This window comes from Scyliorhinus torazame, chromosome 10 (assembly GCF_047496885.1).
Source record: "Scyliorhinus torazame isolate Kashiwa2021f chromosome 10, sScyTor2.1, whole genome shotgun sequence".
Classification (NCBI taxonomy): Eukaryota; Metazoa; Chordata; class Chondrichthyes; order Carcharhiniformes; family Scyliorhinidae; genus Scyliorhinus; species Scyliorhinus torazame.
This window is the reverse complement of record NC_092716.1, coordinates 172,559,107-172,631,195: the sequence shown is the minus strand read 5'-3', so window position 1 is coordinate 172,631,195 and position 72,089 is coordinate 172,559,107. Positions and strand designations below refer to the sequence as shown.

General features: G+C 48.0%; 1 long non-coding RNA gene across 1 annotated transcript; it reads left to right on the top strand.

Annotated features, from left to right (window-relative positions):
- Nucleotides 1–23,769: 23,769 nt before the first annotated feature.
- Nucleotides 23,770–69,993, top strand: LOC140431040 (uncharacterized). Its single transcript, XR_011949593.1, has 6 exons — nucleotides 23,770–23,854; nucleotides 24,091–24,168; nucleotides 46,664–46,844; nucleotides 62,915–63,107; nucleotides 63,539–63,624; nucleotides 68,498–69,993. It is a non-coding gene; the product is annotated as an uncharacterized lncRNA (long non-coding RNA).
- The last annotated feature ends 2,096 nt before the right edge of the window (nucleotides 69,994–72,089 follow it).

Here is a 72,089-nt window from a genome sequence, read left to right as displayed (position 1 = left end):
TTATAAATGGGTGTATACATAAGTATCTGGAGTGAGAGTACCTTTAAGAAATGGGTATTTATTACTGCAGTGATGTCAGAGAGTGGTGGAGCTGGGATGTCTGTCGGCTTTTTACTTTCGTTTTAGGCTGTTTGCTGAGGTATTAGTCCCTCTCTGTAATCTAAAAACTGTAAATCGATCTTGGTGATTTAAAACTAATAACAGTAGTGACTTTAACCTGATGTGCTTCTGGTAAAAGGTGTTTTAAGTCTTCTGGATGTTAAAAGGGAAGCTTAAAGGTTTACTTAGTGTTGTATTATTTGGGGGTTGTATTTGAATTAATGGTTGCTAAGATGTTCACGATATGTTTTTAAAAAGGTTAACTTGAGTTCATAGAATAAACATTGTTTTGCTTAAAAAAATACTTTTCCATTTCTGCTCTACCACACCTGTAGAGTGGGCCGTGTGCTCCCCATACCACAATCTATTAAAAGTTGTGGGTCAGGTGAACTCCATGATACATTTTGGGGTTCTCTAAACCCTGGCCCATAACAAATTGGGGGCTCATCCGGGATAAAGGTCTATCTATTGGATTGGCTTTGTGGACTTAAAGACAGTGAGGTGTGAGCATATTGTAGTTGCTTTTCAGGTGTGGTATTTCAGTTAAGTAGGGAGTGTGTTGTGGACAATGGCTCTTCCAGAGGCTCTGAAGTTTTTGGGGGTGGAGACGGTCACATGCAGTACCTTATGGTCAGAGACTAAAAGCAGACTGTTAGATTTGACAAAAACATTGCAGTTAACATTACCTGACAAAATGCAAAAAGATGAGGTAATTATGGCAGTGGCTAAGCATTTAAAGTTGCCTGAGATACAATTTGACTCATTGGAAATGGCAAAAATTCAGTTACAAATTAAACAAATGGAACATGAGAAAGAATTAAAGCAGCTTGAATACGAGAAAAAGGAAAAAGAAAGAGTGAGAGAGAGATGGAGAGGAAAAAGAAAGAGAGAGAGAAGAAAAAGAAAGAGAGAGAAAGGAAAAAGAAAAGGAGAGAGAATAAAGGAGAAGAAAGAAAGAATAGCCCGAGCAGAACAAAAGGAAAGAGAAAGGGAGATACAGATCAGGGAAAAAGATAAAGAGAGAGAGTTGAACTTCAGAAAATGGCCATGAAACATGACAGTCAGTTAAAATTGGCAGACGTAAAGGGAAACGTACAATTGGATGATAGTGATGAGGATAGTGCGAAAGAGCATCAAAGGTGAAGGCTTGGTGGGAATCTATTTAAATACGTCCAAGCATTGCCAAGGTTTGACGAGAAGGACGTAGAAGCCTTTTTCATTTCATTTGAGAAGGTGGCTAAACAAATGAAATGGCCACAGGACATGTGGGTATTACTGATTCAAACAAAGCTGGTAGGTAGAGCGAATGAAGTGTTTGCATCACTATCGGAGGAGGTATCTGGGACGTATGAGGAGGTGGAAAAATCCATCTTCGGTGCATATGAAGCCTACAGACAAAGGTTTAGAGATTTAAGGAAAACATTTGGTCAAACATACATGGAGTTTGAAAGGCTCAAACAGAGTAATTTTGATAGGTGGATTAGGGCTTTGAAAATAGACCAAACCTATGAAGCTTTCAGAGAAGTTATACTTTTGGAGGAGTTTAAAAATTCAATTCCTGATGTAGTGATGTAGTGAGAACACATGTGGAAGAACAGAGAGTTAAAACTGCGAGATTAGCAGCAGAAATGGCAGATGATTATGAATTAGTTCATAAATCAAAGCTTGGTTTCCGACAACAGCTTCAGCCTGTGAGGGACAGAAACTGGGGATATGAGAAATACTCAACTGGGAGAGGCAAAGGTGATCTGATGGGAGACAATGAGAGTGTACCTCAGGTTAAAAAATAAATCCAGGAGGGTGGAAAAGAAATGAAAAGTTTCAAATGTTTTCACTGCAATAAACTAGGCCATGTAAAGTCACAGTGTTGGTGGTTGAAGAAAAGCACTGGGAAGGCTGATGTGGTAAAACAGGATAAGACAGTGGGGTTTGTTAAAGTGGTAAAGGAAAGCCCAAGTTAAGTGAAGGAGGTGCAAAAGATTGTACAGCCTGATCAAGAGGTGATTGAGAAGAAGGTACCAGATCTCTTTAAAGGATTTACTTGTGTGGGTAAAGTTAAAGTGTATCAGGAGGAACAGGTAAAGAAGTCCCAATTTTAAGAGATACAGGAGCTAGTCAATCTTTAATGTTAAGAGATGAGGAGTTATGTAGTTTGGGAAGAATGTTGCCAAAAAAGGTGGAATTCAGTGTGAGAGGAGAGTGTTGAATTATATAAGGTAAGGTTGGAAAGTCCAGTGAATAGTGGTGAAGTGGCCGTAGGAGTAGATAAACTATCTTGTCCAGGAATACAGTTAATCTTGGGTAATGATATAGCTGGATCGCAGGTGGGAGTGAGTGGAAAATCAGACAACTGAAGTGTTGAAGGACGAATATCCTGGGATTTTTCCGGATTGTGTAGTAACAAGGTCGCAAAGTCACAGGTTAAGACAAGGGGATAAACCAGAGAGTGAAGATGAAGTTGAAGTGCAATTATCAGAAACGATTTTTGATCAGATAGTTGAAAAAGAACAAGAACAGGTGGAGGATGAGGCGGATATTTTTTGTTCAGGAAAATTGGTGGAGTTACAACAGAAAGATATAGAAATAAAACAGATGTATCAGTAAGCATACACGGAAGAGGAATCTGCATGTATACCAGAGTGTTATTACCGTAAAAGTGATGTCTTGATGAGAAAATTGAGACCTTTACATATGCAGGCAGATGAAAAGTGGGCAAAAGTTCATCAAGTAGTATTGCTGGTCGGGTATAGAAAGGAGGTGTTGCGAGTTGCACATGAGGTACCAGTGGGAGGTCATTTGGGAATAAGGAAAACTCAAGCTAAAATACAAAAACATTTTTATTGGCCTGGACTACAGAAAGATGAAGTTAAATTTTGTCAATCATGTCACACATGTCAAGTGATAGGGAAAGCGCAAGCAGTGATAAAACCAGCACCCTAAATACCAATTCCAGCATTTGAGGAACCTTTTACAAGGGTCCTAATTGATTGCGTAGGACCACTTCCTAAAACAAAAAGTGGGAATCAATATCTTTTGACTATAATGGGTGTGTCTACTAGGTTTCGAGAGGCCATTCCAGTACGTAATATTACAGCTAAAAAGATTGTGGAGGAGTTACTTAAATTCTTTACTAGATAGGCAAGGGAATCTATGTGTGGAGCCAGAGGAAATGGGCGAGGTACTAAATGAATACTTTGCATCAGTATTCACCAAAGAGAAGGAATTGGTAGATGTTGAGTCTGGAGAAGGGTGTGTAGAATTCCTGGGTCACATTGAGATCCAAAAAGACGAGGTGTTGGGCGTCTTAAAAAATATTAAGGTAGATACGTCCCCAGGGCCTGATGGGATCTACCCCAGAATAGTGAAGGAGGCTGGAGAGGAAATTGCTGAGGCCTTGACAGAAATCTTTGGATCCTCACTGTCTTCAGGTGATGTCCCGGTGGACTGGAGAATAGCCAATGTTGTTCCTCTGTTTAAGAAGGGTAGCAAGGATAATCCAGGGAACTACAGGCCAGTGAGCCTTACTTCAGTGGTAGGGAAATTACTGGAGAGAATTCTTCGAGACAGGATCTACTCCCATTTGGAAGCAAATGGACGTATTAGTGAGAGGCAGCATGATTTTGTGAAGGGGAGGTCGTGTCTCACTAACTTGATAGAGTTTTTCGAGGAGGTCACAAAGATGATTGATGCAGGTAGGGCAGTGGATGTTGTCTATATGGACTTCAGTAAGGCCTTTGACAAGGTCCCTCATGGTGGACTAGTACAAAAGGTGAAGTCACACGGGACCAGGGGTGAGCTGGCAAGGTGGATCCAGAACTGGCTAGGTCATAGAAGGCAGAGTAGCAGCAATGGAAGGATGCTTTTCTAATTGGAGGGCTGTGACCAGTGGTGTTCCGCAGGGATCAGTGCTGGGACCTTTGCTGTTTGTAGTATATATAAATGATTTGGAGGAAAATGCAACTGGCCTGATTAATAAGTTTGCAGACGACACAAAGGTTGGTGGAATTGTGGATAGCGATGAGGACTGTCAGAGGATACAGCAGGATTTAGATTGTTTGGAGACTTGGGCGGAGAGATGGCAGATGGAGTTTAATCCGGACAAATGTGAGGTAATGCATTTTGGAAGGTCTAATGCAGGTAGGGAATATACAGTGAATGGTAGAACCCTCAAGAGTATTGAAAGTCAGAGAGATCTAGGCGTACAGGTCCACAGGTCACTGAAAGGGGCAACACAGGTGGAGAAGGTAGTCAAGAAGGCATACGGCATGCTTGCCTTCATTGGCCGGGGCATTGAGTATAAGAATTGGCAAGTCATGTTGCAGCTGTATAGAACCTTAGTTAGGCCACACTTGGAATATAGTGTTCAATTCTGGTCGCCACACTACCAGAAGGATGTGGAGGCTTTAGAGAGGGTGCAGAAGAGATTTACCAGAATGTTGCCTGGTATGGAGGGCATTAGCTATGAGGAGCGGTTGAATAAACTCGGTTTGTTCTCACTGGAACGACGGAGGTTGAGGGGGTGACCTGATAGAGGTCTACAAAATTATGAGGGGCATAGACAGAGTGGATAGTCAGAGGCTTTTCCCCAGGGTAGAGGGGTCAATTACTAGGGGGCATAGGTTTAAGGTGAGAGGGGCAAGGTTTAGAGTAGATGTACGAGGCAAGTTTTTTTACACAGAGGGTAGTGGGTGACTGGAACTCGCTACCGGAGGAGGTGGTGGAAGCAGGGACGATAGTGACATTTAAGGGGCATCTTGACAAATACATGAATAGGATGGGAATAGAGGGATACGGACCCAGGAAGTGTAAAAGATTGTAGTTTAGTTGGGCAGCATGGTCGGCACGGGCTTGGAGGGCCGAAGGGCTTGTTCCTGTGCTGTACATGTCTTTGTTCTTTGTTCTTTGTTCTAGATATGGACTACCCTCAGAAATACAATCGGATCAAGGATCAAATTTTACCTCAAGGTTATTCAAAGAAGTTATGGCTATCTTAGGAATAAAACAATTTAAATCATCTGTGTACCATCCAGAATCACAGGGAGCATTAAAAAGGTGGCATCAGACATTAAAGACAATGTTGAGGGCTTATTGTCATGATTATCCAGAGGATTGGGATAAAGGAATTCCATTCGTACTGTTTGCAATTAGGGATGCACCTAATGAGGCAACCAAATTCAGTCCTTTTGAACTAATTTTTGGTCATGAGGTAAGAGGACCACTTAAATTGATTAAGGAAAAATTGGTGAGTGAGAAATCAGATTACATTATTGGATTATGTGTCAAATTTTAGTGAACGATTAAAAAGAGCAGGTGAATTGGCTAGACAACATTTAAAAGTTGCACAAAATGTGATGAAACGGGTAGTGGACAAGAAATCCAAAGTTCGTAGTTTTGCCAGTGGAGATAAAGTTTTAGTGTTGTTACCAGTGGTAGGTGAACCTTTAAAAGCTCGGTTTTGTGGACCTTATCAGATTGAAAGGAAATTAAGTGAGGTGAATTATGTGGTAAATACACCAAATAGAAAGAAGGCTCACCGAGTGTGTCATGTGAATATGCTTAAAAGGTACTTTGAAAGGGAAGGAGAGAAAAAGGAGATTTAATGATTCTAACTCAAAGTGACAAACCAAATCCAGATGACTTGGAATTTGACATACCTCAAATTAAATTGGAAAATGAGGATGTTCTTAAAAATTGGGATAAAGTGTTGAGTTACCTTCCAGAGGAAAAACGAACTGACCTGAAATAGTTATCGACATCACGTGGGCAGATTTGTAGAGATAAATTGGGAAGTACTAAAATGGCTATACATGATGTTGATGTGGGAAATGCTGTTCCAATCAAACAACATCCATATAGACTTAACCCTTTAAAATTGGTACAGCTTAACAAAGAGATTGAGAGTGTGCTTAAAAATGGCATAATTGAAGTGGGTTGCAGCCAATGGAGCTCACCCATCGTGATGGTACCAAAACCAGATGGTATCCAACGGTTGTGTGTGGACTACAGAAAGATTAATGCAGTTACAAAAACGGACTCTTATCCTATACCACATTTGGAGGATTGCATTGAAAAAGTGGGACAATCAGCTTTTATTTACAAACTGGATTTACTTAAAAAGGTTACTGGCAGGTACCTTTATCCGAAAGGGCGAAGGAGATTTCAGCTTTTGTGACTCCAGATGGTATATACAAATTCAAAGTTATGCCATTTGGCATGAAGAACGCACCAGCCACATTTCACCGGTTAACTAACAAAGTTGTTTCAGGATTACCCAATTGTGCGGTATACATCGACGATCTGGTAATTTTCAGCCAGACAGGGACAGAACATTTAAAACATCTGATGGAGTTATTTGATCGACTTCAGGAGGCGGGTTTGGTGATAAACCTAGCCAAAATTTGGAAAAGCTCAAGTCACTTTCCTAGGCCATACAATCGGACAGGGTTGAATGGTCACACGGGGTGTGAAACCAACAGTTATTAAGGAGTTTTCAATACCCTGAAGACGAAGGGAAATAATGTGATTTCTTGGCATGAGTGGATTTGATCGAACATTTGTGCAAAAGTTTTGTAGTGTGATTGCTCCACTGATGGGCTTGCTGAAGAAACGTCAAAAATTTCAGTGGACAGCGGACTTTCAACAGGCATTTGATGGCCTGAAAGCTGTGATAACCAATGCTCCTGTGTTGGAGAATTAAAAGGGACTCTGCGATCAGATTGAACTAAAGTATCTGACTTTAAAGAGAAATGCCGAGGCGTAGAGAAATGGACAGATCGTGCAGAGACCTTATTGTTCAAAGAGACTGTCAATCAGGAAGGATTTCAGTTGGAGGAAGATGAACAAAAATGGACTATATTATTGTACCCGTTTGCGTGTGTTGTTTTTTTTTTAAACAAAAAAGTATATTTACTGTGTGCATTTCTTAAAGGATAGTGAAAAGGTGAAAAATGAAACCATCAAGTTGATGGTTTATTTTTTTTTCTTGGGGGAAGGTGTCATGAGAGAGTACCTTTAAGAAATGGGTGTTTATAAATGGGTGTGTATATAAGTATCTGTAGTAAGAGTACCTTTAAGAAATGGGTGTTTATTACTGCAGTGATGTCAGAGAGTGGGTGGAGCTGGGCTGTCGGTCAGCTTTTTACTTTCATTTTAGGCTGTTTGCTGAGGGTGTGTTTTAGTTTAGTTTTCAGAGCTGGATAGCTGCAGTCACAGCCAGAAGGGGTATTAGTCTCTCTCTGTAATCTAAAAACTGTAAATCGATCCTGGTGATTTAAAACAAATAACAGTAGTGACTTTAACCTTATGTGCTTCTGGTAAAAGGTGTTTTCAGTCTTATGGATGTTAAAAGGAAAGCGTAAAGGATTACTTAGTGTTGTATTCTTTGGGGGTTGTATTTGAATTAATGATTGCTAAAATGTTCACTGTATGGTTTTAAAAAGGTTAACTTGAGTTCATAGAATAAACATTGTTTTGCTTAAAAAAATACTTTTCCATTTCTGCGCTACCACACCTGTAGAGTGGGCCGTGTGCTTCCCATACCACAATCTAGTAAACGTTGTGGGTCAGGTGAACTCCATGATATACTTTGGGGTTCTCTAAACCCTGGCCCATAACAGCCGAGTAAAGCATCGCAAAATGTGTTTCACAGGAGAGTTATCAGACAAAATTTGATATCAAACCAAATATGGACAAATTAGCATGGATAATCAAAAACCTGGACAAAGGGGCAGCTTTTTAGGAATGTCTAAAAGGAGAGCCAGGTAAGCAGATGGTAAAATTTATGAAGGGATTTCCAGAACTTGCACGGTAGCACAGTGGTTAGCACTGTTGCTTCACAGCACCAGGGACCCGGGTTCATTTCCTGGCCTGGATCACTGTCTGTGCAGAGCCTACATGTTCTCCCCGTGTTGGCGTGGGTGTCTTCCAGCTGCTCCGGTTTTTCTCCCACAACTCCCGAAAGACAAACGAAGAACAAAGAACAATATAGCACAGGAACAGGCCCTTTGGCCGTTCAAGCCTGCGCTGATCACGTGTTGTATCTAGAACTTCTATCCTTCTATACCCCATCTGTTCATGTATTTATCCAGATTAGTCTCAAAGGTCGCTTACGCATATGCCTCAACCACCTTACTTGGCAGTGCATTCCAGGACACCACAATCCTCGGTGTAAAAAAACTTCCCCCTCACATCCCCACTGAACCTTTTCCCCCCTCACCTTGAACTTGTGCCCACTTGTAATTTTCAATTCCGCCCTGGGAAAAAGCCTCCAACTGGTCACATCTATACCCCTAGTAATTTTTGTAAACTCCTATCAGGTCGCCCCTCAGCCTCCGCTCTCTAGGGAGAATAATCCCAGTTTATTCAACTTGCTTGCGCTTGTTAGGTGAATTGGATATTCTGAATTCTCCCTCAGTGTCCCCGAACAGGCGCCAGAGTGTGGCGACTGGGGGATTTTCACAGTAACTTCATTGCAGTGTTAATGTAAGCCTACTTGTTACACTAATATAGATTATTGTTAAACAGATTGAAGGCACGGCTGACAATGGTGAGGGTAATGAAATTGGGATTGTCCAAGGCCAGGATTGGAGCAGCACTGAGATTTTAGAGGGTTGTAAGACTGGGGCAAACTACAGAGATGGGAAGCGGTGAGTGAGGTCATGGAATGATTGGAATACCAGAGTGAGAATTTTAAAATCGTGGTGTTTCTGGACTGGGAGCCAATCTCGGTCAGGGCTAATGGGTGAATGGGACTTTGTGTGGGTGAGGATATGAAGGAATTATGGCTCACCCTGACCAGCTCTGGGGTGATTATGTCAGCATTTTAATTGTACTTCAAATAGAAAAATGGGAGTCACTGGGAGGAAGAAATAATTATTTGATTGTATTTGGCCTGGTTACCTCAGTGACATTTTCAGCTAGAGTTGCTGTAGTAACAAGATCACTGAACTGGAACACGGACTTGTGAATCCAGAAAGTAGCATTATACGAAGCGCTTTTATTATGGTGAAGGCAGTCACGTACTAACCGAGTTCCAGTTACAGATTATAATTGGTAATTTGCCAACAGGCTTCCTTCTTCCCCTTCTTCCTCAACCTGTCTGTTAATGTCCAGAATGGAATAATTATGGATTAACCACATGTGTGATAAAATGGCTGTTATAATGAAACAGCTCCAACTTTCTCAGTGGCTAGGTGGAAGGTTTAATATTGGGTGTAACTGTGGTTTCAGTGTTTGGGCACAATTCAGGTCCTGTTTGTCTCCAGGAGTGGTTGTGTAGTAACGCATACAGTAGATGATTTATTGACACTCCATTGTCATCAGGTCAATGTACTCAGTCAAGTGATCAGAAAATCACATCTCACTGACTTAATATAAGTAACAAAATAATAGAGGTGTAGCGCCAATGTACATAGTCTTTTAGGATCTGTGCAGGTGTGGCTTTTGTTTGCAATAGTTAATTAGGTTTAGGAAAATAAATCCAGCTTTGTACCATGGCTGCAGAATTGGGCTGTGCAAGTGACACTGGAGCCTGGAGGGGCTGATCCGCTTGCATGGTACACCATTCTTGGTGGGTGTTAACATGGCCGTGCCAGTCATGCACCAGAAGTATACAGAGCAGATCAATCTTGCGATTACTTCCAGCTGATGTGGCACCCAACCTGCCATTTTGGTCCTGTTAATGCTGTCTCTTAGCCACTGTTGGCTGAGCATGCATTCAGCTGCACTTGACAATTCTCCATTGCTGCTGCGATGATTTGGGATACAGTATATATCAAAGAGGCACCAGATTTGTAATAGCATAACAGGATGGCTCTGGAAGATGCTAAGGCCGTTCTTCAAATGGAGGACCTGTCTTTGATTTATTTACAAGGGCTTTGAAAAGACAACTTAATGGAATTGAGTGTGCACTAGCTCAGCATGTCATGACTGTCCACATTCCACCTGAACCCCACTTTCCACAGGGAAGAACCAACATTGTTGACCACGGCTGGGACAGGGTTGTATAAATTTTAAGCTTCTACAGTCATTATAAAAGTGGAGGAATCATGTAAACAACTTCTCAGACACTAAACCTCAGCACTATTGACCACAACACCAGTGATAATTCCCTTGCTATATCTCGAAATGGTGTCATGGGGTCCTTTCCATCCTGCAGGGATGGCAGACAGGGTCTTGATTGGACATCTCAATCAAAAGGTGGGAGCGCTGACAGTGCAGCACTCCCTCAGTCCTGGAGTGCCAGGCTAGATTTTTGTGACATGTCTTGGAGTTGGACTTGAATCCACGTACGACCGACTCAAGGGTGGTGGTGTTGCCAACTCAGCCAAGGATGACACCTATAACACTTAATCTGGAAACAAAGCTGATCCTGTTGTTTTAGACCTTTTGCATTGGTTTTGTCAATGTGGTGCTCTCCTTTATTTAGAAAGGGGAGGAGAGGTTTGTGACAGTCCACATATTTTCCAGTGGTTGATATTATGAAATAAAGTGAATTCTTAAACCTGAATAATCAAATCATACACATCATGTGTGCTGGGAGCAGGTCCAGGAGATCGTGGTTACTTCTGGAAACTTATGTTTTCATTGCAAGAATAAAAAAGTGTTGGAAAACCTGAACTGGAATAGGGAATGAGGCCGATCCTGCCCTTGTCACTTGGTTAGCATTTGCATGTTTGGATACCGATCCATTTTTCCCCTCATCATTGTCTCCCCTTCCCCCACCCCACCCCACCAGGGCCATCTATTCCCTGTTCCAAGTTGTCCTTTGATACACTGCTTACCCCTGTTCTGCCATTAACACATTCTGATCTCGTTATGTGCCACGATCAGCACCCTTCTTAATCATTATCACCACCATTTACATTTCCTTTGTTTCTTTGTCCATGAGATCTTTGTCAATCTCCACCTGTAGCTGGGCGTCTATCCAGCCTCACTTCTCCACGCCATCACTGATGGCTGTTGAATGTCAGCCGACCTGGCTTGTGTATTTAAAAAGTGACTCAGTCTAACAGAGAGAAATACGTACAACCCAGATGGGCAGCATGGTAGCACAGTGGTTAGCACTTGCTTCACAGCTCCTTGGTCCCAGGTTCGATCCCCGGCATAGTTCTCTGTCTGTGCTGAGTCTGCATGCTTTCCCTGTGCCTGCGTAGGTTTCCTCCCGGTGCTCCGGTATCCTCCCCCAAGTCCTGAAAGACGAGCTTGTTAGGCGAATTCGACATTCTGAATTCTCCCTCTGTGTACCCGAACAGGCGCCGGAATGTGCCGACTAGGGGCTTTTCACAGTAACTTCATTGCAGTGTTAATGTAAGCCTATTTGTGACAATAAAGATTATTATTAAAGGTGTGTGGTGAACCACTGTACACCTGTATTAGGGGATGTAAGGTAGGACCTGTACTATAGGTTCGCCGGTAGCCCCTGCCGGCTGGCTCCGCCCAGTAGGAGGAGTATAAATATGCGTGTCCTTCATTCAGCTGCCATTTCGCCAGCTGCAGCAGGAAGCCACGCATCTGACTGCAATAAAGCCACAGTTGTACCCAACCTTAGTCTTTAATCGTGCATCAAGGTGTGAATTACATATATTCCTGAGACCATCAGAAGGCATTCCAGAATTGAATGGGTCTTTATGAAACAAGGAAGGTGATTGCCGTAACCCCCTTGGGATGAATGTATTATCACAACAAATCAGGATGTGGCTCATCAACCAAAGACCACCACCACAGTCAGTCACATGGTAGGACAACCACATTTGTCTCCTTTTAATCTTTATCTGTAGAAAGAAAGAGAGGGCGGAAAGTGCAATACCATCAATGCTTTAAGAACCAGAGGCTGCAACATACCAAGGTGTCCGGGCCTGTTCCTTTTTGGATCCAACCACACAGAAAACTGACCTCCTGGTGCCAAGTTTACAATTGTGACCTGCAGACAGTCTATCCCTTTGACAGAATCCTGAAATGACTTTGGCTGTTAAATTCACCACTCTAATCTTCAGGAGTGAAGAAAACTTTTAATTGTCTTGTTCTGGAAAACATTAAAAAAAAAATTTAGAATACCCAATTTTTTTTTCCAATTAAGGGGCAATTTAGCGTGGCCAATCCACCCACCCTGCACATCTTTGGGTTGTGGGGGCGAAACCCATGCAAACACGGGGAGAATGTGCAAACTCCACACGGACAGTGACCGAGAGCCAGGATCGAACCTGAGACCTCAGCGCCGTGAGGCAGCAGTGCTAACCCACTGCACCATTGTGCTGCCCTTTGTTCTGGAGAAAATGTAATCACATGAATTATGAAATATTCCTCTTATTTATAATTTGTGAAAGTGCACTATTCTCCTCAACTGTACTTTCCTTGAATGTGTTTGTGTGTGCGCTAGTGTGAGTGGGATGCCATAATGCTAGATTTCAGGGCGAGTGCTTAAATAATCATGGGCGGGATTCTCCCAGTGGGAGTCTAAGTGCCGACGCCGGAGTAAAAACCGGAATGTTTTACTCCAGCATCGGCACCCGTTCCCAGACCCCTATTCTCCCCCCTCCGTGGGGCTAGCAGGGGCATCGCGCGACTTACAGGGGTGGGGCCTCTGTGGAGCGTCAGAGACCTGCGCATGCGCAGTTGGGCCGGCGCCAACTAGTGCATGTGTGGTGGCCGTCCCCCCCAGGCTGCCCCGCACAAACATGTCGGATGGATTCAGGCTTGCCGGCGGAAGAAAGGAGGCCCGCCGACAGAGAGGCTGGCCCGCCGATTGTTTGGTCCTGATCGCGTACCAGGCCACTCTGGAGGCCCCCCCCCCGGGAACGGAGCCCCCCCCCCGCCCCCCAAGCCGCTGCGACGAGTACCCGCCGGCAGCGACCATGTGTGGAGGGCGCCAGCGGGACTAGGCCATTTACGCGCGGCCGCTCAGGCCATCCGGGCCGGAGAATCACCGCTTGCCGTTTGCGGCGATTCTCCGAGTGGCCCGCCGCGATTCGGGGGGGGGGGGGGGGGGTGGAATACCGCCCCATATTTCTCCATTTAAACCAACAAAAAAACTTTCATAAAATTTATAGGATGTGGATGTTGCTGGCTAGGCTAGAAATTATTGCCTGTTCTTAAAGAAGGTGAGCTGCCGTCTTGAGCCTCTGCAATCCCAGAGGTGTAGGTACACCCACAATGCTGTTAGTGAGGGAATTCCAGGATTTTGATCCAGCGACAATGAAGGAATGCCGATATATTTCCAAGTCAGGATGATGAATGACTTGGAGGAGAACTTCCAGGTGCTGGCATTCCATTGTGTTTGCTGCCCTTCTCCTTTATATGATAGTGGTTGTGGGTTTGGAAGCTACTGCCTAAGGAGCCTTTGTGAGTTCCTGTAGTGCATCTGGTAGATGGTACACATGGCAGCTGCTGTACATTGGTGATGGAGGGAGTAAATGTTTGTGGAAGGGCTACCTATAAAACGGGCTTCTATCACACTCCTGACTTATGCCTTGCAGATGGTCGACAGGCTTTTGGGAGTCAGGAGTGGAGTTACTCGCTGCAGGATTCCTAGCCTTTCGCTGCTCTTGTAGCCACAGTATTTATGTGGCTAGTCCAGTTCAGATTCCGGTCAATTATAATATCCAGCATGTTGATAGTGGGGGATTTACCAAGGATAATGCCATTGAATGACAAGGGGTGATGATTAGATTCTCTCTTGTTGGATATAGTCATTGCCAGGCATTTGTGTGGCACAAATGTTACTTGTCATTTGTCAGCCCAAGTCTGGATATTGTCCAGCTCTTGCTGGACATGGACTGCTTCAGTATCTGAGCAATTGCGAGTGGTGATGAATGTGGTGCAATCAGCGAAAATCCCCATTTAAACCTTATGATTGGGTGTGGGGAGGGGAGGGGGAAGGTGAAGACAGTAAACAGTTGAAGATAGTTGGGCCTAGGACACTCCCCCGAGGAACTCCTGCAGCGATGTCCTGGAACTGAGAAGGTTAACCTCCAACCATCACAGCCATCTTCCTTTGTGCCAGATATAACTCCAACCAGTCGAGGGTTTTCCCTCGATTCCTATTAACTCCAGTTTCACTGGGGCTTCTTGATGTCACACTCAGTCAAATTATAACTTAATGTCAAGGGCACGTTACGGACACTTAGTCAGACCTCTAAGGTTAAGAGACTGAACTAGACGCATAACATAAGACTGTGCACAAAAGATAGATTCTTTTCAGGAGTGATAATAACATATTGGGCTTTGTTATTTTTATAAATGAACTTTCTGAAAACAAAACAAAAGAAAACCCAATTTAACTTTCGAGACTTCACAGTTCTAACACTAACACAAATTCCCACCAAACAACACTTGGCCTTGTTTAACTCTTGTTCCACTTACACATCCAGGCAAAGGCAGCACTTTGCTGATTTGGGAAGTGATGCACGATCAATGACCACTAAAGCGAGGTTGTAATCCAACTGAAGGCTTTAATAAGCTAGATGTTTCCCCCAGCAGCTCAGGTACAGAATGAGGGCAGCTGGGGCGGCACGGGTTCTTATACCCCGCCTATCAGGGCAGAGCTATTATACACTCTAACCAATAGAAAGCATACAGGTTCTACCAATGGTACTTTAGCCTCTCAGGTACCGTAATACCTATAATACCACATTCACCCCCTGTTAAAAAAAGTCCGGCGGGGGAGGTGGCCAGAAGCTACAAAACATAACAACATGGTATAATTAGTTATGGAGGTACCGTAATACCTCCGTACAGTGTTTAGTAACTATTTACAAGTCTGGTAGCTATGTACATTTGGTGTTTTATATTTACAGATTATAGTCAAAATGAAGCAATCAGTCGATCGGGGGCCCTGGTCGTCCTCTGTGATCGTCGGAGCCTCGGTGGTGACTCCGGTGGAGGCTCAGGCGTCTGTGACTCCGGGAGCGTGGCTTCGATCTCCATAGCAGCTTAGTCACCCCTAGATGGCGGTGGCGGGGAAAACGGCTGACCTGGGAAGGGAGCACCTGCGGGGGGCGTCGATGGGTGGGGGGGCCTAGACAGGGGCGGGGGAAGGACCGATCCTCCTGTAAGGTGCAGCGGTGGAGGGGAGGGTGGGACTGGTGGCTGGAATGTGCGTGGAGTTCCGGCGGGCGCCAGGTCCCGTAGGGAGACCGTATCTTGTCGGCCGTCGGGGTATGCCGGGGTAGGCGTACTGGGGGTTAGCATGGAGCAGATGGACCCTCTCGACCAACGGGTCAGACTTGTGCGCCCGCACGTGTTTTCGGAGCAGGATGGGTCCGGGAGCTGCCAGCCAGGTCGAGAGCGAGGTCCCAGAGGAGGACTTCCTAGGGAAGACAAGGAGATGTTCGTGAGGTGTCTGATTGGTGGTTGTACAAAGTAGTGACTGGATGGAGTGGAGGGCATCCGGGAGGACATCTTGCCAGCGGGAGACTGGGAGGTTCCTGGACCGTAGGGCCAGTAGGACGGTCTTCCAGACCGTTCCGTTCTCCCTCTCTACCTGTCCGTTACCCCGGGGGTTGTAACTGGTCGCCTGCTCGAGGCGATGCCCTTGCTGAGCAGGAATTGACGCAGTTCGTTGCTCATAAAGGAGGACCCCCTATTGCTGTGTATGTAAGCGGGAACCCGAACAGTGCAAAGATGGTGCCGAGGGCCTTGATGATGGTGGAGGCGGTCATGTCGGGGCAGGGGATGGCGAATGGGAACCAGGAGTACTCGTTAATCACGTTCAGGAAGTACGTGTTGCGGTCGGTGGAGGGGAGGGGGCCTTTGAAGTCCATGCAGAGGCGTTCAAAGGGACGGGAAGCCTTTATCAGGTGCACTCTCTCTGGCCGGTAGAAGTGCGGTTTGCACTCCGCGCAGATTTGGCAGTCCCTGGTGGCAGTCCTGACCTCCTCGATGGAGTAGGGCAGGTTGCGAGTCTTGACGAAATGGAAAAAGCGAGTGACCCCCGGGTGGCAGATATCCTCGTGGAGGGCTCGGAGGCGGTCCACTTGTGCGGTGGCACATGTGCCGCGGGACAGGGCGTCAGGAGGCTCACTTAGCTTCCCGGGATGATACAAGATCGCGTAGTTGTAGGTGGAGAGTTGGATCCTCCACCGCAAGATCTTGTCGTTTTTTATCTTGCCCCGCTGTGCATTATCGAACATGAAAGCCACCGACCGTTGGTCCGTGAGGAGAGTGAATCTCCTGCCGGCCAGGTAATGCCTCCAATGTCGCACAGCTTCTACTATGGCCTGGGCCTCATTTTCGACTGAGGAGTGGCAGATTTCAGAAGCATGGAGGGTATGGGAGAAGAAGGCCACGGGTCTGCCCGCTTGGTTGAGGGTGGCCGCCAGGGCTACGTCGGACGCATCGCTCTCGACCTGGAAGGGGAGGGACTCATCAATGGCGCGCATCGTGGCCTTTGCAATGTCTGCTTTGATGCGGTTGAAGGGCTGGCGGACCTCTATCGGCAGGTGAAAAACTGTGGATTGCATCAGCGGACGGGCCTTGTCCGCATAGCTGGGGACCCACTGGGCGTAGTAGCTAAAAAACCCTAGGCAGCGTTTTAGGGCCTTAGAGCAGTGAGGGAGGGGGAACTCCATAAGGGGGCGCATGCGTTCAGGGTCGGGGCCTATAACTCCATTTCACACTACGTAGCCGAGAATGGCTAGACGGTCGGTGCTAAACACACATTTATCATTATTGTATGTTAGGTTAAGGATTTTAGCAGTCTGGAGAAATTTTCGGAGGTTGGTGTTGTGGTCCTGCTGGTCATGGCTGCAGATGGTGACATTATCGAGATACGGGAATGTTGCCCGTAAACCGTATCGGTCCACCATTCGGTCCATTTCGCGCTGGAAGACCGAGACTCCGTTAGTGACACCAAAGGGAACCCTTAAGAAGTGATAGAGCCACCCGTCTGCCTCGAAGGCAGTGTATTTGCGGTCACTAGTACGGATGGGGAGCTGGTGGTAGGCGGACTTGAGATCCACCGTGGAGAAGACCTTATAATGCGCAATCCTGTTTACCAGGTTGGATATGCGGGGAAGGGGGTAAGAGTCCAGCTGCATAAACCTGTTGATGGTCTGACTGTAGTCGATGACCATCCTATGCTCCCCGGTCTTTACCACCACTACTTGAGCTCTCCAGGGGCTGTTACTGGCTTCAATGACCCCTTCCTTCAGTAGCCTTTGGACCTCTGACCTAATAAAGATCCGGTCCTGGGCACTGTAGCGTCTGCTCCTGGTGGCGACGGGTTTGCAATCCGGGGTGAGGTTCGCAAACAGGGAAGGCGGGTCGACCTTAAGGGTCGCGAGGCCGCAGACAGTAAGGGGGGGGGGGTATAGGGCCGCCGAATTGGAAGGTCAGACTTTGAAGGTTACACTGGAAGTCTAAACCCAGGAGTGTAGCCACGCAGAGGTGGGGAAGGACGTAGAGACGGAAATTTTTGAACTCCCTTCCCTGGACTGTGAGGTTTGCTACACAAAACCCCTTTATCTCCACTGAGTGGGAACCGGAGGGCAGTGAGATTTTTTGATTAACAGGGTGGATGAGGAGGGAACAGCGCCTTACCGTGTCGGGGTGTATGAAGCTCTCCGTGCTCCCAGAGTCAATTAGGCAGGACGTCTCGTGTTGAGGTCGTCGTAGCCGTTGAGAGTGTTCGAGGTCGAGACTGATCCAGAGTCACCGAGGCCAATCGCAGTAGTTGGGAATTCTGTTCAGGCAGTGTGTGGTCGGCCGAGCTGGGGTCCTGGGGGTTCATCCAAGATGGCCTCTCCCATACGTCGCACATGGCCGGAGGTGCACAAAATGGCGGCGCCCATCCCTCAAGCGTGGCGTCTATGGAACAAGATGGCGGCGCCCGGGGTCCGCACGTGGCCCTGGGATATGGGGTGGTGGCGACCGCTGGCCACACAGGGCCCGTGGAGAAGTTTGAGGTGGCGGACCGGATTCACCACCGGAGACCGCGGCAACTGCACGGTCCTGGCATACCCCCACGAAATGGCCCTTTTTACCGCATCCCTTGCAGGTAGATGCGCGGGCCGGGCAGCGCTGGCGGGGGTGCTTGGCCTGCCCGAAAAAGTAGCAGCGGGGCCCCCTGGGGTTGCCAGGCTGCCTTGCAGCACAGGCTTGTGGGGGGATGGAAGATGTCTCGGGGTAAGCTGCGGAGGGGTTCCACGCTGCCCAGGGGGCTGCTGCGCGGTCGGGAACGTAAGCGCGGGCGTTCCTGGAGGCCACATCCAGGGAGCCTGCAAAGGCCCGTGCCTCCCTGAGACCCAGGGTGTCCTTCTCTAACAGGCACTGGCAGATTTGTGATGAAAGCATACCTGCCACGAAAGCGTCCCGGACTAAGAGTTCCGTGTGTTCGCTCGCCGAAACTTGCGGGCAGCCGCAGCTTCTTCCCAGCACCAGGAGTGCGCGATAGAATTCCCCCAACGATTCCCCAGGGGTTTGCCGTCTTGTTGCAAGCAGGTGCTGGGCGTAGCCCTGGTTTACTGGGCGAATATTGTTTCCTTTAGCAGCTCGATTGTTGCTTCGAAGTCTCCCGCTTCCTCGATGAGGGTGTAAATCTCCGGGCTCACCCTTGAGTGCAGGACGTGCAGTTTCTGCTCTCCCGTGGGTGCGTGTTCGGCCGTCTTGAGATACCCTTTAAAACACGCCAGCCAGTGCTTAAAGGTCGCCGCTGAGTTCGCCGCGTGGGTGCTAAGTTGCAGACACTCCGGCTTGATTCGGAGCTCCATCCTTTCTTCTTAAAAATCTAGCTTATTAAATTGATGCACGATCAATGACCACTAAAGCGAGGTTGTAGTCCAGCTGAAGGCTTTAATAAGCTAGGTGTTTCCTCCAACAGCTCAGGTACAGAATGAGGGCTGCTGGGGCGGAACGGGTTCTTATACCTCCCCTATCACGGCGGAGCTATTATACACTCTAGCCAATAGCAAGTATACATGTTCTACCAATGGTACTTTAGCCTCTCAGGTACCGTAATACCTATAATACCACAGGAAGCAATCTTCCTTCTTGAAGTAAATGGCAAAGGGGCATCTGAAGAGTTCATGAGAAACACATTTATTCAGCAGAACAGCAGTATTTACACAGGACCCAGTTACACATCTCAGGGTCCTCACTCCTTTCTGGACAGGATCCAGTTACACATCAATGTCCTCATTCCTATCTGTCAGCTGCTACAGCAGCTGACCTGTTACACAGGTGCTGGTTAACTCAGCCCAATCAGCACTAGGGAACAATCAGACCCAGCTGGATGAGTCCCATGCAGGGTAATAACACCCACACCCCAAAGTCCAAAAACAACCATGGAGGAGAGGCCAAAAAAAAAAACCCCAAGGAGAACTAAAAACCTGAACAAACCGCAATGTTCAGACGGCAACAAAAAAAAAGCATTCATTTTTTTCAATTAAGGGGCAATTTAGCGTGGCTAATCCACCTACTCTGCACATCTTTGGGTTGTGGGGGCGAAACCCACACACACACGGGGAGAATGTGCAAACTCCACACAGACAGTGACCCAGAACTGGGATGGAATCTGGGACCTCGGCGCCATGAGGCTGCAGTGCTAACCCACTGCGCCACCATGCTGCCCCAGGTGCCACAAAAATGGGGGAACAGGACAGACCAACATACACCCCGCCAAACAATACATCCGGCCCAACACCCCCACTCACCACACAAAGGGAAAAGATGCTAACAGCCGAGCCTGGGGACAGTGTGCACCATAGCATGGGACCTTGGCACCGTGAGGCAGCAGTGCTAACCACTGTGCCACCGTGCTGCCCAAAAAGGGGGAATTAACTGCGCCCACCGATGCCCAGGGAGCTGATCGTGCCTGAATTTATACAGTACCTATTCAATCAGGCACATCACACAGAACAGAAAATAGGGTCCACACCCCAACAGTGTCTGTAGGCACAAAACCTGCAGCCATGCAGCAACATCAAAAGCCATGTAAAATACCACTGTAGTCCATCTCAGTCCCAACCATTATGGAACAGTCTTTCCAAATCAACGCCACACTCACAAACCCTATTGATAGCCCAAAAGGGCAGGCCAACACCAATAAGGATCCCAGTAAACCATTCTGTCACAGCAAGCCGGCATTGCAAAAAGGCCACAAATGGAAAACGGACAAGCACGTCGTATGACCATCATCAGAAGTCACCCCGATGACGTCGGCTCCAGTACTGTGGGATACAGTAGGCTTCGGAACTCTCCCAACACACGTGCTCCACAAGCCGGCATCAATCCTCAGCCCGGTGCTCACCTGCCATTTCAATACAGGTTCCAAAAATAAGACCTCGCAGCAACAAATGTTCATTCCTCAGTGTTTAAAAAGATTTTGGGGGAAGGCGGCCAAAACTCCAATTCACCCTGGTCGCCAACAAAGTAAATGGCAAAGGGGAGTCCGAAGAGTTCATAAGAAAGCCATTTATTCAGCAGTGTTTACACATCTCAGGGACCTCACTCCTTACAGCAGCTGACCTGTTATACTAGTGCTGGTTAACTCGCAAGCCAATCAGCACTAGGGAACAATCATCCCCAGCTGAATGAGTCCTGTGCAGCGTTATACCACTTCTGTTGGGTGTAGTTGTAGTTCATCGACTGACCACTAGGAGTCTCATTAGTATATAAGTGAATGTTAGAATCAGGTGACCTCAGTCTGACTAGGGAGCTGACAGAGAGGTAGTGGTTTGTGCGTGTTCATACTGTTATTCACATATAACATTAATAGTTAACATTAATAAATCATTTATAGCTTTAGCTACAAGTGTTCTTGTAGTATACATCAGGCCATCCACAAGAACATTGCATTAGGGACATCTCTTTCAGAATCCTTTGTCAAAGCTTTCTTTCTCTGTGGCTTTTCCCATGATCTGTTCCATGGCAGATTGTAACTTTAAGCTAGCAGGTTTTCTACCCTCTACTTCCTCCTCTGTAACTCTTTTACGACTGCATGTTCATGACTTCCTTCTGTGGGTTTTTGTCATGACTTCTTCCACTGGCTGCCCACCTTCTTCTCTGCCTGCCATTGTTCCCCAAAAGATGTCTCTCTCTCTAAGCTCCGCCCAGCCCTTCACAGAAAGCTTCTTCCTCAAAGTGGTTAAACCTGAATCTATTCCTAAACTTTGGCTGATAGCCCATTCCCATCTACACAAAAGGCTGGAGCTCGGTCATTCACATGCAACTAGATTTCCATTACTAGACTATTAGGTCCTCAGATTCTGTTAATGGGAGGATGTCTGGTCCTGCAGGAATGTCCTGAAGAACAATGGGTCTTTGCTGAATCATATTATGCTGAATGGGAACCTATGACCCAGCTAGGTATGGTCGTATCCCTTTGCCTCTTCTGCTAGCACGAATCCCCATCAAACAATCAAACAATCAGACAAGAATCATAGAATCCCAACAGTGCAGGAGGAGGCTATTTGGCCCATTGAGTCTGCATCGACCCTCAGAAGGGGCACTTGACCTAGGCACACTCCCCTGCCGTACCCCTGTAACCCAACGCATTGATCATGGCCAATCCACCTAACCTGCATATCTTTGGACTGTGGGAGGAAACCGGAGCACCCAGAGGAAATCCACGCAGACACGGGGAGAATGTGCAAACTCCACACAGTCACCCAAGGTCGGAATCAAACCTGGATCCCTGGTGTTGTGAGGCAGCAATGTTAACCACTGTGCCACCGTACTGCCCTATGGATTCTATGGATAAAGTCCCACTTGATAGTGCTGTTGATGCCCCCTTCCATCACCGTACCAATGATTGAGAATAGACTGATGGGGCACTATTTGGTCAGGTGGCATTTGTCCTGCTTTTTGTGTGCAGCACATGCCTAGGCAAATTTACACATTGCTGGGTAGGTGTCAGTATTATAGCTGTACTGAAACAGCTTGGCAAGGGGCATCGCAAGTTCGAGACCGCAAGTATTCAGTACTATAGCAATATCGTCAGGGTTCGAAGCCTTTGCAGTGTCAAGTGCATTCAGCTATTTCTTGATATCGCGTGGAGTGAATCGACTTGGCTGAAGACTAACATCTGTGATGCTGGGGATCTCCGGAATAGACCGAGGTGGATCTTCCACTCGACTCTTTTGTCTGGCTGAAGTTGTTTTTTACATTGAGGATGGGGCGATTTGTGGAGCCTCCTCCTCTAGTGAGCTGTTTAATTGTCCACTACCATTCATGGCTGGATGTGACAGGACTGCAGAGCTTAGATCTGCTGTGTTTGTTGTGAAATCATTTAGCTACATCTATTACTTGCTGCTTATGCTGTTTGGCACGTAAGGAGTCCTGTGTTGTAGTTTCACCAGGTTGACACCTCAATTTAGGTATGCCTGATGTTGCTCCTGGCATGCTCTCCTGCACTCTTCATGGAACCAGGGTTTAATCCCCTGGCTTGGTAGTAATAGTAGTGTGGCGATATGCTGGGCCATGTGGTTACAGATTTGTGGTTGAGTACCACCTGCCACGCCTCATGGATGCCCAGTCTGTTGCTGGGTCTGTTTAAAGTTTGTCCCATTTAGCACAGTGATAGTGCCACACAACACAATGTAAAGACAGGACTTTGTCTCCACAAGGTGGTCACTCCTATCAACAATACCATTGTCAAGTGCATCTGCGGCAGGTAGGTTAGTGAGCATGAGGTCAATAATGTTTTTACATCTTGTCGGTTCCCTCACCACCTGCTGCCGCTGAATATTCATATTGTCCATATACTCATGGGTTAAAAAAACAAACACTCATCTTCCTGTCAAAAAGCTTACTGATTACAGGCAGTTGGGAAGGGAATAGGAACCCCAGAAGTCCTCTCTCACCACATCTGAAACAGAAATTGGGGCTGCATTCAGGATCTGAACCAAACAAGCTGGATTTGATGTTAAAAGAAGAAATCAGTGACAAAAGGGAAATGTTCAACAGCTGAAATTGTTTTCTTTTCGAAAAGAACTACAACAGCAGGCTTTGTGTTTTTGACATTAGGAAGTAGACTGTCTGACATTATCTTTGCATAAACTAACAAGCTTAACAGTTTAACAGCTGCGAACAGCAGCTAAACAGGTGGAAGTTTGTGTGAGGCAAATGGTGAGAAACCCGAGGAGTTAGAAAATACTGGCCGAGCATTTCTCCTTCGCATCAGAACCGGATCAGGCAGAAGATATGGGACTTGAATCAGATCAGGTTACCTTGTCAAAAACTTTTGACAAGAGCGGAAAACTAGAACTAGAATTTCAAACAAGAGGAAAGAGAAGAAAGGGAGGAGGGCTAACTCCAGGAATGGGAGAGAGAGAGGGCCTTTGAGACGGGAAAGGCAGGAATGTATCTGCAGGCACAAATAGATGGGGAAAGAAGAGAGCTTGAGCTGAATATGGAAAGATTGTACCCCAGTGGAGATACCACTAGACAGATAAATAATTTGAGCTCAGGACAAAGCTTTGAGCTCTTAAATGTCATTGCCTAGTATAGGTACGCCATGTCCTGAAGTTTCAGTCAATGCTTTTAAAATTTGGACACAAACAAGCTGTTAAGATGGCTTTGTTAAATCATATAACTTTTCGTACTCCTCGACAGCAGTATCAAGTATCTGGGGGTGTATACTAAATTAAATATGGATATATGCACCTAATCTCCAAATGAACAATTCAATTAGTGCCAGTCTCTTACTTTCTCACCTTAATCCTGCACATCCTTCATTTTCAGATCACAGTGCTTCACTTGGACCAGCCTCCACCACACTGTCAAGCAGTGCATTCCAGGCCTTAACTGCTAGATAAAAAAGGTTTGCCTTGTGTTGTTTTTGCTTCTTTTACCAATTACTTTAAATCTGTGCCCTCTCATTCTTGATCCTTTCACAAGTGGGAATAGTTTCTCCATATCTACTCTGTCCAGACGCCTCATGATTTTAAATACTTCTATCAAATCTCCTCTGAGCTTTCTTTTCTCCAAGGAAAACCTTCCTAACTTCTCCAATCTTTCTTCATAACTGAAGGCTGCCATCTCTTTTCTCATTTGCAGAATTCACACATCTCGTTCTTTTCCCGTACCGGCCGCCCCGAACAGGCGCCGGAATGTGGCAACTAGGAGCTTTTCAAGGTAACCTCATTTGAAGCCTACTTGTGACAATAAGCGATATTCATTCATTAAGGATTACGGAGTTTCCCGACTGCCTGGACAAAAGGGAAGATTGAAACTCTATAGCCTCCGACAACTTCCAATCGTTTCATAATGCCACCCCCTAACCCTGCATCCAAACTAAAGTGAATGGGCATCAGAAGTCATGTGATAATTATTTTCAGGGACTGGACCTTTATTACCAGAGGACCCAGCAGATCCATCAGAGAACTATGCTCCGAAACTAGCTACTGGTCATCAAACAGCTCAAATACTTAAGTAGTTTTAACGTTCACCTGAGATCCAACCTCCTAGAAACTTTGCAACCTGCTCTGAACCCTTCATTTTACAAAGTCCACTCTTCAACTTTAAATTATTGAAGCCAATCAAGAATTTTTTTGTCTTTTAGAAAATATTTTATTGCGGCATTTATAACTTTAACAATTTTAAACGTCAAATTTCAATAAAAACTAAGCCACAATAATATACCCAACAAATCCCCCCGGACACAAACCCCAGCCAACATGGCTTACAAAAACAGTTCCACCTTCCCCAACCACCTCCCATGCCTCCCCTTTCCTCCCCCCACCTCCGTTGACAGTTTAATTCTTCTCAAAGAAGTCGATGAACGGCTGCCACCTCCGAGCAAACCCCTGCAACGAACCCCTCAAGGCGAATTTAATTTTTTTGAGTCTGAGAAACCCCGCCACATCACTAACCCACATCCCCGACTTCAGGGGCTCCGAGTCCCTCCACCCTAGTAAGATCAGTCTCCGGGCCACCCGAGAGGCAAAGGCTAGGACGTCGGCCTCTCGCGCCCCCTGGGCTTCCAATCAAGAAATTACAGGTCAACTCCTGGAAGACCAGAGTGTGTAAATGAGAGACTGGATTAACTATAATCGGTAGCACAGGGGTTAGCACTAGCCAGGGTTCCAGGTTTGATTCCCACTTGGGTCACTGTCTCTGTGGCATCTACACGCTTTCTTTGTGTCTGCGTGGGTTTCCTCCGGGTGCTCTGGTTTTCTCCCACAAATCCTGAAAAACGTGTTGTTAGGGGAATTGAACATTCTGAATTCTTCCTCAGTGTATGCGAACAGGCTGGGGAAAGAATCTGGGTGATCCACAATATACGCAACGGCTGCTTGTTCTGCCGCCTGTGCACCTAAGTGGCCTGGGAGCTTTAAGGCGATCTCTTCTAGGGCGCGTCCCTGCGTGTCCTCGACATATATGCCGCATCCTGTAATGCTCTTCCCTTCTAATATAGTGGAAGAACCATCCACATAAATCCTTAAAGGTGCACACGGTCTGTGTGCTGGGGGCTCTGGGGTGAACTACCTATCTTTCTGGGGGGTGATTTTGCAATAAAGGGGCCTGTGTTGTGGTGCGGTGAGATGATTTCACATTCATGGGGGGTGCCTGGGTACTGAAGGTTATCGGCTAGGAAAGTGTGGGTCTTGGTCCTTTTAATGGTGATGTCCCGTCCCTGCAAAATAAGGGTCCATCTAGCTGCTCTAATTTGGCTAACTGTACCGTCCTTAAGTCGTCCGTCACGTAAAAGTTGGGTGTGGGTGTGTTCCGTGAGGATTGTGATGGGGTTTAGTCCGGTTATGTAGGAAAAATACTGAACTGCCCAGAAAACTGTGAGCGGGTGCCTTTCCCAGGCCGAAAATCCCTGCTCCACAGGATCTAAAAGTCTGGATGTGTAAGCCACGGGTCTTAGCTGTTCGTGCCGTTCCTGGAGGAGCACGGCCGAAAGGGTGTGGTCTGTGCTAGCTATCTCGATAGCGTAAGGGGAAAGTAGGTCTGGAACCTGTAGGGCGGGGGCTGCAATGAGTGCGCGCTTTAAAACATCCACAGCATCCGTATGCTGCGGAAGCCATTCCCAAGGGGCTCCTTTCTTTAGGAGTTCCGAGAGGGGTGCTGCCTTGCCGGCGAAACCGTCAATGTGGTTTCGGCAGTAGCCAACCAGTCCTAAAAACGACCGGACGGCTGAAACATTCTGGGGAAGGGGCAATTTGGCAATCGAGTCAATTCTTTTGTGCTCAATCTCGCGTTTACCGTGCGTGATAATCGTACCCAAATATATCACTTTGTTTTCCAAAATTTGGGCCTTTTTGGGGTTTACTTTGCAACCAATTTTCTGTAGGAGTTCCAGGAGTTCGGCCGGAAGCTCGATGTGCTCTGCCTTGGTGTCTGTCTGCAGTAATAGGTCGTCCTCATACTGGACCAGACATTCGGGGCGAGTAAATTTTGACAAACCATTTGCCAGCTGTCGGTGGAAAATGGAGGGGGAGTTGTGGAATCCTTGTGGAAGGCATGTCCACGTGTACTGCTGATTTTTAAAAGTGAAGGCAAATTTATATTGGCACGCTTTTGCCAATGGAATGGACCAGAATCCATTACTGACGTCCAAAACCGTAAAGTATTGTGAGTTGAGTCCCTGTTTGAGCATGGTCTCGGGACTTGTGGCTACCGTGGGGGCTGCTGCGGGGGTGACTTTGTTGAGCTCCCAGTAATTGATGGTCAGTCGCCATGATCCATTGGGCTTTCTCACTGGCCAAATCGGGGCATTATTAGTGGAGGATACTGATCTGAGTACGTCCTGCTCTAATAAGCAGTCGATCACTTTTGCGATTTCTCCCTCTGCCTCTTGGGGAGATCTGTATTGCTTTTGGGGTCTAGGGTCAGGTCCTGTGATTTGAACGGAACCAGTCATCCGGCCACAGTCGTGTTTGTGGGTCGCGAATGCTGTCCTGTGCTTCTGCAGAAATGCCCTAACCTGCTGGTCTGTGCTAATCGTGGTCGGGTCAAACCAGAATTCGCCGTCTGCGCTAATCTTGTTGGCGTATTCACCTATTGTGAGCATTGCGGGGGCTCTTGCGGATTTTGCCATTTTCCAGACACATTGGTTGCCTGGATCAAATGACAGGTTGTGGGAATTCATAAAATCGATGCCCAAAATGTGTCCTGCTGTGTGCGACAGGTCGACTAAGACTATGGGGTGCTTGGTGGTGATGTTGCTGATTTGAATGGGTACAGGGGCGGTGATGTGTCCCTGTTGTGAGTGGCCTGTGAAACCACTGAGGGTGATGGTGGCTGTAGTGGGCCACGTGTCTTTCTGGAATATGGTGGAGGAATTGATTGTGGTGCGGGACCCTCCTGTCTCCCAGAGGAATTCGATGGGCTGTCCCCGTATCTTTGCTGCAACTACTGGTCGGCCGGACCTATCCCAAAGGGTGTCGCAGACCCAACTGGGGGAGCCCGAACACCGTCAGTCCGTTCCGTTCAGGTCCGTCTGGTCTGAACGGGTGCTCACACTATGTATGGGCTCTGTCCTATTCTTATTCAGAGTGCCTGCCTGCTGGGCTCTCTGCGGCTTTCATGGGGCCATTCTCGTGCAAAGTGTCCTAACTGTCCACAGTTGTAACACTCCTGTGGCTTTTGTGGGGGGCTGTTCCTGCCTTCGTTCACCCATGCGTGGTTCTGGTGCGTTTTCACTGTGTGGATGTCTGCTTCTGTCTGCTGTTCCTCGCGTTTCCTAACTGCGGGTTTGTTTTGTACAGACTGCTCCCAGGTGCGGGACAATCTTTTTGAAACCCATTTCTCATTGTGGGCTTCCTCTGAGGGGGGTCATAATTCGTACAGGCTTTTTGTCCTGCCTCTGTGGCATGGGAGATAAGGGTGCGGGTCCATTTGGCCATACCGTCTTGGGACAAATGGGCGCGTTCTAAATTTCCAAAAACTGCTGTGAAATGAATCCACAGGCGTCCAGCAAACGCTGTGGGGTGTTCTGTCTTTCTGCCTGCACTTATTCAGGCCTTCTACGGGGTCACCTCTGTTGTAGCCGATCGCGTCTAGGATCGCTGCGTGCATTTCTGCAAGGGTGCCTCCTCCTACATTCTGTGGGTCGGCCAGGGCTGCTACGACCGAAGTGTCTAAACTCAAAACTGTGAGCTTCACGTGCTCACGCTCGTCCAGGCCGTACATGGTCGCCTGCTGCTTTACTCTAGCAAAGAAGTGGTGGGGGTCTGAGGTGGAGAGGAACGGTGCGATCTTTTCGCACGCGTCCCGTAATTGGGTCACGGTTAAGGGGGTGGTGTACAGGAATTCCGTGTCTCCTTCCGATGTGACTGTGCGGTGGGTGGTTACTGGATTCATTGGTGCCTGAACTATCTGCTCTGTGGGGGGTTGGGGTGCTTTTCTCTCCTGGGGCTTTCCTTGTGCACATGTTCCCTGAACATATCTATGCGCGGTCTCATTTAATTCTTCCCAATCTGGGCCATCTTCTGCACCTAACTGGGATCCAAAGGTGCTCTGGAATCCATTCTGAACTGAAAGTAAAGACTGCAGTTCTGCAATCTGCTTCCGGCACTTTGCGTGATCTAGTGAGCTTTGTCTGTGCTCCGTGGTGGCAGCATGGAGTGCTCGTAATGCTGCTTTCAGGTTGCTACACTGCCTTTGCAATGCCTCTACCTGTTTCTCTGTTTCCTCTCTTACCAGGACTGCACGCTGCGTGTCCTGATAGGCCTTTTCGTACTGTGTCTGGAAGCTGCTTAGGTGCGCCAGACACGACTGGTGTGCCCACTTGGCATCATCCACCTCTCCGTCCTTTGCTGCTAACTTCCTTCTTAATTCTAGGTTCTCTTTCTCTATCTCGCCCACATCGACCTTACTCATTCGATGTGTCTCCTCTATCTCTTTACGGAGCGTCCGAACGACCTCCGCTGTGCCTCGCAATTGTGCCAAACAGGACACGAGTGCCATCGGCTTGCGAGCTTTTCCCAAGCTTTTCTTATGAATTTCTGATAGGTTCTCCCACCAAGTATGTCCTGTACTCCCGGGTCCTGTTTCCTCATTGTCACAGAATTCGCTCCAAAGGGGCCATCCTTTCCCTTTGAGGTACTTTCTGATTTCCTCTTCCCAAACGGGACCCTGTCCTACTCTACTGCTGCTGGTCGCTGCGACCACAAATTCTTCGGGGTTCATGAAGCGTTGTATTGCCTGCATTGCCTGCATTGCCATCTTTCCTCTCTAAATACTTCTCTTAAAATTTGGAACAAGGGGGACTAAGGCGGTGCTGTAATTACGGGTACGGCTTTCGCTATTTTCCGGAATACAAACTCCCGACAGTTTTGTCGCAATAAAAATCTATCAGTATTACCTTATCGCCCTGTTAGTTATGCATGCATTAACACACTTCTGAATTATGAGGATTGATCAGAACTGCTTGAACACTTGTGGTTTTTCTGTTCCCAATTGGATTTCTAATTCAAATTTTGGGTTCTCCCGGAGTGGTTCAGCCACTTCTAAGTCGGGTCCCGTCAGGATGTCGCCAGTAATATGTTGCTAACTTTTGGTTGGCTCTTAATTCGTAATTTGCTCTGTTTGTTTAACCTTTGCTCTAGAGTCGCCAGGTATCTTTATGATACCGCCACGAGGTTCAAGTTCAAGTAATGATCAATAACTCAACACACCAATTAGTAAGATTCAAATCAAAACACATTTATTATACACAGTAAATCACTACTCATACATAAACTCTACTTTCTAGATTATTCCTATCACTAAAAGACCAATACTTAGCTTCGGACTGGCCCACCAGGTCAGGGGAACAAATGGCCTTTCGTTCAGGTCCTGAGTCTGCAGGATTCAAAAGCTGGTATGGACTGGTAGCTAGGAGCGCCTATTTCGTAGCGAGCGTTGACTTGAGACTTACTTGGTTGGCGGCCGCTAGACAATTCATTCTCAGGGGTTGCTTCAAGTTGCTGAGTGACCCTGTCAAGAAGACCGATTTTAACTTGGGGGCTTTACTTTATAGTCCCCAGGGGCTTCCCGCCCTTCGGGACGGACCCCGTACCTGGTTCCAAGTGATTGGACTGCGTTCCGATCACTTGGATCGATTTCTCCAATACTGGAGTTGTTCTCTGATCGTTGGGCGGTCCCTAAATGTCCGTTGTCCTTCCTTTGTCTTGGCTCCTGCTGGCGCCGAGGAGTCTGGCTTGGCTTTATCTACCTTAACTGTTGCCATTGTGCCTGGGAATCGCACATTACTATGTAGATGGCTGCTGCATTACTATGCAGATGGCGGCTGGTTTCAGTGCTGTCTGGTTGTTTTGCAGGTTTCAATATACATGATTTCTGCACTTGCTAGTCTTTGCCTGTGTTGGCTGAATTTCCCTTCAGCCTTTGTGGTTCTCCATTTTAAGTCGGGAAGTGGCCAACCCAGGTGGCTACAGGGGGTTATATAAGTCAGAGCCACTGTAGGATGAGTTGGAGATGAGGGAGTTTCTGGAGTGACTAGAGTGGTTGGAGGTGGCAAAGGAGGAGATGGCCAGGTCAGAGGAGCCATTAGGGTTGGAGGAAGTGAAGGCAACGATAGGGAAGATGGAGTCAGGTAAGGGGCCGGGGCCATATGGGTTCCCGGTGAAATTTTGTGAAAAGTTCAAAGTCAAGTTGGTGCCGCTGATGGTGAAAATGTTTGGGAATACGATGGCAAAGAGGGGACTGCCAAAGACAGTGTTACTGAAAAGGGAGAAGGATCCGGTGGAGTGTGTTATATTACCCTTGGTGGTAATATGTTGTGTACTTTGTCTTTTTTTCCAGAATGGTCCGTTGTGTTGTTGACAAAGAATCCACCAATCATCAGATTGAAACAAAACTAATTTATTGTATAATTATTAATTAAATGTAGCTCCCATACTCTACTGAGCTATAGTTATTAATAAAGTAATATTGAATCTGTCTAGCAGTACTCAATAATCTAAGTAGTCATTAACTACACCAAGATCTAACCTCACGTTAACTCTATCTAATCTAATCTTCTCCTAGGGCTGTTCTCATGCTTTCCCCTTCACTAACTACCCAGCATTCCCTGAGGTCTGATATATATACAGAGAAGTGGTGGTGCCCTCTAGTGTTTGAATTACACAAAGATGTGATAATTAACCCTTCACTAACCCAACATATCATTACAGACTGTGGGTCATATATAGGCCCATTTGTATGGTGAATCTGGATGCAAAGATATTGGTGAAGGGGCTGGCGGTGAGGCTGGAGGAGCATCTTCCAAAGGTAGTGGGGGAGGATCAGATGTGGTTCGCCAAGGGCAGGCAGCTGTCGGCGAACTTGCGGCAGCTGCTAAATGTGGTGCTTTCCCCGGCAGAGGGGAGGGAGTTAGAAGTGGTAGTGGTATTAGATGCGGAGAAAGCATTCGACAGAATAGAGTGGAGATATTTGCTATATAGGGGACTGACGGCTTGTGTGTGGACGAATGAGATGCAGTCAGAGTACTTCTCGCTATTAACGAGGCAGGGGTTCCCTATGCCCCCCTTCTTGTTCGTGTTGGCGATTGAACCCTTGCAGATTGCGCAGACGGATTCGGGCTTATAGAGAGAGAGAGTGAGGGGTTGGTTGGAGAATAGGGTGTCTCCGTACGCAGATGAGTTAGTGCTGTACATTTTACCTGGGCTCATCGGTGAGTGACCTAATAGGGATGCTAGGGGTATTTGGGACGTTTGTGTGCTATAAATTGAATCTAGGGAAGAGCGAGTGTTTTGTTGTGTCTCCTCCAGGTGTTGGGGCGGGAGTGGAACGGTTGCTATTTGGGGTGGCGACAACTTACTTTAGGTACTTGGGAGTGCAGGTAGAGTGGGACTGGGCGAGACTCGGTAAGCTAAATTTCACGAGGCTGTTAGGGAAGGTGAATGAGGATTTGGAAAGGTGGGACAGTCTTCCTTTGCCGTTGGCTGGCCGAGTACAGGGGGTCAAGGTGAATATTTTGCCACAGTTTTTGTTTCTATTCCAGTGCCTACCTGTCTTTTTGCCAAAGGCATTTTTCTGAGGGGTGGATAGGCTGGTCTCGTCGTTTGTGTGGGCAGGGAAAATGGCGATGTAAAGGAAGGTGGTGCTCCAAAGCAGGTGGCAGCCGGGAGGTTTGGCTCTTCCGAATCTGTTGCACTAGTACTGGGCGGCGAATGCAGGAAATGTGCGGGGCTGAAGAAAGGAGACGGAGGCTATGTGGGTGCAGACGGAGGCGGGGTCATGTTAGGGGTTGGGGCTGGTGGCACTAGCAGCGGCGGAGCTACCGCTGGCCCTGGGGAAGTATTCTGGGAATCCGGTAGTGGTAGCCACGCTGAAGAGTCAGGGGCAATCGGGTACTGTTGATGTAAAAATGTTAAATGTTGAATGAAAATATTTCTCAAAAATAATTTTGTCACTGTGTAGTGACAGTGGTCATTCTGAACTTACCCATTCAAGAGGCTGACCCCTGGCTGGGCAATGACTTTGCAGGAAACACAGTATTGTTTCCAGAGGGTCCAGAGCGCTCCACCAAGACTCGAGAAACTGAGAGGAAAAATCAAAGTCCTGCACAGCTGCAGAGGGCCGAGAAAGTCCCAAAATTGCCGACATGGTATCAAAGAAGGGCCTCCAGAAGCCCCTCAGCTTTGAGCATGATCAGAACATGTGCTTGTGGTGTGGCGTGCCGGCTCCCTCGAACAACAATCGCATCTATCCTCCACCCTGTCAAAAAAACAGCTCGTTCAAGCCTTCATGGGCTGTGCTCGAAACACTACTTTTAGCTGAATGAGACTCCGCCTCGCACAGGACGAGGTCGCAATCACCCTCCTCAGTGCCTCGCTCCAAACCTCCTCCTACAAAATTGACCCTCGTCCTTCTGCCCACTTTACCTTCATCCTCTCAACCGAGCCCAACTCCTCTCCACTATCAGCTGGTATATGCCACCTCCGCGGATAGAATCCGCTCGAGCAAGGCTGCTTCACTGGGAAGGCTGCAAAGTACCTTCTGACCCAGCTGCGCACCTAGAGATACCTGAAACCACCAGCATCTGTGAGCCCATATTTCTCCTTCAGCTCCCCCAGGCTAGCGAACCGACCTGCTAAAAATAAATCTCCCACCTTTTCCAACCCCTTCTCCTTCCATTCCCTAAACTTAGCATCCAGCCTCGCAGACTTGAATAACTGTTTTTTTTACAGGGGCGAGCTCGCCTTGAGGCAGCCTTCAAATTGAAATGTTGATGGAGCTATATTATTCTCTAAGTCTGAATAAAGATTGTAGACTTCCAGTTAACACAAACACTTTATTCAGTAGGTTTGTTCTGTTTCCAGAGCGTAACTAGATGTAATACAGTCAAGAGGTATGACCAGTGAAGCTAAGGTAAGCTGCCAATGCTGAGCTGTCTCTGTCTCCTGCTGCTCTCTAGCCTTGTTCTTCTGAAAGAGGCGGATCCTACCTTGGGCTGGACCCTTTATACCCATCCCTCTGATGCCCTCTAGTGATGCTGTGGCTGTTACATTTGTCTGCAGTCCCTGGTGTATGTGAGATGGATGTACAGATCACTACAGGAGCTGTCTCCAAATTTTGAACAAGTGTTTCTTTGGCATCACCGGAGCAGAGCCATTCCCAACGCCCCCAGGCTTGCCCCACTGATGGATTCTGCTTCCACCGGGAACCACAGCTCCTCTGAGTTCCCGCACCACTCCAGCACCTTTTCAGCATTAGCCACCCAATTGTAATATTGAAAGTTTGGCAAGGCCAAGCCCTCTGCTGTCTCTCCCTCTGAAGCACCATCCTCCTGATCCTTGGGCCCTTACCCGCCCAAATAAACCCAGTCACAAGCCGGTCAATCTCTCTGAAAAACAATTTGAACAGGAACACCGGGGGTCACTGGAGTATAAATAAAAATTTCAGCAAGATATTCATCTTAACCGATTGTACTCGGCCCGCAGGGATAGTGGGAGACCATCCCATCATTGCAGGTCAGCCTTGAATTTTACAACCAGGTTTATATAGTTCAACCTCTGGAGTTCCCCCAAGTCCCTTGCTATCTGGACCCCAGATACTGAAAATTACTTCCTGCTAATCGGAACGGTAACCCCCTCAGCCCCCCTCTCTGTCCAGGTGCCCCAACCACAAAGTATGCGCTCTTGCCTATATTTAGCTTATAGCCAGAACAGACCCCAAAATGCTACAAGATCCCCATAATGATTTCCACTGAAGCCTTTGGATTCCTAACATATAATAGCAAATAGTCAACATATAGCGAGACCCTATGCTCCACCCCTCCTATAACTTTTTCTTCCCATGCTTTCAAAGCCCCCAACACCATGGCTAGTGGCTCTATTGTCAATGCAAATAACACAGGGGACATCAGACATGCCTGCCTTGTATTCCAGTATCGTCGAAAGGGCTCAGAGGTCACTTTGTTAGTGCAAACACTGGCAGATGGGACTGCACACGACAGCCGCACCCACATTACGAAGCCCGGTCCAAACCCAAATTACTCTAGTATCGCAAACAGGTGGTCCCACTCAACCCGCTCGACTGCCTTTTCCATATCAAGCGAAACAATGATCACCGGAAACAGAGGCACCCCAGGGGTAAGAACCATGTTCAACACTGTCTCACATTTGCCGTCAGCCTAGGCCCCTTTACAAATCCTGTTTGGTCTTTTCCCACCACCTCCGGGAGACAAGGCTCCAGTCTTAACGGCAACACCTTCGCTAGAAGCTTCGCGTCCATGTTTAACAGGGAGACCGGAGGATATGATCCACAGTCTGCAGGGTCTTTGTCCTTCCTCAGGAGCAGGGAAATTTACGCCTACCCGAGTGACTGTGGCAAGGCACCTCGCTCAAAGAAATCCCTGAACATCCACAACAACAGAGATCTATGCATTTTTAATAAAATTACACTGGGAACACATTGAGCCCCGGTGCCTTCCCCTGCTGCATACATTTCAGCGCCTCCTTGATCGCCTCCAACTCCAATGGAGCATCCAGTTCCTCCCGCAACTTCTCCCCATCTTGGGAAACTCTAACTCCCCCCAAAATTCTACCATACCTCTCATCCAGAGGTGGTTGGGACCTGTATAACTCTCGTAGCAGGCCCTAAATGCCCCATTCACCTTCTTCTGAGCCGAAACCAGCCCCCCATCCCGCACCCCAATCTGGACAATTTCCCTCTCTGCCTCCCATTTCCTCAGTTGATATGCCAGGATCCGACTTACTTTCCCTCCATTGCCACTTTCACCCGCCCCAACTGTTGCACTGTCCCATCTGTGGAGATCAAATCGAACTGCATTTATTTACAGTTTTTTCCTATCCGCTAGTAATTCTGGGGATGCAGTATCTGACAGATACCAGTAATAACACAGCACACTGCATGCAGAACCATTTAATTGACACAGTATAATCACCATCATTAAACAATGTTCAACATGAATTTTTCCACAGTCACGAAGGGCCACAATGCAGAGGTGTCCTGTATAATTCAACTATTGGTTTATACAACGGCATGCTTCCTGGACATGACCTGTGTCTCCATAATATTTTAATTACCTAACATACTTCGCGTCATGTACTGATATCAGTATTATACACACACCCACACCACTGGTATCATTTATACCCTCAAACAAATCACTGGTATTAGCGTTATCTGTATAAATGAATCACATTATGCACACGTAACTCCCAACACATCAAACCGTAGATCTGTGTCAATATTACATGCTCACTGTTATCGTATTGTTCACATGTACGAGTATCAACAACCTGAGGTATTACATACTTGTCATTACCATTTCACCAAGCAGATAAACTCACTACGTACCTGTGACATATCATTAACAAACAGATATTTACTATTTTCCCCTAATTTCTCATTGTTTAGTGTGTTCGATATTCAGGAGCAATGCCGTACTGGAGTTTGGGAAACAGCAGAATAAGTTAAAACTGGAAGCGGGTACTGGTGCCACATTTTACGCTGGCTTTCCAGCCTCTCTCCTTCCCATTGCACAACTTTAACACCCAGCAGAAATATAACTGAGTTGTCAACGCTTACCCAGATCTTCTGTGCCGTGTACTTACGGTGCAGCAGGGCACATGAGTGAGGCTTGGAGTTCTGCCTTGTTCTGTCACATTCCTGTCTCCCAGACTGGCGCTGCCCTGTAATGCCAGATTTTGCGATATGTAATATTAGGGCCTCAGCCAGCCGAAGTGCAGGTAGACCACCGCCAGCAGCAACTTCTATTTGGCAAGTCTCTGGTGCAGAACTGCCAGCTGGTTCAAACTGTTGATTCAGCTCCAAGGATCCCAAGCTTCAGTTAAATTGTTGCAGCTGGCTTTTACTGCATTTGGCTGGGTCGTGTCTGATGCAGCAAATTGGATTCCATTCCTCTATCCTTCCCATCGTTCATTCTTATCCATACCCTTTTTTTTAACTGTCTCCTGTTTTCAAACCAGGATGTCTGTGCTGTGTGCAACCAATTGGGATTGGACAAAAACAGGAAAGTGGTTCCACCCCGTAATGCAGCACTACCAACACTCCAAAAGTGGCCTCAGTCCTTGTTACCTCACTCAGGAGAATATTCTCATGTGAGCCGAAACTGCAGGTGTCAACAAACGGCCTCATTGCTGACCGCACCTTACCAAAGTGACCACTCAGGTCCCTGATGACATCCAGCGTTATCTAACCACGACCTTTCTTGACCCCCTCCATTCTCTCTAAACTATCAGACTGCTTGTCCAACATCCAGTGCTGGATGAGCAGAAACTGCCTCCAAATAATTATCAGGAAGATGGAAACCATTGTCTGTGGTCCTCGCCACAAACTCTGTTCCCCTGACTGAGGCTAAACCAGACCATTAGCAACCTCGGTGGCGGAATTGACACCGAGATGAGATTCCGACCCAGTTCGTCACCAACACCCAAAACCACTTCCTTCCACTCTAATATTTCTCAGCTCTGCCCCTTTTCCTCAGCATATTTAAAAAAAAAATTATTATTCAGTTACGGAATATGGGCGTCGCTGGTCAGGCCAGCATTTATTGCCCAACCCTAGTTGCCCTTCGAAAGGTGGTGGTGAGTTGCCTTCTTGAACCGCTGCAGTCCTTGAGATGTAAGCACACCCACTGTGTTGTTAGGAAGTGAGATCCAGAATTTTGCCCCAGCAACAGTGAAGAAGCGGCGATATATCTCCAAGGCAGGGTGGTGAGTGACTTGGAGGGGAACCACCAGTGGTAGGGTTCCCAGGTATCCGCTGCTCTTGTCCTTCTAGGTGGTAGTGATTATGGTTGTGGGTTTGGATGGTGTTGTCTAAGGAACCTTGGTTAGTTACTGCAGTGCATCTTATGGATTGAACACACAGCTGCAACTGTTCATCGGTGGTGGAGGGTCTGCACCATTTGTAAATTTCAACTCATCCAAAACTCCGCTCCTTGTAGCCGAACTCACATCAAGTCCTGTCCACCTATCGACCTTATGCTTGCTGAGCAACATTGGCTTCTGATGTGGCAATATCTCTTTTTAAAAATTCTCATACTTGTTTTCAAATAGCTGCATGGTCTCGCCCTTCTTTATCTTTTATCAATCTCCAGCCCTACAATCAACTCTCCAGGTTTGCTGTGCTCCTCCAATTCTAGCCTCTTGAACATCCTTGATTTTAATCACTCTACCATTGGCAGCCGTGGCTCTTAGCTGTCAAGGCCCTAAGCTCTGGAATCTCCTCATTAAACCTCTCTCCTCTCCTTTAAGACACTTAAAGCCGACCTCTTTCACCAAGATTTTGATTGTCTTACGTGGCTGCTTGTCAAATTTTATTTAATAACACTTCTGTGAAGTGTCTTGGAATGTTCAAGATGCTCTACAAAGCTGAATCATTATTGCAGTAGGAGGTAGAAGACTGTGATTTAAGATAATCATTCACCCCCTCCCACAACATCATTTTCTGTTTCTTTGATAAAATTCCAGGAATGAGAGATGTGAGAAATCCTCCCCAGTTAGTCAGCTGCTACAGTTGCGAATAGGAATTTGGAAATGAAGGTTCACAAACATTATCCACCATCAAAATGGACAACAGTCTTCCAAATTTATAATCCTTCAATTTTTTGAAGACAAAGATTTCTTACAGCCATTTATAAACCTGGATAATCTCACACCTCCAATTGTTCTGCCTTTAGATGTTCTACTGATGCACAATCAACTGCACAGAGACGAGAATTGAATACAAGTGAGGCTTTATTACTCTAAGATGTGTGGTCTCCTACAGCAGCTGGCGAAATGGCTGCTGCATAGGGAGCACACATATTTATACTCCACCTACTGGGCGGAGCCAGCAGGCAGGGACTACCCCCGTACCTATTGTACAGGGTCTTACCACACATCTTCTAATATGTACAACAGTGGTGATTACCACATTCACCCCCGTTAAAATTAAGTCCGGCGGGGGTGGTGGAGAACTATAGACAGAGCAAGTTTAATATACAGAAGCAAAAAAAAAAATTATTTCGGAAGTCCAGGTGGTTTGATAGTCCCAAACCAATTATAGATTTAGCCAGTCCGGGGCCTTGATGTGGTGTTGGGAGCGACACAGTGGTGGCGGCAATTCCGGTGTTGGTCTGGACCTTGGTGACTCCAGGAACGTGCTGAAATCCTCTTCATCCTCGGGCGTGGGCAGGGGGAGGATGGAAGGTCCTGGGGGGGTTGCTGCTGGGTGCGCCGGGGGAGGGGGGTGGAGCTGGGCCGGAGGGGTGTGTGTGTGTGGAACATGCTGGTGCCAGGTCCCTGAGGGAGACAGTATCCTGGCGGCCGTCGGGGTACGCTACGTATGCATACTGGGGGTTAGCGTGGAGTAACTGCACCCTCTCCACCAACGGGTCCGTCTTGTGGAGTCGGAGGTGCCTACGGAGGGGTACGGGTCCTGGAGCTGTGAGCCAAGTCTGGAGCGACACCCCGGATGTGGACTTCCTGGGGAAGGCAAAGAGTTGTTCATGGGGTGTGTCGTTAGTGGCGGTGCATTGTAGCGACCGAATGGAGTACAGTGCATTGGGGAGGACCTCCTGCCAGCGGGAGGCCGGGAGATTTCTGGACCGTAGGGCCAGTTGGACGGCCCTCCAGACCATCCCATTCTCCCTCTCCACCTACCCGTTTCCCCAGGGGTTATAGCTGGTCATCCTGCTGGAGGCGATACCCCTGCAGGAACTGACGCAGCTCATCACTCATGAATGAGGATCCCCTGCCACTGTGGATGTTGGCGGGGAAGCCGAACAGCGCAAAGATTGTATTGAGGGCTTTGATGATGGTGGCAGACGTCATATCGGGGTATGGGATGGCGAAGGGGAATCTGGAGTCTTCTCGACCACACTGAGGAAATACATGTTACGGTCGGTGGAGGGGAGAGGCCCGTTGAAATCCACGATGAGGCGTTCAAAGGGACGGGAGGCCTTCACCAGGCGCGCGCGGTCCGGCTGGTAGAAGTGCGGTTTGAACTCCGCACAGACCTGGCAATCCCTGGTGATTGCCCTGACTTCCTCGACGGAGTAGGGCAGATTGCGGGCCTTTATGAAATGGTACAACCGTGTGACTCCCGGGTGACAACGGCTGTCGTGCAGGGTCCAGAGTCGGTCTACTAGTGCGCTGGCACATGTACCTCGGGATAGGGCATCTGGGGGCTCGTTGAGCTTGCCGGGGCGATACAAAATCCTGTAGTTGTCGGTGGAGAGCTCAATCCTCCACCTCAAGATTTTATCATTTTTGATCTTACCCCGCTGTGTGTTATTGAACATGAAGGCTACCAATCGTTGGTCAGTGGGGTGAGTGAATCTCCTGCCGGCCAGGTAATGCCTCCAATGCCGCACAGCTTCAACGATGGCTTGGGCCTCTTTTTCGACGGAGGAGTGCCGAATTTTGGAGGCATGAAGGGTGCGGGAAAAGAATGCCACGGGCCTGCCTGCCTGATTGAGCGTGGCGGCTAGGGCGATGTCAGATGCGTTGCTCTCCACTTGAAAGGGCAGCGTCTCGTCTACTGCGTGCATCGCGGCCTTGGCGATATCGGCTCTAATACGGTTGAAGGTATGTTGAGCCTCGGCCGTCAGGGGGAAAAGGGTGGACTGGATGAGTGGGCTGGCCTTGTCTGCGTAGTTTGGGACCCACTGGGCGCAGTGTGAAAAGAACCCTAGGCAGCGTTTGAGGGCCTTGGGGCAGTGGGGAAGGGGGAGCTCCATGAGGGGGGCGCATGCGGTCGGGATCGGGCCCCACAACTCCGTTCTGGACCACATAGCCGAGGATGGCTAAACGGTTCGTGCTGAATACGCACTTCTCCTTGTTATAGGTGAGGTGTAGGAGAGTAGCGGTGTGGAGAAATTTGGCAAGGTTGGCATCGTGGTCCTGCTGATCGTGGCCGCAGATGGTGACATTGTCTAGGTATGGGAAGCTGGCCTGCAACTCGTACCGGTCGACCATTTGGTCCATCTCCCTTTGGAAGACCGAGCCCCCGTTGGTGACGGCGAAGGGAACCCTGAGAAAATGGTAGAGGCGGCCATCACTGCTCAAAGGCAGTGTATGGGTGGTCCGCCTTACGGATGGGGAGCTGGTGGTAGCGGATTTGAGGTCTATAGTTGAGAAGACCCGGTACTGTGCAATCTGATTGACCATATCAGATATGCGTGGGAGGGGGGTACGCGTCGAGCTGCGTGTACCGATTGATGGTCTGGCTGTAGTCCACGACCATTCTGTGTTTCTCCCCAGTTTTCACCACTAACACTTGGGCTCTCCAGGGGCTATGCTGGCCTCGATGATGCCTTCCCGAAGCAGCCGCTGGACCTTGGACCTGATGAAGGTCCTGTCCTGGGCACCGTCTGCTCCTGGTGGCAACGGGTTTGCAATCCGGGGTTGGGTTTGCGAATAGGGAAGGTGGGTCGACCTTAAGGGTCGCGAGGCCGCACACAGTAAGGGGTGGTAGGGTCTCGCCGAATTTCAAGCTTAGGCTCTGGAGGTTACACTGGAATTCCAGGCCGAGTAGCTGAGCAGCGCAGAGGTTGGGGAGGACATAGAGGCGGAAGCCGCTGAATTCTACGCCCTGGACCCTGAGTGTGACTATACAGTACTCCCGGATCGTGACAAATGGGATCCGGAGGCCAGGGAGATTCTTTGATTGGCGGGGTGTACCGCAAGTGAGCAGCGCCTTACCGTATCTGGATGGATAAAGCTTTTGGTGCTCCCGGAGGCCAGCAGGCAAGAGGTCTCGTGCCCATCGATCTTCATGCTTGTCGAGGCGGTGGCTAGATTGTGCAGGCGAGACTGGTCGATCGTGAACGAGGCGAGTCGTGGCTGGTCGTCGCTGGTGTCGAACGATGGGGTGCCCGGGGGGCACGGGTTCTGGAACAATAATAATGCCCATGTGCCGTGGGGAATACAAGATGGTGGCGCCTGGTGATCTTGGGGTGGACAAGATGGCAGCGCTCACGGGCCGCACGTGGCGGGGGTTGAAAAAGCTGGCGGCGCCCATGGGCCGCACGTGGTCCGAGAAGGGGAAGATGGTGGCGTCCACTGGCCGCATGTGGTCTAAGGGGGAGAAGATGGCAGCGCCCACTGGCTGCGCGTGGTCTGAGGGGGAGAAGATGGCAGCGTCCACTGGCTGCGCGTGATCTGAGGGGGAGAAGATGGCAGCGCCCACTGGCTGCGCGTGGTCTGAGGGGGAGAAGATGGCGGCGCCCACTGGCCGCGCGTGGTCCGGGGAGGTGAAGATGGCGGCGGCCATTGTCTGTACGCGAGTGGGGTCGGGGCAATAGCGGCGACTAAGCGGGCCTGGCACACCACAGCGAAGTGCCTCTTCTTGCCACAGGCCTTGCAAAGGGTGGTGTGGGCCGGGCAGCGTTGGCGGGGTTGTTTCTGTTGCCCGCAGAAGTAACATCGGGGTCCCCCGGGGTTGACTGGCTGGCGCGTGGCACAGGTGAGGCCCCCGGTGCGGCGGCCGTCTGCGGAGTCCACGTTGTGTAGGAGGGGTGGGCCGTGCGGCTGGGGGTGAAGGCCTGAATATTGCGCGAGGCGACCGTCATCGATAGCGCCAGTTTCTTTGTTGCTGCGGGGTTGAGCGTGGCCACGTCTAAAAGTCGCTGCCGTATGAGGTCTGACCCTATCCCCGTAACGAAGGCATCCCGCATGAGGAGGTTCGAATGTTCCCTGGCTATGACGGCCTGACAGTCACAGTCTCTGACCAGAGGAATTAAAGCACACCAGAAATCTTCTACGGACTCACCAGGGAGTTGACTGCGAGTAGAGAGTATGTGTCTGGCGAAGAGCGTGTTCGTCTGCTGGGCGTAATTCTCTATTTCAGTAGCGCCATGGCTTTGTTGTAGTTCGGTTAAAAGGTAAGACTTTGGAGCTCAGCTGCGAGTAGAGGATCTGGATCTTCTGAGATTCCAGGATTGGGTCTGGTGCAAACCTGATGTAAGCTTCGAAACAAGCTAGCCGATGTTGAAAGTCCTTTTTGGCGTCGCTTGATTGCGGATCCAGCTGCAGGTGATCCGGCTTGATGCGGAGGTCCATCTTCTGAAAATCTTAGAGTAATAAATTGATGCACGATCAATTGCACAGAGACGAGAGTTGAATACAACTGAGGCTTTATTACTCTAAGATGTGTGGCCTCCTACAGCAGCTGGTGAAATGGCTGCTGTATAGGGAGCACACATATTTATACTCCACCTACTAGGCGGAGCCAGCAGGTAGGGACTATCCCCGTACCTGTAGTACAGGGTCTTACCACACATCTTCTAATATGTACAACAGTGGTGATTACCACATCTACCATTCAGGATGGATAAAGGTGAGGAAAGTCCAATCCAGCTGAGTTTGCGCACAAAGACCATTCACAGAATCCAGTTGTTTCTTAAGTATTCTTGGGTTTTAACCTCCATTACTTGACCCAGACAGAATTGGCTACAATGGGCGAGGGAAGTAAGCTAAGACAACAGTTAAGGAGCAGCAGAAATTTAAGGAGATATTTCATAAATCTTGACAAAGTTATATTCCATCGAGAAAGAAAGACTATGAGAAGGATGCACCATCTGTGACTACAGACGTTAAGGATGGTATCAAATTGGTAGAAGAGGCGTACAAAGTTATTATTTTCCTTATTATCTAGTTGTGGAAGCTTATATTGTCTGGTTTTATATTTCTTGCTAATTTGTTCTGATGTTCTAATTTCTCCATTTATTTTTTTATCATCCTTCTCTGCTTTATTAAATTTTCCCAGTTCTCTGGGCTACTACTAATTCTTATAGCACTGTACGTTGATTCTGTCAGAGGATGAAACTGGGTAATTAATAATGGGAAACGAAGAAATGGCAGAAACCTTGAACAAGTTTAAAAAAAAAATCTGACTTCCCAGTGCAAGGCACAAAAAATGTTGCAAGGCTAGTGGAAAATCAAAGGGCAAACAGGAAGGAGGAACCTAAAATAATCAGGATCACTCAAAAAGGACTCCGAGAACTTGCATCCGAACATTTTAAAGGAAATGGCTGCTGCAGAGATAGTAGATGCTGATTTGTTATGTTGTAGGCATAACATAAGCGGCTTCCTTGTGGTGCACTTGACAAAGGAAGGTTCAGACGTGGAGATAACTTCAACGCGCTTATTAAACTATTTACACTTCTATTACTCGGGTTCGACACTACTGCTAATCCTACTATAGCTACCCAGACTGACTAACCAGTTGCTGCAATCCACGTGGTGGGTGTAATATTGAATCAACCCTGTGTCTCTACTCACTGACTGTCTCCACTGGAAAGAGGCAGATCATGTGTGTGGTGTCCTTTATATATGGGTTGGTGTAATGCCCCCCTGTGGTCGTGTCACCTCCATCTGTATCATGAATGTCCATTTGCCATCTCCTATCTAACTGATCTATTGGCTGAGTGTGTGTGTGTGATGTCTTTGGTGCTCCCTCTAGTGTCTAGCTAGCCTACATGCATTTACATTGATACACATCACCACATCCCCCCCTTTTTACATATTTTCTGCACACTTGGAGAAAATTGAACAAAGAACAGATAGATAAGGAAAGGTATATACAAGTCATGGGAACAGTGATTAAACAATAAGTCCAAATCATTCGTGTGAGTCCAAAAACCATCAATCATCATGGTCAAATGTCTCTCTTGGTTATGAACGCCATCAACGTCCCTGTGCCACAGGAACCAAGAAGTGGTCAAATCACTTCGCTGTCTGATTTGGAGTCCCTTTCTTTTTCCGATGTTTGTGATGGTGCTGTCGGATGGCATCTTGTAGCTGATAAGGTGTTGACGTTGAAGAGGTACCATCAACAGTATCATTCGAGATCATGGATGTGCCATATCTCGAAGTTGGATAAGACTGTGCATGCTGGTTCTGGCCACATGCTGTGCTGGAAGGGTGATCCTGCTGAGAACCGTTGAAGTTTGTCGAATTGGAAACAGAATTGCTGCTCGCATAAATACCTGGTGATGGTGTGAAACTAGAACCTTGCATCTGATAGGAATATGCCGTCTGGCCAGGCTGGGGTGCAGCAAATCCTGGGCTGTAACTAAAGCACCAAGTCTGTCGTGCAGATTGCGCTTGCGGTAGTCCTCCTTCGGTCTTGATTCCATTAGTGGGCAATCCGTAGTGCTGACCTGTTTGAGAATATGCTGCATAGACTGCTGGCTGCTGCATGCCTGAATACTGGGTTTGTCCAACATGAGCTGCTATTGGCTGCACTGCTGGTGTGGAAATAATGTGTGGATATAGCTGTGGTGAATATTGGTGTATTCCTCTTGGACTGTAGCCGCTGCTTGTTATTACCGACCCAGTGTAATTGTTAAGTGATCCATCTCCTGTCGTTGTGGCATCTGCTGTCACCCTAAGCGTGCCATCACTGAGGTTGTGGCACTCCCTGTCTGGAGTAAAGTCCGGCTTACGTGAATCAGAGTCGGCGTTTGGTTGCTCCCCATCTGGAGTCTGGTCTGTTTTAACTGAGTCAGTTTTGGTTTGTTGATGCTCCCCGTCCGGAGTCTTAGCAGGTTCACTGGAGTCAGCTGAGATTTCTTCAAGCTGCACGTCTGGAGTCAGAACATGCAGGAATGCATTGTCTTGTGGAGAGGTTCGAGCGAATGAGGGTGGAAGTATCGTGGTGTCACCGGAGTCACCAGTGGTCTCACAGTGATTGTCGAGTGCCTCTGTACACACTAGCTGAGGTCTGTCACCTTGCACATCTTGCATGGGAAGGGGAGACTGTTAAGTAATGGGTTAAGAGACACTGCAATTAGTTGTCTCATTTATGTTAAGTATCCATTAATTGACACTGATATGTAAAGGGGCTTCAGGTGGCCTCTGTCAGGTGATGTATAGTTAGAGTTTTGTGCAAAGGCTGTTGGAATGAAATAAATGGGTGTTTGCGAAAAAGGAACAGAACTTTAGACTCTTCATATCACAGCAACTAAAACGACTAACTGATCTATTGGCTGAGTGTGTGTGTGTGATGTCTTTGGTGTTCCCTCTAGTGTCTAGCTAGCCTACATGTGTTTGCATTGATGCACATCACCACAGATGCATTAGTTTCAATCTTTCAAAGTTTGCTGGAGTCTAGAAAGGTCTCTGTGGCTTGAAAAACCTCAAAAGTAACACCTCTATTCAAGATGGAGCGAGACTGAAAGGAGGAAACGATAAACCAGTTAGCCTGTCATCTGTCATTGGGAGAAATGCTGGACTCCTTTATTAAGGAAGTTTAGAACATCACAATACAATAAGGCAGTTAACATGGTTTTATGAAAGAGAAATCACGTTTGTCAAATTTATTAGAGTTATTGAGGCAGTAACAAGCCAAGAGGTTGAAGGGGAACCAGTAATTATGCGACTGAATTCTCTGTTTCAGAAGCGTAGTGCTGATGCTGGGACGGAATCGGTGGTGTTCTCCGACAGCAAACTTGGCACTGTTCCCAAATCAATTCATCAACCCTTAATGGGCTAGTACCGGCGCCACGTGGAACACAACTGATTCCAATGAAAATCGATGTCTGATTCGCCAGAGTTGGGGTTGACACTTGAGAGGCTGACAAGCTGCAGCCGCATATAAGCATTCCACACCCCACACACACCATCCGAGCGAACAAGATGGCACAAGGAGAGCGGCACTGTAGTTCACAGACGTAGAACCCTGTTGGACGCCGTGGAGGAGAGGTGGCCCACCCTGTGCCCCAGGGTGGGGAGGCGGTTGCCACCCATTGCCGTGTACCGGGCCTGGGCGCAGGTGGGAGAGATCATGAGCGCCATGGGCAACACCGCCAGGACTGGCCAGCAGCACTGCAAGAAACTGCTCAACCTCGGAAGTGCAGAAGATTTTAGTTTAGTCGGGCAGCATGGTCGGCGCAGGCTTGGAAGGCCAAAGGGCCTGTTCCTGTGCTGTACTTTTCTTTGTTCTTTGTTCTCCCCAGGGCGGCCAGGGTGAGCAGGCAGCATTGTGCCCCTGGCACTTAGTCCCTGACCCACACACCCCGTAACCCCACCCCTCACCCCACCTGGGAAGGGGGTGACTGAACCTCCACCCTGCACCTCCTGTCAGTACCCATGCCGGCCACCATGGCCGAGTGCCCTGGCCACAAGCTACCCACCCCCTGTGCTGCATGCATCCGACTGTCTAACATTGTGTGTATTCTGTCTCCCCCACCCAGGAAAAGTCGGAGCACAACCGCCATGAGAGAGAGAAAACCAGAGGGAGACCGCCGGACCTGCGGCCCATCAACACAGCTGACCAGCAGGCACTGGATCTGGCACCCGGGGAGAGGGTGGTCACCAAAATCCAGGAACAGTTACCACACAAGGCAGTTATATCTCTTTGGGGTTGCTTCCAAGGTAGAACAATACAACTTTTTTTCCAAACCAGACTTTCTTCACAGGCGGAGCTTGCTGGGAGTCAAAACAACTATTCCTGCTATTGGCTGAGATTTCAAACAGCTATCATTGCATGGGTTGAATGCTTCTGATATAAGTTTCCCCCCTTTAATCTTCCCTTATCTGAACTCACCTCTTTAGAAGGCAAATTTAATTACCTTCATTTTGTGAGTGTACCTTTTAGAATATAAATACAAGTTCACACCTTGTTTCCTCCTTTGAACATCTAACACCTTATTCAAACCCTTTGGGCTGGATTCTTCAGCCGTGCCTGCCGCAATATTGCCATGGCCAAATTGCGGGCGTTGTAAAGGTTCGTTGACCTCGGGTGGGAATTTCCGGTCGCTGAGGAGGGCGGCCAAAACATTCCTGCCCTTTATGTTCTAATCCCCAATGTTACAGTTTGCCTTCCGTAAACATCTGTTTGCAGTGTTGCTAGGCTCATCAGCATATCAAAAGCACTAGCTCCATGAACACAATCAAATTGTCCCTGCTTTCAAACAGCCTACATTTTCCAATAGTTTTTAAATAACCAGGAAAAAAACAGGAAAAAACATTCCAATTCATTAGATTTCCCTGATATTTTCATGTCTTCACTATTTTTCCTGACAACATCTCGAGTATTATGTACAGTTCCATGTTTAAGGAGAGATATACCAGTATTGGAGGCAGTTCGGAGATGATTCACTGGATGGATTCCTGGGATGAAAGGGTTATCAAATGAGGAAGGATTGAGCAGGAACGGTCTGTAGTGTTTGGTTTTTAGAATATCGAGGTGATCTTACTGAAACAAATAAGAATCTTAGCAGCCTTCGTTGGCTAGATGCTGAGAGGATGAGTGGAAATCTCCCAGGCCCCACCGATGGGACGAATGGTGGACCAGGTGGAGAATCTATTGGGAGGCTCAAAAATCGGTTTCATGCCGGCACAAAATTACAGATCTTCCGATGTTGCCTGCCATGTTGGAGCAGGAATCACGCTGGAGGTCTGAGTGAAACCAGTTTCCATTCTACTAATTGGATGTAGGTGAAGGTCTGACCAGAAAATTCACTCCCACGTCCAATTCTCCACTGTGTTAGCGGGGAAATACGTTGGTCCAGAAAACACCTGGAATATTGTGGTGTATTAAAGTCTGGACTTATCGGAAGAAGGCCTGGGGCTGTCTCTTGAGTTTGGGCTGCCAATGACCATGGAGCAGCACAGCAGTGGGGGGGAAGTTTCAGGTTCAGTGTTTCCAAGGAGGCCCATCTTCTAGCCTCAGAGTGTTCATGGAGATCCATCTTCTGTCATGCTCTGTACCCCTTTCTTTCCCTTATCCCTCTTTCATTGTATGAGTGTAAAAGGGGGTGTATGTTATGAAACCCCTTCCCGCATTTTGTGTGTGTAAAGGGGCAGCACCGTAGCATTGTGGATAGCATAATTGATTCACAGCGCCAGGGTCCCAGGTTCGATTCCGGCTTGGGTCATTGTCTGTGCGGAGTCTGCACGTTCTCCCCGTGTGTGCGTGGGTTTCCTCCGGGTGCTCCGGTTTCCTCCCACAGTCCAAAGACGTGCAGGTTAGGTGGATTGGTCATGATAAATTGCCCTTAGTGTCCAAAATTGCCCTTAGTGTTGGGTGGGGTTACTGGGTTATGGGGATAGGGTAGAGGTGCTGACCTTGGGTAGGGTGCTCTTTCCAAGAGCCGGTGCAGACTCGACGGGCCGAATGGCCTCCTTCTGCACTGTAAATTCTATGGAAAATACACACACCATTTTATTTTATCTTATCTCATCTCAAGTTTGCGAGTTAGTCATAGAAGATTGGAACACTCCATATTTAAGGTTGAGAAATGTTCCACCACTTATAAAGGAGGAAATTATAAATACCTTTCTGTGTGCAGATGGGTAATGAGAGGAGAAATCATGGCTGTTGTGGTAGCACGGCCCCTTTAAGGGGAAGGGCTTTGCAGTCCTTGTGACCGGCTCACTACCAATCACACAAACCCTGACCATTACACCAGTAGCTTACAAAGAAAAAGAGACCCAGCTGCCTTTGACATTTTCAGCTCACCATGTCTGCCACAGGATTTTTATTTTTAATTTACAGTACCCAATTATTTTTCTTTCCAATTAAGGGGCAATTTAGCCTGGCCAATCCACCTACTCTGCACAGTTTTGGGTTGTGGGGGTGAGACCCACGCAGACACGAGTAGAATGTGCAAAGAATTGGATTTGGATTTGTTTATTGTTTCACATGTACCGAGGTACAGTGAAAAGTTTATCTGCGAGCAGCTCAAACAGATTATTTAGTACATGAAAAGAAAAGAAAATACATAATCGGGCAACACAAGGTACACAATGTAAATACAGAGACAGCGGCATCGGGTGAAGCTTACATGTGTGTAGTATTAATCAGGTTAGTCCATAAGAGGGTCATTTAGAAGAAGAAGCGGGGAAGAAGCTGTTTTTGTGTCTGTTCGTGCGTGTTCTCAGACTTTTGTATCTCCTGCCCGATGGAAGAAGTGGGAAGAGTGAGTAAGCCGGGTGGGCGGGGTCTTTGATTATGCTGCCCGCTTTCCCCAGGCAGCGGGAGATGTAGATGGAGTCAATGGATGGGAGGCAGGTTTGTGTGATGGACTGGGCTGTGTTCACGGCTCTATTGTTTCTTGTGGTCTTGGGCCGAGCAGAATGATGTCCGCCACAGGATGATTGTTTTTGTTAAAACCATCTACTGTGGTGGGACTTGAGTCTGGGATATCTGAGCATTGCTCTATACTTGTGGGCGGGATTCTCCGACCCCCCCGCCGGGTGGGAGAATCGCCGGGGGTCGGCGTGAATCCCGCCCCCGCCGTCCTCCCAATTCTCCCGCCCCCCCAAAAACTGGCGTGGCGTGAGTCGCGCGGCCCGCCTCGGAGAATGGCGGGATCCGGCGCGACTCAATGGACCCTGGGGCTGTCCGGATTCTCTGGCCAGCGATGGGCCGATGTCCTGCCTGTTCTATGCCGGTCCCGGCGGCGTAAATTGGAGTTGGTCCCTTACCGGCGGGGCTTGGCGGCGTGGGCGGGCTCCGGGGTTCTTGGGGGGTCGCGGGGGGATCTGGCCCTGGGAGGTGCCCCCACGGTGACCTGGCCTGCGGTCGGGGCCCACCGATCCGCGGGCGGACCTGTGCCGTGGGGGCTCTCTATTCCTTCTGCGCCGGAGGCCGTGGTCATCCGCCATTCCCGGTGCGGAAGTGACTCCATGTGCGCATGCGCAGGGATGATGTCAGCATGCACTGGCGCTCCTGCGCATGCGCCGACTCGCGCCGGCAGGCGGAAACCCTTTGCCGCCGGTTGGCGTGGCGCCAGGCCCCTATCCCGCCGGCCGGCGGGGCGCCAACCACTTCGGGGCGGGCCTAGCCCATGAAGGTGCAGAGGATTCCGCACCTTTGGGGCGGCCCGATGCCGGAGTGGTTCATGCCACTCCGTCCCGCTGGGACCCCCCCGCCCCGCCGGGTACGGGAGAATCCCGCCCATGGTTTACCAGTTCAGTGATTTATACCCCTAGGCCACAGGGGGAACCCTGCTGCCCTTGATAGCCATGCAGGGGCACAGACCAAGCCTGATGGGACAGGACTGGTTGCAGCGAATTAAACTGAATTGGCTGGAAATCTTTAAAATCTCAAACAACATTTTCCAAGACGTCCTGCGAAGATATGAGGATGTGTTTCACAATGTGTCAGGACGGATCGAGGGCATGGCGCCAAAATTTATGTAAATCCAGACTGAACACCTATGTTTTTTAGGGCCACATCAGTCCATTACGCTCTCCTTGCATCAAAAGGTCGAAGCTGTGCTAATGTGATTGGAATAATTAAACCGATGCAACTTTCTGAGTGGGCAGCCCCATGGTCCCCGTGCTGAAACTAGACCGATCAATAAGAATATGTGCGGACTATAAACTCAGTCCCCTAATAGAGGACTTCTATACCAAGCTGGCGGGAGGCCTCACCTCCTTCAAACTAGATCTCAGCCACACGTACCTGCAGTCCCAATTAGATGAAGAGTGCCAAAGGCTCACCACAATCAATACACATAAAGGCTGATTTCAGTCCATGAGGCTACCTTTCAGCATTTCCTCAGTCTGCTTTATTTCACTACTGATGACCTCCTTCAGGCTATCCCAAAAGTGATAGTCTACCGAGACGATATTTAGTCACCAGCACCACATTGAAGAGCTCGTGTCAAGTTTGGGGACGGTATTAGAGGTTCAGAGATGCGGACGTCTGTGAGAAATGTACCTTCCAGGGTTCCGAATGGATGCCACAGGTCTACACACACTCGAAGAAAAAGTCAACACCATACGAGAGGTGCCAGCACCCAACAATGTAGCTGATCTGAAATCCTTCCTGGGCAGGGTGAACTTATGGCAGGTTCATTCCAATCCTGGCCACGATATTGGTGCCACTACACCAGTTACTAAGGAAACAACAACGTTGGTAACGGAAGGAGCAGCAAGATCAACATCCTGGGGATACCATTGATCAGAAACTGAACTGGACTAGCCACATTAATACCGTGGCTACCAGGGCAGGTCAAAGGCTAGGAATCCTATGGCAAGTAACTCACCTTCTGACCCCCGAAGCCTGTCCACCATCTACAAGGCACAAGTCAAGAGTGTAATGGAATACCCACCACTTCCCTAGATGAGTGTAGCTCCAACAACACTCAAGAAACTCGACACCATCCAGGACAAAGCAACCCGCTTGATTTCTCCCCCTTCTACAAACATTCAAACCCTTCACCACCAACAAACAGTGGCAGCTGTGTGTACCATCTATAGGATGTTCTGCAGTAACTCGCCAAGGTTTCTTATGCAGTACCTTCCAAACCCACCACCATTCCATCTAGAAGGACAAGAGCAGCAGGTACCTGGGAACTCCACCACGTGGCAGTTCCCCTCCAAGTCATGCACCATAGTCCATAGTCCATAGAATATACAGCACAGAACAGGCCCTTCGGCCCACGATGTTGTGCCGAACTTTTGTCCTAGATTAAGAACAAATCAATCTACACCCCAGCATTCATCCCAGAAGTTAATTAATTGTAGCGTGTCTGGAATTGATGCTGGACAGTTTTGTTCACGCTAGCAATACATGAAGAAAATTAAAAAATAATTTGGTTGCGTCCAATGTAATTTGGACGTTAATTTGATGCCATACGTTTGCCCAGGTTGCACCAGGATTCTTGTCTGCTTGTTTTTAGGGCCTTGGAATGAGTTAGAATCCTTCCTTAGCCAATTTAACTCATTTATTGTTTTTAACGGTCGTTAAAAAATATTACATACGGGAAATAAACTTGAGTGTTCTCAACCAGAAGCGCCAAACAAAGCAGCGTTGGAGCTCCCCCAGGTCAGGCAGACACAGCATTTACTTTAGGCCTTTGTGTAATGTACGTCGGACAATAGTGCATGGACTTTGTTCAAGGAATTGAAACGCGTCACAGAGTTTCCGCAGAACAGACGGGAACACCGCTTTCCCAATCTTTGAACGAACACAATTCCTGAAAGCTCCCTCACACCCACACCTTTTCTCGATCAGACATTTTTGCCTTTGAAGAGATGCTCAATTCATTAAATTCAAAAAGATTGAAGGCCATCCACTATTGCTGCTCTGATGCTTGTGGCCATCTCTCACAGCGTCCATGTTGGGGTAGGAGCAGTGCACTAGGAATGGGTGAGGGGGACTGGGGGAGGATACGGGAAAGAATCACGTCAATGCAAGGCACAGGGCCTCATCAGCGGGTACCACAGGCAGCAAAGAGGATGCTGATGTGTTTCCGGTTGCTGTGCTGCCACGCACAGGTCACCTGTCTTCACTATTGCGGGCCAGTGTGTGACTGGAGTACACCCCAACATGGCCGGGTGCAGTGTTCCTCATGGTGACCAGGTTACAGTGAGAACCTGCAGAGTTTGAAATTCCCTTTTTGCTGTTAGCCCCTGGCTTGGTGGCATCACCATACTGAAACAGCTCGTCCTCCGAGAACAGCCCAGGTGCCAGAGGCAGCTGCACTACTTGTTCATTTGCCTCCGGTTGCTGATGGGGTTCGGACGAGTGCCACAGGCTGACTCAAAAGGGTTAATGTGTCCCAGCGAGGGTGCAGCTATGGGGCTGGACCAGTTGATAATATATAAACTAGACAAGCAATGTAGACAATACAAAATACACCTTGAATTTCAGTGCCAGGCATTACATTTGTTTCGATCAAACAAGGATTTCAGTTCAGTGGCAAGAGGATTTATCTTTCGAGTTTGTTACTGACAGTGCTTTAATAACGGACCAAATCTGAACACTGTAACAAATCTGTCCTTCATTAAGCTCCCCCTCCCAAAAAAAACCTCTTTCAAGAACTGATGTCTTCACATTGTCATTTTCCCAACAACCTTTTTTCATTAAAAGATTGTTTTCGGTGTGTTTTTGACCAATTGTTGGAATTCTGACTCTGCTGAATCTTCAGCCAAGCTGATCACTTTTCAAACTAAATGCCAAACTTCCTCAAAACCATTTCCCGTGGACTTCTGACGATGAATCTTCCAACAACCGGGAAAGCAAACGTATCAAATAATAATTCACAGTGTCCGGAAGGGAAGATGCTGAACGTGTTTGTGTTGTCATGCAGAAATCCTGCTAATTATCCTCACACGGTGTTGGGGAATCACATTCGGACAAACTAAGGGAATCAAGGGAAGGCGACTGCCGTGGGAAGGTTGACCGATTCATGCATTAATCCATCAGCATCGGCAATGCCAACACATGACCAGGGTTCCATCAACTCCCTGTTTGGCTGCTCAAGCAGGAATCGGCTCCAGGTCTGGCGACCGGCCAGAGGTATTTCAAGAATGCCAGATACCACACCACCCTAACTTGGAAATATATCGCCGTTCCTTCACTGTCACTGGGGCAAAATCCTCCAACAGCACTGTGGGTGTACCTATACCTCAAGGACTGCAGCGGTTCAAGAAGGCAACTCACTATCACCTTTTTAAAAAAATATATATATTTATTAAGAATTTTAACACAGTTTTCCACCCTTACAAACCACCACCCCCCCCCCCCCCGCAATAACAAAAAGAAAGAAAGCACACATAGCAAGACATAAACATGGCAAATCGACATGATACAGAGCTTTGCACACTGGATTCCTCCCGTACATGTCATCTCTCCAGATCCTTCATGTATTTTCTTGCTCAAATACCCCCCAAACAACCCCCCCTTCCCCCTCCCCCTCCTCTCCCCCCCACCCCCCCCACACACACACAAGACATCCCCCCCCTCCCCCCCCCCTGGGTTGCTGCTGCTGCTGACAGACCTTCATCTAACACTCCGCATGATAGTCTAGGAACGGTTGCCACCGTCTGTAGAACCCCTGCGCAGACCCTCTCAAGGCAAACTTTATCCTCTCCAACTTGATAAACCCTGCCATATAATTTATCCAGGCCTCCACGCTGGGGGGCTTCGCCTCCTTCCACATTAGCAAGATCCTTCGCCGGGCTACTAGGGACGCAAAGGCCAGAATGCCGGCCTCTTTCGCCTCCTGCACTCCCGGCTCGTCCACTACTCCAAATAGTGCTAGCCCCCAGCTTGGCTTGACCCGGACTTTCACCACCTTAGATACTGTTCCCCCCACTCCTCTCCAGAACCCCTCCAGTGCCGGGCATGACCAAAACATATGGACATGGTTCGCCGGGCTTTCTGAGCACCTCCCACATCTGTCCTCCACCCCAAAGAACCTACTCAGCTTCGCCCCCGTCATGTGCGCTCGATGAACCACCTTAAACTGTATCAGGCTAAGCCTGGCACACGAAGAAGAGGAATTAACCCGACTTACGGCATCAGCCCATAGCCCCTCCTCAATCTCCTCCCCCAGCTCCTCCTCCCATTTACCCTTCAGCTCCTCTGCCAACACCACCCCCTCTTCTTTCATCTCCTGGTATATTGCCGAGACCTTGCCCTCTCCGCCCCATACACCCGAGATCACCCTGTCTTGAATCTCATGTGCCGGGAGCAACAGGAATTCCCTCACCTGTCGCCTCACAAACGCCCTCACCTGCATGTATCTGGAAGCATTTCCTGGGGGTAGCCCAAACTTCTCCTCCAGTGCCCCTAGGCTCGCAAACGTCCCATCAATGAACAGGTCCCCCATTCTTCTCATCCCTGCTCGATTCCAGCTCTGAAACCCCCCGTCCATCCTCCCCGGGACAAACCGGTGGTTACCCCTGATCGGGGACCACACCGAGGCTCCCATTGCACCCCTGCGCCGTCTCCACTGCCCCCAGATCTTTAGCGTTGCCGCCACCACCGGACTCGTGGTGTACCTTGTCGGCGAGAGCGGCAGCGGTGCCATCACCAGCGCCCCCAGGCTCGTTTCTTTGCAAGATGCCATCTCCAACCTCTTCCATGCTGCCCCTTCTCCCTCCATCACCCACTTACGGATCATCGCCACATTTGCTGCCCAGTAGTAGCCACCCAAATTCGGCAACGCCAACCCTCCTCGGTCCCTACTGCGCTCCGGAAACCCTCTCCTTACCCTCGGGGTCTTATTCGCCCACACAAAACCCATAATACTCCTGCTTACCCTCTTAAAAAAGGCCTTGGTGATTACAATTGGAAGGCACTGGTACACAAAAAGAAACCTCGGGAGGACCAGCATTTTGACCGACTGCACTCTACCCGCGAGCGAGAGCGGCAACATGTCCCATTGTTTGAAGTCCTCCTCCATCTGCTCCACCAGCCTCGTCAGATTGAGTTTATGTAGGGCCCCCCAACTCCTAGCATTTGGATCCCGAAGTACCGAAAGCTCCTTTCCGCCCTCCTCAACAGTAGATCGTCTATCCCCCTTTCCTGGTGTCCTGACTGTATTACTAAAAGCTCACTCTTCCCTACATTAAGCTTATAGCCCGAGAAATCCCCAAACTCCCTTAGAGTCTGTATGACCTCCACCATCCCCTCCACTGGATCCGCCACGTACAGCAACAGGTCATCTGCATAAAGCGACACTCGATGCTCCTCTCCCCCTCGGACCAACCCCCTCCATTTCCTAGACTCCCTTAATGACATGGCCAAGGGTTCAATTGCTAATGCAAACAACAGGGGGGACAGGGGGCACCCCTGCCTCGTCCCACGATACAGCCGAAAATACTCCGACCTCCGCCGATTCGTAACCACACTCGCCACCGGGGCTCTGTATTGGAGCTTAACCCAACTAATAAACCCTCCCCCGAACCCAAACCTCCGCAGCACTTCCCAGAGGTACTCCCACTCTACTCGGTCAAAGGCCTTCTCCGCGTCCATGGTCGCCACTATCTCCGCCTCTCCCTTCACCGATGGCATCATTATCACGTTTAGGAGCCGCCGCACATTGGTGTTTAGCTGCCTGCCCTTTACAAATCCCGTCTGGTCCTCGTGAATTACCCCTGGGACACAGTCCTCGATCCTCGTAGCCAGCACTTTTGCCAGCAACTTAGCATCCACGTTGAGGAGCGAGATCGGCCTGTACGACCCACATTGCAGTGGGTCCTTTTCCTGCTGCAGGATCAAAGAGATCGTCGCCTCAGACATTGTCTGGGGCAGGGTCCCTCTCTCCCTTGCCTCATTAAAAGTCCTCACTAGCAACGGGGCTAACAGGTCTACGTACTTCCTATAGAACTCAACCAGGAGCCCGTCCGGTCCCGGGGCCTTCCCCAGGCCTTTGATCAGCTCCTCCAACCCAATTGGTGCCCCCAAACCAGCCACCTCCTGCTCCTCCACCCTCGGGAACCTCAGTTGGTCCAAGAATCGTCGCATATCCTCTTCCCCCGCTGGGGGCTGGGATCTGTACAGCCCCTCATAGAAGGCCTTGAACGCCTCATTTATTTTCGTCGCACTCCGCACCGTAGCTCCCCTTCCATCCTTGACTCCACCTATCTCCCTCGCTGCCATCCTCTTACAGAGCTGGTGTGCCAGCATCCGGCTCGCCTTCTCCCCATACTCATACGTCGCCCCCTGTGCTTTCCTCCAGTGTGCCTCTGCCTTCCCTGTGGTCAACAGGTCGAATTCCGTCTGGAGACTTCGCCGCTCCCTAAGTAGTCCCTCTTCAGGGGCCTCTGCGTATCTCCTGTCCACTCTTAAAATCTCCCCCACTAACCTCTCCCTTTCCATGCCCTCTATCTTCTCCCTATGAGCCCTGATGGAGATTAGCTCTCCCCTGATCACCGCCTTCAGCGCCTCCCATACCACCCCTACCCGCACCTCCCCATTGTTGTTGGCCTCCAAGTACCTTTCGATACACCCCCTCACCCTCCCACACACCGGCTCATCTGCCAGCAGTCCCACATCCAACTGCCACAATGGGCGTTAGTCCCTCTCCTCTCCCAACTCCAGTTCCACCCAGTGCGGGGCGTGATCTGAAATGGCTATGGCCGAATACTCCATTCCCTCCATTTTCGGGATCAGCGCCCTGCCCAGAACAAAAAAATCTATCTGGGAGTAGGCTTTGTGCACGTGGGAGACAAAAGAAAATTCCCTGGCCTGCGGCCTGGCAAACCTCCACGGATCCACTCCCCCCATCTGGTCCATAAACCCCCTAAGCACCTTGGCTGCAGCCGGCCTCTTTCCGGTCCTAGATCTGGAGCGATCCAGTGCTAGGTCCAACACCGTATTAAAATCCCCACCCATTATCAAGCTTCCTACCTCCAGGTCCGGGATGCGCCCCAACATACGCTTCATGAATCCAGCATCATCCCAGTTCGGGGCGTATACATTTACCAATATCACCCACGTCCCCTGCAACTTACCACTCACCATCATGTATCGACTTCCATTGTCCACTACAATATTCTTGGCCTCAAACGACACCCGCTTCCCCACCAATATTGCCACCCCTCTGTTCTTCGCATCCAGCCCTGAATGGAATACCTGTCCTACCCATCCCTTTCTTAACCTGACCTGATCTGCCACCTTCAAATGTGTCTCCTGGAGCATGACCACGTCTGCCTTCAGTCCCTTTAAGTGCGCGAACACTCGGGCCCTCTTTAACGGCCCATTCAGACCCCTTGCATTCCACGTTATCAGCCGGATTGGGGGGCCTCCCACCCCTCCCCCTGCTGACTAGCCATCACCTTTTCTAGGCCAGTCCCGTGCCTGTGCTCCCCTCACCCTCCAGCCCCCCAGACGGGGGACCCCCGCCCCGACCACCTCTTCTGTATCCAATTTCCCCTCGGCCAGTGCAGCAGCAACCCTATTCCCCCCCCCACCCCCCACTAGACCCATGTCTAGCTCTTTTGCTCCCCCCATAACACTCCCGTAAGTCAGCTGACTCCTGCTGACCCCGGCTTCCCCCGCCGTCCCATTGACCCCCCTGTGTGGGAATCTCCCAATCAGTGTGCGCTCCTCCATTCCCCCCCCCTCCATCCTTCCCTAGCGTGGGAAAAAGCCCGCGCTTTCCTACTCCTGCCCCACCCCCTCTGGCGCAGCTCCTGTCGCGGCCTTATCTCATTTCCCCCATCCCCGAGCCTCCCCTCCCTCCAGCACCGGCGCCCACCGTCTCGCACAGACTTCTCACCCGGTCCCTTTCCCCATCCCCATCCATCACCCAACCCGTGGAACATTTCCTGCGCGTGATCAACACCCTGTGTACAACAAACATCGAACAACCCCCCCACCCTCACAAACCCTCAGTTTGAGTCCAACTTTTCAGTTTGGATAAAGGTCCAAGCCTCCTCAGGCGTTTCAAAATAGTGATGTTGATCCTTGAATGTGACCCACAATCGCGCTGGCTGCAGCATTCCGAATCTCACTCCCTTCCAATGCAGCACTGCCTTGGCCCAGTTGAAACCCGCTCTCTTCTTTGCTACCTCCGTGCTCCAGTCCGGGTAGATTCGGATCTCCGCATTCTCCCAGCTGCTGCTCCGCTCTTTCTTGGCCCATTTCAAGACCCTCTCTCTGTCCGTGAAACGGTGAAACCTCACCACAATCGCCCTTGGTGGCTCGTTAGCCTTGGGCCTCCTCGCCAGCACCCGATGTGCCCCATCCAGCTCCAGCGGCCTCGAAGGGGCCTCCGCGCCCATCAGCGACTCGAGCATCGTGCTCGCGTATGCCCCGGCATCGGCCCCCTCCACTCCTTCAGGGAGACCCAGGATCCGAAGATTCTTTCTCCTCGACCTGTTCTCCTGGTCTTCGAATCTTTCCGCCCACCGTTTGTACAGCTCCTCGTGCGCCTCCAACTTCACCGCCAGGCCCAAGATCTCATCCTCGTTCTCATTAACTTTTTTCTGCACCTCCTGGATCTTTACCTCGTGGGCCTTCTGGGTCATCCCTAATCCTTCAATCGCCGACAGCATAGGCACCAGCATCTCTTTCCGCAGCTCCTCAAAACAGCGCTTAATGAACTCTTGCAGCTCCGGCCCGCCTTCCACTTTATCTCCGGCCACCGCCATCTTGTTTTTCTTCCCTCGCTTCTCCGACGCCGCTTTTTTAGCCGTTTCACTTCTTGTCCGTTCCATATACAGTGAAGGGGGACCTCACTCTCACCTTCCCACTCGGAACGTCTTCGAAAAATTCCCATTGGGGCTCCTCTGGAGAGCCCGAAAGTCCGTAATCGTGGGAGCTGCCGAATTGTGCGGCTTAGCTCCGCATCGCCGCAACCGGAAGTCCTCACTATCACCTTCTGAAGGGCAACTAGGGATGGGCAATAAATGCTGGCCTAACCAGCGATGCCCACATCCCATAAATTTTTTTTTTAAAAAGGAAGCTTTCCATTGGTAAAACAAGCGTTGCAATCTTCAAAGCTTTTAGTCCATTTCGACCTGAGGAAGCCAATTGTTCTCACATGTGATGTATCGCTATATGGGATAGCGGCAGTTCTATCCCATAAAATGAAGAACGGATCAGAACAGCTGATTGCCTTTGCCTTAAGGATTCTCTCTGAAGCTGAGCGAAATTATGCCCAAATCGAAAGGAAGGACTATGTATGGTGTTAAGAAGTTCCACCAATATGTTTATGGACAGCGATTTGTGATAATAACCAAACAGAAGCAACGTTTGGATCTTTTGAGAGAGGACAAGCCAATACCCCCAGTTGCTCCGCCAGGTTGCAACGTTGGGCCTTGCTGTTAGCGGCCTACAACTATACCTTCCAATACAGGCCTGGCACCCAAATCTCCAATGTGGAAGCATTGAGTCGACTCCCCTTGCCAAAGATCTTGGTTGCACCGTCAGTACCCCAAGATCTCATCTTGTGGCTGAACGTCTTGGACACCTTGCCAGTGTTGTTCAGACATATATGAAATTGGACTGGGTGAGTTCTGTAATTATCCAAGGTGAAACAGATGATACAAACAGGTTGGCACCATGGGAGGTCCGAACAGTTGAGGCCCTACTTAACCTGTAGGGATGAACTAACCTGCAAAGATGGGGTAATACTTTGGCGTTCTTGAGTCGCTGTTCCACCCCCAATGAGGGGACCCCTCTTCTAAGTATTACGCAGCACCGATCCAGGCCAAACAAAGATGGAGAAGCTGGCTCGCACTTGTATCTGGTGGCCGGTAACCGATAAAGCTATTCAGGAAGTGTACGGCGGCAATGCATTCCCTGTTAGACATTTAGCTGCTGTTGTATAAATAGTTAAAGGTTCTGCTCCTTTTCCACAAACACTTTAATTTAAACCAGAGATTACAATAGCTTTGAAATCACTAGTCCCACCCCACGAAAAATCATCGACATGCATCATAAAGATGCCAGAAAGATTTCCTTTATCGTGCCAGTAAAACATTGCCGGATCTGTTTTCAACTGGCAACAGCCTAACTTTAACAAAACTGACCTTACCGAAAAATACCAGACACTAGACACATCATTTAATCCATATACACATTTGTTCAACTTCCAGAGTACCCCTTCTGTGTTAGCTGCCTCTTTAGGAGGACAAAGAAAAATGTCTCTGGAGCTGATGCCCCTGCAAAAAGGCAGCTTTTATATCTATAGATTTGTATTCCCATGCCTTTGTGGCTAATAGAGCGAAGAAGATCTTTAAAATAACCCTTCCTGCCATAGGTGAATCTACCCTTAAATGCTGACCTTCTAAGTTTTCTGCAAATCCCCTCGCCACAAGCCTGGCCATTGCCTTATAAGTTCCATCCGGAAGAACCTTTTCCGTGGGATCCATCTGTGGGATAGAGCTCTTTGTCCCCTATCTGGTACTTCCGTGTATACCCCAAATTTACTCCAACTATGCAGTTGTTGCTGTTTGGCATCTTTGATAACTTTTTCATCTAACTTATTGGAGGCCACCAAAATCTCACGTGCATGTGGGCTTCTACTCCTATTAGTATTTGAAGTCTTACTCATGTTTCGAGACCTTGATAAACTATGTCCCCTCTCCCACCTGGTATCTCGTTCTGTACTGCTACTGCTTGATTCTTCCCTTCTGCTGTGGGATGTCCTCTCAATAGTTCTCGACCTTTTCTTGCGGACCTGTTCACTATCCGATGTACTATCTGAACTGGCACTGCGTTTCTGTTCCCTCCATTTTTGAACTTCATGTTCCCAATCCATTGTCTTGAATCCCTCCCCCGTATGCTGTACATTCAACCAATGTTTATACTTTCCAGTGGCCTTTCCTGCTCTACTAATAACAGTTGCATCCTGCCATTGACTAGACCCTTCAGGCAAGTATGTCACTTTTGTACCAACTTTTGGCAGTTGTCCTTTCGGAAAAATGGCCTTTTCTAAATCATCAGAAGTGTTGTGTTCCTCTACAGAAACACTGTCTATATCAGTTAATTGGTCCTCATAGTTCTGTAACACGTGTGTACCAGATGACCTTGGTTCCTCATCATGTCTGCCTGCTCTGTCTAAATTTGAAAATTTGTAATCTGTACCCATTATCCTTGATGAATGTACCCTAACAGTTTGATTGCCATGTTGCAAAATAATTGTTTTGCCATCTATACCTATGATCTTCCCTGGGCCACTCCATTCATTAAAATTGTCTCTCTTATAGTACACTATGTCTCCTTGCTGAAAAACGGTATTTGATGGCCGTACATTATGCCTCAAAGCTCTGCGAATACTTTCAGAGACTTCTGCTTCCAAAAAAGCCTTTCTACTGCTTTGTAATGCATTTAAAAGCTCAACAAAGGCAGAGCTAATTGTAGTCCCTTCCCAAGCTGGAGGCTGGTCATCCAAAATGGACGGAATTTTAGGATTTCTACCAAATACTAATTGATAGGGACTATAGCCCCCAACCATCTGCAATGAATTCTTTGCATGTACCGCCCATGCTAAAGCTGAATTTAGCTTGCGGTTTGGTCTATCTGCCAAATGTTTCCGGAGCATGTCATCTATTACTGCATGGTTTCTTTCACACACACACCATTACTAAATGGGCTTTCTGCAGCCGTATTCAGAACTGTGATATTCACGTTTTCACACATATCCCTAAACTCGTCGTCAGCAAATTCTCCCCCATTGTCCGTAAAGAATTTTGCCAGTGGGCCTATTCCTGTCCCTATCCATTTTTCCATGATTTGATCCAGAATTACTTTCTTTTCTTTACTTCGTACAATCGTTGATTGACTAAATCTCGTTGCTAGATCTACAAAATGCAAAATAAATATATTATTGGCTTTATCCAAGATCTTGAGGTCCATGGCCACAATGTTGTTAAAATCCCTGGCCAATGGTAGGGTTACTATCGGTCGTGCTGGTGTCCTTTTGTACTTCCTACAAACTTCACAGCGATCACTAACCTGTTCTATTAGCCTTCATCCCTTACACCTGCATCCTTTAATAGATTTTTCAGCCTCCGAGGAGACGGATGCGTAAATCGCTTTTACAGTTTTAATACAACAAGCTTTTTATCAGCTAAAGTCCCATTTTCAACTGCCATTAATATCTCCTTTCCAACTGTACTTGAAATATTATTTGTCAGTAATGGAATACAATAGTGTCCCGACTGTGTAAATTGTAAGTCCACCGTCTTTCCAAAAACTGTTGCCTTATCCTCTTCCATATCCAGTTTCACGTGTGCTTTCTTCATAGATGGTCTGCTCAGAAGCAAAGGTCTCTCACTTGATACAACATCCGAGCTAATGAAATGATTCACTCCGGCAATATTGCAAGGGATCACCACTCTTTTCAGCAACTTCAGAGTATTATCATCCCCAAACCTGAAACTTGTGGAACTTGCAAATTCCTTAACCTTGTTACGATTTTCAGCATTCAAGGAGTCCAGGTAACCTTGTAACAAGTCAATTCCACACACAGTAGATGTGCAGCCACTGTCCAATACGGCACAATTGAAGAATTCTGCAACCAACACCCTCATTACCGGCGTAAAACTGCTTGTTAATAGGACAATGCCTTCTTTCTAGTCACTATCTTTTTCCTCTTCTGTCTCTTCCGTGTCATGTGTCGCTTCAAACATTCTATTATAACGTGTTGGACAGTTGAAAGCATAATGGTATTGAAAGTCACATCAAAAACATTGATTTATCATGCCCCGTGCATTTCTGGGGTTTATCTTCCTATCGTAGGTTCTAATTGGGTTTTTGTCTTCATAATTTTGGGGTCCCGATCTCCTTCTATATTCTTGGAACCTGTTTGTAGCCATGCGATTTCGCCATCCTGTTAATAGTGTATCTTCCATATTCTGCTTTATTGCAGGCTGACCTATTTGGATAATCAGAGCCATCGGAATCGAATGTTTCCCCAGAAACATTTTTAAAGCATCTGATATCTGATCGAATAAGGTATCCTTATCCGTAAACTGAACTCCTGTCAAAACCAGGAGCCTATCCATGTTGCTCATTCTAGCACAGTCAAGTAATTTAAAGGCCAACACAGACTGGAAATACCAGTCTTTTATATAGTCTGCCAAATTCCATTATATAGTCTTCAATGGAGAAATCCTCCATTTTCCGGAACCTATCAAAATCCGACCATGCTTCATACGCACTTAACAAGTCATCCTTCTTATAAATCTTATCCATATAACGTAATAGAGTCTGCAGACCTTCTTCTGAGTCTAACTCTTCCAATTCCAGCTCAGAAAACACTTTGCACTGGATTTTCCTGTCATAAGGTAGAGAAGGAGCCAATGCCATACCTTGTTTTCTCTTTCCCAAGGCAGTTACCTTAGTCCACATAACTACTGCACTTCTCCATTGGTCGTACGATCCCCTTTCAGAAAATAACGGGGGGTAGTCATATCCAGCCATCTTTATCCTAGGTTCAGCCATATATATTTGGTTTTTTTTCTTCTCACTCACTCCTTGGTTTGGTCTGGAAAAGTTGTATCTTTCAACCCTTCACATTTACACAGCAACCATCCTCTGCTACCATTTGTTAGACGTTTAGCTGCTGTTGTATAAAGAGTCAAAGGTTCTGCTCCTTTTCCACAAACACCTTTAATTTACTTCAGCAGACTCTGCACAAAACTCTAACATCACATCACCTGACACAAAGGCCACCTGAAGCCCTTTTACATATCAGTGTCAATTATTAGATACTTAACATAAATGAGACAACTAATTGGAATGTCTCTTAACCCATTACTTAACATTCCCTGCAAGACTCAACAATCATTATCTCCTTTGGCCAATCTCTAACCCCGGGAATGGCCAGGTTTCCCACGGACCAGAGTGCATGTCGACAATGCAGGCCCTTTCTTGGGAAGGGTGCTTATTGTCTGGGTAGACTGGAATTCCAAATGGTGTAGCCATCTGGGATGGCCACTTACAACTAGGGACAGAGAAACTCACAAAGCCTGGTGGGTAAAATGGACAAGCCAAGACTCAGGCAGGCTCAGAGCCTGAAAATGTATATTTGCAACCAAGAAGTCCAGACGGTATCGCAACTCCGAACAATTAGCATTTTGATGGGCCAATTAGCATTTGATGGCCCATCTCCACCAGAACAAAGGACCGGTACAGTCCCAGACATTTTGGCGCTATTCTCTGTTCAGGGGACGTGTAAACAACGGGGTCAATGACCGCTTGGGACACACCGAACCATCCAGATCCTCGCCCACTTATTGGTTAGGAATCGAACGGAGTGATCAGGGATCACCCAATTACTGGGGTCCAAACTGAAGGACCACCCAAAAGAGCTCGAAAACCCCCAAGTATAAGAAGAAGGGTTCACCATATGTTCGTCCTCTCTTGGACCTGGTACCCGGTCACAACCATCTCCAACTGCAGCAACACCAGAAGCGAGTCCAAGTTCAATGCTCGCTACCAGATGGATGAGCCTAGCTGAGTAGCAGTTACTCCTTCGGACTCGATACATCCAGAATCGAACAGCGGCCACTGTTTTCTGACCTAAGATGGGTGCCCGAAGTTAAATACAGGTTGTCTTAGTCGATAGGTGTAGTTAACTAGTAGTGTTTATGTTGCATGACTAATTGTGTGTAAATAAAGTACCCTTGACCTTGAACTAACTAACTGGCATTTGACTCTTTGATCGTTAACCGGTTGAACCTTGTGGTGGTTTTAATTTGATACCTGGCGACTCTGAGCATTAGAATATGGATCTCAAAAGAAAGCAGGGCTAACTCACTGAGTGCCATAATTGGAACAGAGCCATAGGAAAAGACAGAGTAAAAGGAAAAGGCACAACAATGGCTATCCATACAAGAGACGATAGCTATGACCTCGGCTGCTACTGTGGACGCCTTACATCAGGCATTCACCAATTATGGCCACCAGAAGCCATTGGTCTGGATTCTCCATTATTGGGACTATGTCCCCACGCCGGCATCAAAACCGTGGAGTTTTACTCCTGAAAATCCTGGAAAAAAGTGACATGATTTCATAGCCCTGCAGGGGGATAGCAGGGACCTTAAGACATTGGAGCAGAATTAGGCCACTTGGCCCATCGAGTCTGCTCCGCCATTCAATCATGGCTGATATTTTCTCATCCCCATTTTCCTGCCTTCTCCTCATTACCCCTGATCCCCTTATTAATCAAGAACCTATCTATCTTAAAGACACTCAGTGATTTGGCCTCCGCAGACTTCTGCGGCAAAGAGTTCCACAGATTCACCACCCTCTGGCTGAAGAAATTCCTCCTCATCTCTGTTTTAAAGGATCATCCCTTTAATCTGAGATGGTGTCCTCTGGTTCTAGTTTTTCCTACAAGTTTTCTACATCCTCTCCACGTCCACTCTATCCAGGCCTCGCAGTAGCCGGATAGGGGCTTTTCACAGTAACTTGATTGAAGCCTACAATAAGCGATTTTAATTTCATTTCTTGTACGTTTCAATAAGATCCCCTCTCATCCTTCTAAACTCCAATGAGTACAGACCCAGAGTACAGACCCTTTCCAAGGCCAGAACATCCTTCCTTAGATATGGGGCCCAAAACTGCTCACAATACTCCAATACTGCAGCTTTTGCTGCAGATACGGGACGGCACTTCCGGGTCAGAGGCTGTGCATGCACACGCCGGCGGCCTCCAGCCGCCATGCCGTGCTCCATGGCGGACTCAGACCACGGAGCTGGACCCGAAAAAGAGACCCCTGATCAGCACCCGACCCTCAAACTCCGCACAATCATTCCCTGGCCACCCATAAGGCCCCCCCCTGGCCTCCGATCGATCAACCCCTGACTAGGGTGGCCGCGAATTGTGCCCGCAGCAGCCACGCAAGCATCCCGACCGGCAATGCCAGGTTAGTTCCATGCCGTTGGGAACTCGGCCGGTCGGGATGGCAATGGCCCCCAGCGGCATGGCGTACTTCCCAGTGACGCCGCTTTTCAGTGTATGGAGAATCGCCTAACCGGCGGCAGGCCCGGTTTGGCGACAAACTGGATTCTCTGCCCCGGCGCCTGCTGCGATTTTACCGTCGGGGTGCGGAGAATACAGCCCACTGCGTCTGATAATGGCACCCGTTTTACTGGGGACAATTTCCAACATTTGATTAAGACAAACGGAATCCAGCATAGCAGGGCAGCCCCATATCACCCTGCATCCAGCGTGTTGGCGGAAAGTGCTGCACAGAGTTATAAAAATGCCATGAGGAAGCAAGCAGATCGGCCGTTGCACCATCGACTAGCCAATTTCCTACTGTCCAACACCAGGAACCCCCACCCCACCACTGAGGGTCATGCTGGCTGAATTGCTTATGGGCCGTCACCTCAGATCTCGTTTAGACTTGATATTTCCAAATTTGGTGGGGAGGCACATCAGGCCTCCCAGAAAAATCAACATACTTTGCAAAAGAGTGACAGAGATCATTCAAAGAAATGGCCTGGTTTTAATTCTAGTTAGGAGAGCCTATTGCTGGCATGGGTTGCAGCAGCCACTGGTACCCCTGTCGACAGAGATGGGTGGTGAGGATGGAGGATCCCTAAATCACAGGCCAGGTGCCAGTCACTGATGGAGCCAGGGGTGCAGTGTGGAAGGCAACATATAAAAGGAACCGGCTGAGGGTGTCAGTGCTCGAAAGATATTTGGACACAGCGTTTGCGAATGATCGATCCTTTATTGCCCCCTTATCGATAAGGAGAGGAGAACTGGAGAATTCCTAAGACTCCTCCAGTCTGCTCTCCTCAATTGTGTACAGTCAGCCTTTAGATAGGGCATTCCTTACAACTTCTAGTAAAGGCAATTATTTCTAGTCACGCACACCGGTGAATTATTTACATATGATGCAAAGAGGTAGGCCCGAGACAATAGCTGCTTAATCGCGTCCCATTGGTAATGTCATAGTCTTTAGTGGTAGACGGATGGAAAGTCCGTTCAGACAATGGTCACTTAGTCATGACTTTATTACAGTTTTGGTGCTGTTGTCAAGGACATTCAGCTGTGTCCTGTTGATAGATATAGTGAAACATTCACCTTTGTCTGTGCTGTCTATCTCATGTATATGCAGAGACAGCCAGTATTCAGTGAGAGTGCTGCTGCTGATGCGTTAATTTTCCTGGTCCCCTGCCGAGCTCAGTCTTTTCTCCCACAATCCTCTCTTTTTGTCCTCTAAGGACAACACCCTGTGATGTTCTTTGTTGAAATTAATATTATTAAGGTTGCAGTGTTGCTACAGAGAACATGCAGACTTTGTACTAAATCAAAGTCAATTTATGTATACTACATTATAAATTGTGAATTCTTAAGTGTGCTGAAAAATCTAAGTATTAGATCAAAAACTACAATACACAGAACTACTGAAAAACACGACTGTCTTGAACCTCTTCACTAACTCACTCCCAGATCACACAGACCACCGTGTGGCACGTGAAATGTGCTCTTACTCCATCTAGTGGTTGGATGCTGTAATTACACACTATTCTTCATGATCATTCATATATACAAAGATGATATACTATATATACAAAGATGACATACTAGATATCATTACATCCCCCTTTCTTTGCAAATTTTGAAGTTTACATTACATTCAAATGTATATTTACAATTACATTTACTTAGATGATGATCATTATTCAATACACATGCAAAATGTTCAAAGATTTAGCCAATCAGGCTTCTTCCTAATTTGTTGCGATCTTCTCTGTACACTAGCCAGGCGTGATGTAGATTGCTGTGGAATTGGATTTGCATCTTGTTGCGTATGGTTGAATGTCTTGCATTGTCTTTCTCAAAGTGACTTTTTTTTCTTTTCTTCCAGTCAATCAGGCATCCCGTGCAACCTGTGATTGCTGGTTCGTAAAATAATTCAAACTGGTCAGGCTGCGATTCCATCTGGTATTCTTTCGTAATGACTTCATTGATGAAATACTCGTTTGGTTCAAAGTGAAACTCCAGAGTAAAACGTTCCTCATACGACATGTTCTTCATTCCAGGGATCATTCCTGTCTAGGATCTGAAAATTTCACCTTTAAGTCTTGTAAATGCTTTAATTTACATTTTCATCATGCTCCAGTGTCATGTCACGGAGTACGTCCACATTCCTGAAAACTGTTAACCAAAATTCTAGAATTTTGTTCTGGTACTGCATTTCTTCCTTCACTTTGTCATTGCATGCGTGGAGGCTTATGTGTTTTCAATCAATGAGTTTCAGCAGTATATCTTGTTGAGAGTTGCAGTAATCGCTGAACAATTCGCTATCTGTAACGAAAGACCGCTAAACCAGGTAAAGGGCCTCACACGCATCCGCTCCTAATATGGACCCTCACTCTATAGCCGCAATGGTGAATTGCACAATGTGACTCCCGAAGTGCACCCATGCTTTGAGCTCACATATCCCCAGCATTTCAATCGTATTCTGCACATTGTCGATCAGCCGTGTTAGTCGATCAGAAACTGTCGGTTGAACTCTCGGGCGGTTCAAATCGGACCGGCTGAGGAGATTGTCTGTCGCACCCATGTCGCGCGTGCACTTCATCAGTGGGTCATTCAATAGGACCGGAATTGTCCATCGATCTTCGACTGTGTCAGCTATACCATCCACAGTATTGGAACTGGTATGTAACACTTCTTGGGCTTCCAAATCCAGGCTGCCAGTATCTTTGATCGAGGTGAGATCCATGAAAAAAGTATCGTCTAGTCTTATCGCCATATTTTCATTCACATATTGAATTCAGTTAATCTGTTTTCAGTTAATCTATCTGTCACAGATGTACTTTTTATCTCCTGAATTTTATGGATGTCATTAACCTTTGTCTCTTGTTGCATCTTACTGGACATGTTGTACAAAATGGTTCTTTTTGCCACATTTGGCACATATTTTTCCAGATGCAAGACATTTTCATAGAGGGTAAGTTTTTCCACACTTCTTTCACGAATGGTGGCTTCAACATTTTGTCTAAAATGACCGCTCGGTCCACGTTTTTGGTTGAACTGTGACACAGCATTAATGGCACCGCTGGAAGCTGCGGTTTTCGCGCCATTTTCATGGAGATAAATCTCCGTTATTCTTTTCAATGCTACTTTGCTTGCTTTGCATATTTTAATGCATCACCGAGCTTTAATTCAAATTCTCTTAGTAGACGCTGACAAAGATTATCTTTCTGGAGACCATACATGATCTGGTTTCTGACTAAAGAATCATGTAGCTCTGTGAAATTGCAGTTCTGCGCTTTTAACTTCAGATCTGTGACAAAGCTATCTATTGTTTCGCCCGTTTTCTGCACATGCATTCGAAAAATATACCTTTCAAAGGTTTCGTTCGTCTGAGGGTTACAATGATGATCAAATTGCTCTATTACCGTCTTATAGCTCTTTTTGTCCTCCTCCGTGTCAAATAGAAAACAATTGACCAATTCAATTGCAGTGTTGCTACAAAGAACATGCAGATTTTGTACTAAATCAAAATCAATTTATTTATACTACATTATAAATTGTGAATTCTTAAGTATGCTGAAAAATCTAAGTATTAGATCAAAAACTACAAGACACAGAACTACTGAAAAACACGACTGTCTTGAACCTCTCCACTAACTCACTCCCAGATCACACAGACCACCGTGTGGCACGTGAGATGTGCTCTTACTCCATCTAGTGGCTGGATGCTGTAATTACACACTATTCTACATGATCATTCATATATACAAAGATGATATACTATATAAACAAAGATGACATACTAGATATCATTACACACCCTTTGATACATATAGATATATATATGTTATTCTTCATCACAGATGCTACTTTTCATCAAAGCGTCGGCCTCTAGGACTGTGGAGCGTTTTGCTTGCAAAACAGGCAACACAGGCAAGTTGCATTGATTGGGGGAAACTGTAGGTGTCAAGACTGGCGCGCATGGATCGGCAGCAGCAGAAAGCCTACTGTATTAGGACATAAATTACGATCACTATCACTAGAATTATTCGGGCATACTTTAGGGTGTACTTGAGGAAGCCCCCTAACCATCCTCCTACCTCAGGCAGCCACCCCCACCAGTCAAAAAGTTTTTCCTCTGCTATTTGATTTAAGACCTGCAACTGATCATGTATGATTTAACATGTTTCTATGCGTCCGTTTTGGCTATGATAGAAATAACAACTAATTTATGGCCGTGCATATGCCTCCCTGGGCTGCTAAGAGAATGTCCAAAGCCATACGGTTCTGTATGACCATCTTAGATAGGGGCTGAATCTCAGATTGCAGAGCTTGGATAGTGTCCGCTGTGTTATTTTCTATCCTTTCCATAGTGGCTGAGATATTGATGATAACTCTCTCTAACTGGGCTACACCCAGACTTGGGAACAAACACTGGTGGAACCCGGTACCCCTAATGACAAGGGGGTTTGTAACATCGTGCTTGTGGCATCTCCCACTAAAAGGGACGTGATTGTGAATTGAGTGGGCTAGATGCGATCCACGCCATAGGCCTCTGGGGCTATATACCCTATGGTGCATGTGCCAGCCCAGTCTAAAGGTAACGTCTTATAGGCATTGGGGCCGCAAAGCCAAAAGAATCCTGGACACACAAGAGTAGGGTACCACCGGATGTAGTTTTGACAGGTCATCCATCTGATGAACTGAATTTATGCCACTGAACTCTACAGGTTTTTCTGAGCCTCAGTGCCCGGAGGGTGGTAAGGTTCCAACACTCGCCTGGGTCCCCCATCCTCAAACAGTGGAGTTGGTCCTGCTAAACCTGGCACTAGATAACCACAGCCATCAAGTGCCACTATAGGCGAGGTTGTAAGCCCGCTGGCAGCTGCAGGTACCATTTTTGTAAGTGAGAACTGACTCATCCCATGGGAGAGATGCCCGACCGGCGGATTCTGCCGCCTGGCATTCCCAAATGCTGGGGATGTTAGCAGCGGGGCTTGAGAACCGGAATCACACCTCACTGGCGCTGTGGTAAGCAAGGCACTAGCAATGACAAGGTCTGTACTTCCTACTCTAATACTTCCCTCGGTGAAATTCCTGTGGACACAAAGATGTGTTCCTCCCTTTGGCACAATTGGGGTTGGCTGGCACCTCCAAGTTGGCATATTTCTAATTAGGGCTACCATTTGGTTCTTATGCCTGGAAGTATTAGAAGGGAACGCAAGCGAATGCAGTTCTGGGGAGGAGGCAGTACTGGGAATGTTGGTACAGAACCAGCAATTAGTCCGATTCCCTTGTGAGGCTATGGCCTGTATTTGTAGAACAGCAGAACTATTTACCCATATGATGGGGTCCTTGCACAAATTAGCACAATTAAACAGAGTTCAAACATTATTCCGGTGTGAGGGCCCGCTTGCAATGCGAAGCATGTATCCATGTCAGCTTCCCTTCATGCTTCAGTGCTGTGCATGTTGTCA